This window comes from Heterocephalus glaber, unplaced genomic scaffold (assembly GCF_053883595.1).
Source record: "Heterocephalus glaber isolate CG9 unplaced genomic scaffold, H.glaber_assembly_v1.0 deba00001724, whole genome shotgun sequence".
NCBI lineage: Eukaryota > Metazoa > Chordata > Mammalia > Rodentia > Bathyergidae > Heterocephalus > Heterocephalus glaber.
The window spans coordinates 3,052,218-3,124,306 of NW_028258435.1; positions in this window are offsets into that span (position 1 = coordinate 3,052,218).

The following is a 72,089-nucleotide window of genomic DNA, read 5'->3' on the forward strand; positions in this document are numbered from 1 at the left end:
ACAGGTGAGTATCACGCTGCCATGATGCAATCACCTCCCCTAAACCCCACTCCTTAGCTCATATCAGGCTTTGGAGGAACATCTAGGTATGAACCATAATATTGAGTATTAACTCATTAAAAGTAGCATGGGTGCAGATATCGCAAGTATCTTCATTGCCTTTAAATGTATAATGCTTTGTGATGTATTATTTTTGCACTGAATGTTAGAAGATATTCTGTATATTTTCTCTTAGAATGTCAAATATTGGGCTGGAGATTTAGCTCAGTGGCACCATGTTTACCTAACAAGCCCAAGGTCCTGAGTTCGATACCCTGTACTAAAAAAAAAAAAAAAGAATGGTAAATATTTGTCTTTTACGTGTAGGATTTTAATTACCCTTAGGTTGCACTTTGGGATGTGAAATAAAGTTAAGATATAGTTTTATGTTATTTTACCCATGATGCTAACTATCACAATCTCTTGTTAGGTGTTCCATGATTTAGCACTTGGCTTATGTCACCATATCTGACATATGATTTGTACATGTGAAGTTAACATTCACTAGTCTATTTCTGGGTTTTTAACATTGTGTTTCAGTGAACTTTATCTCTATCCTATTGATAAACTTTCTAGGCTATGACTATTTTATAGGAACATTTTATAGCAGAAAAAGATCTCCCTTTTTTTCTTTTGGACTGAAGATTTGGTACATCTACATATATTTTGGTTTTAGTAGACAAATTCTGTGAAGAACCTTGTTGAAATTTTAATTAGATTTTTATTTCAAAATAGCATAATTTGTCAAGAATTGACCTTATTAAATCAGAGAACAGTGCATTTACAAAAAACAGTAAAGATGATCTTTGACACTTCAATCTATAAATAACCTTTTAGTGTACTCAAGAAAGACTTGCTTTGGGAGGAAAATGTTACTTTTTTAAGGTTGAATTAGACCCCAACTCACCTGCCCTTCAATTATACGCATGACCATATTTCTCTTCATTTAGATTAAGGCTGAAAGAAACAGACACATTTATATATGTCTTTCAGAGACTATGTGGCAATATTTATGAAGAAAAACAAGAGAGATGGTCTCCGTATCTTTCCAATTATCTCAGGCCCTGAATATATATTGACCTAAGTAAGCAGTTAATTATTGCCTGAGCCAGAAGACAGGCCAAATCTTTATTTTCTGCCATCTATTAACAATTCATTCTTGATCATGTTGACAGGTTTATAGAAGTTCTCTGTTTAAAGCCTTAACTTCAGGCTTAATTTTTGTCTGAGCAATATGACAGAAAATTCCTGTGATAAAGCAGTGTCCTGCAATCTGACTTGCTCTCCTAAACATGGGAATATGGCTGTTCAACTCTTCTTCACAAGAGGTTTGTGTCTGCTGCTGAGAGGGAGGGAATTGTCCTACGGTCATATTGAACATTTTAACAAGCCATTCCCACAAAGCACAGAATGGTGAGTTATGGAACATATAAAGCATTCTATCTGGAGCAATTGACTTTTCATGGCAGATGCTGTGAAGAAATGAAGGTCCCCCCTAACAGTATATTTCTGTCATTGTGGGAGGAGTATGAAACTGACATTAAGGAATCTCTATAACTTTAAATTTCTATAAAAGGAGGGAAAATCTCCCACTTCACTCTTTGAAATAAATTGGTTCCTTTAATTTTCTTTTCTGCTAGTAGTGACAAATTATTATGAATTTGGTCACACATACACTGAACTGACTTTAAATTATAGCGTGGCAAGGAAAATAGAAATGCTTACACACACACATAGAGCAATTTTAAAAGACAAATCATTGGACGGAGTTCACTCATTTTATAGAAAACGCCAATGTTTTTCAATCAAATTACACTAATGCATAGTTTTTATATATTTAATGAATATTTAAAGTTGTATCTCAGAATAGAATTATAAAATAATGCAGACAAATAGAACAAGCGTTGGAATGGAATTGAGATTGCCCTAAAAACAAACAGCCAGGGAATGAATAAAAATGGGACAAAACTGAAAAAAAAATATGACCCAAAGGAATTATATTTATTATTCTGCTGTAGGTTAGGATATGCATGGCTTAGGAATACAGAGTAAATATAATGGAGAAAATTCAAAAAGTGGAAGAAAAAGGTTCTAGATTTTAAGTGATGAATTTGCAAACATTCTATTTCTCCTATATCACTTCTAGTTCTGCTTGTTTTGTTTCGTTTTCTTAAGTGGAATATTTTACTCTCAGTGAGGAAAACAGAAGGCTTACATGGAAAAAATCTTCACAATAAATACTGAAAAATATTGGAGCAAATGCAGACTGCCCTGAGTCTGTTCCAGTCTGCCCAGTTCTCCCCAAGTTCACACAGGGAGGATGGTGGAAGGGATTGGATGGTTAAACACTAGGCACTCATGTGTTCAGTGAGGACATAGTCATCTCCATAACTCAAGCTCCTTGCTCCTCCTCAGCGTTTGGCCTCAGAATCTGCAATACCAATAGCAACTTCCACGCATGCTCACCCCTCACTTCCTGCTAAGTAATCTTTCTCCTCATTGTTAGATTCTTAAACTCTCACCCTAACTGAGGCTATTTGAATAAAAATCACCATAATCTGATAGGTGACAAATAACATGGTCTCTTATTTCCTTTTTATTCATTGCCTTTGTCAAAAGTAATCACTTGAAATTCTGTGATATCAGTGTCTAGGATGTGTTTCCCTTTTACTTCATGAACATTTCTATATAGGTTCCTTACTTACAACACATTACCCATTTAACTCATTCCTTTCCCTTTACCTGGATAACTCCTGTGTGTGTGTGCGTGTGTGCGTGTGTGTGTGTGTGTGTGTGTGTGTTATTGGGGATTGAACTTGGGGCCTTTAGGCACATCCCCAGCTCTCCCTAGTTTATATTTTGAGACAGGCTTTTGCTAAGTTGCTAAATTGTCCAGATTGAGCTGGAACTTGAAATCCTTCTGGCTCAAAAACAAATATTTCTAGAATACACAGACAACAGATCAGATCACTTCTAGGAGTTTAACAAACTGTGAAGAACGAAACACAGTCCTTTCACTGGATAAATTCTGTCTTTAAGATAATGGACTGTTTTACACATTATTCCAACACTCTGTATGGGCTGTTTGTTTCTGTTTAGAAAGCTTTCCCTGCCTCCACTTGGGTAGGTGTGGTTAGCTTTCTCTATGATTCCATAACACATTCTATGTATTTTATCATTGTTATAGCTGCCTTCTCTTCTTTATATTGTCTGCTTATATTGCCTCTCTTCTCTACCTAACCATTAGATTATTTTTTAGAGAGGCATAAAGGGATTTCCTAGACAGAATTTAAAGTACACACTCAAAAAAATAGAGTGGGGGCCACAAAAGAAGAAGAGGGAGAGAAAGCGAGAGAGGAGAGAGAGCATGTGATTTTGCCCTTTGGAGCTGGGAATATATATGTTTTCTGATGGTGGAAATCTATGGAATTTGTGAATCAATAGAAAGCTTGGGCTAGGTTTACAGGAGAAAAGCCATGATTCACCCAAAGGTAGGAAAATAGCGATTCCTTTTACTGATGAAATGGTGGTCAATTTTAAAGGAGAAAGTCTACTGTATTTTCTTTAAGACGGGTGATCTAATTGCTTTTTCAAAGTATATTCTTGGAGTTCTCTGAATGTGATTCTTTATCTTAAGATCAGTTTTCTGCCCTTTACTTTATTAACCAAGCTATTTTATGAGCTTAATAGTATATTTAAGGGATTTCGGTTGTGATGGTGCTGGAAGAAAAGAAGCATAAACAAGCATAGGATGACCATTAACTCTTAAAGGCAGAGGTCATTACCTATTCATATGTACTATTTTTTGGAGAGGTAAAAGACAAATTGTGTCAGAGAGTGTGGTTATGGATTGTTTGTTTTGTGAATATTTAATATTGTTATACAATGTGTATGTATTAAAAATATGTATTAAAAATAAATTCTTATATTAATCCATAAAAACATTTAAACCTCAAAATTTTGGGTTTGCTCCATAATTAATTTTATCTGGCATATCATCTTCATTCTTTTGGGATATTTAATAATGACATAGCCAGCCTGGATTGCTTCAGGATTGCACATTGTACTCACAGTTTTAGTATCTGGTTCTTGCACTTCATGCTATTTTCTCAGGAAAATTGCCCTGTCATGACTGTTAAAGCCTGGGCTGCTACGTTTGTTTTGCCACAGTGGGTTACAGGAGAGAAATTTCAGAGATCAGCATCTCAGATGATTGATTCTCTAGAGGAATGGCCAGCTGTGGATGCCGAGAGAACAAGACAGAGGTGGCAGCTGGACTGCATATTGCCTGAGAACGTTGAAATAATCCCAGGTATACTGTTTGCACATTTTCAAAGTCAGCCCAACTGTTCATAATGTAAGCGAAAATAGTGTAGTTTTTATGCAAAAGAATTCAAAACATCATTTCCTGATTTCCATCATTCCTCTACCTGAAATCACTCCAGATAAATACAGAGTGTTTGCAAACTGTGTAAAGGTAGATTTCTATTCAATTCTTCTTCCCTCCGATGTTTTACTCATAACAGAGAGATTCTGAAGAGAGGGAAGTATTAGGAGGTTAAGGAGCAAAAACCTTCCCAAATTCACACAAGCAATTTGTGACAGTTACATTTAATCATCCACGTGACTGGATTAAGAGACCTGGGAAGTGCTTTGATTATGAAGTGCTAGATTCATTGTGGATTAATCCACTAATGTCCACAGTTCAGGGTGCAGGTGGCAATGAGGCCTAGTTGGAGAGCAGTTATTGAGAGCGAGCCTTTGAAGGATACATCTGTCCTAGGAATCTTCCCCTTTCTGTGGTTCCCAGGTGCTGTGAAGTGAAAAGCTTTGTTCTGCCACGTTTCTGCCTTGGAGCTAGTTGAGGATGGACTGAATCCTCTGAAACATTAAGCCACATTAAACCTTTCCTACTCTACATTGTGAGTGTCAGGTATTATATCCAAGCAACGGGAAACCTGACCAATACACAATTGAAGTTTGTATTGTCACCTTTCATAAGTGACTAAATTGGCACAAGAGCCCAGAGGGCTTCTGACCCTGGAATGGTGTGCTGTATGCCTGAGATATGAATCATTCACAGATCAACATTTCAGATGTTGATGGGGCATACAATTTTAATATGAAATTATCAATGTGGCTCTTCATCATCATCAATGATCTGCTTAGGTTTATAAATATGTAATGATCATGGCTATTGATCCTAAGCATTTTGTTTCTTCTGCCAGGTTGAACACCCTGAGGGGAAAGTGTGTGTTTCCATAAAATTGTACATATTTCTCAATGCTTTCAATTTAGATATCTTATATACAGAGAAAAATTGATTAATTCCCGCCCACATCCTGGTTTATCTTTTGGCCTTTTATTCTTTGGGATTTACTTATCTCATTGCAAGTGCTAACGTAACAGAAGGTTACAAATGCAGGGGAAAAGAACACTGGGTTCTCAGAACCATCTCTTTAATATGAAACTAAAAATGTGACCTTTATCTTTTATCCAGAGGCACAATTTAAAAAATATATAAATTTGGTTTTCTGCTTGTATTGTGAAAAATCTATATGAAGATATAGTTCTTTTTATTTTTTTGGCTTCTTCTACATAAACACCTCATAAGCAAAAAGAAACTTTGAAATTTTAGGTATTTTGAGAGTAATATCATTAAAAACATCCATCCCTGAGAAGCTTCTACCTTTCATTTTTCTAAGAGTTTTTTGGCTTTATTTTGTTTTGTGGTGCTGGAGACTGAATTTGGACTGAACTATGTCCCTAGTCCTTTTTATTTTGTTTATTACATGGTCTCACTAAATTCCCAAATTTTCCAGGCTGGACTCCTTGGAATTCTCCTGCCTCAGCTTCCCAGAATTCTGGGATTATAAGCATGTATCACCATGCTGAGCTTTCCTAAAGCTTTGGAAATCAACTCTTTCCTGCACTAAAAGAAGGAAGATTAGAGTTAGGCATTTTCCTAATGATAATAAATACCTTGGACTTTCTTGTTAACAAGTATTCTTCCTCCTTTTCTCTAAATACATTAATCTTGTGTGTTATTTTGTGAGCTCATTCAGTGTCTTATTTGAATATTGGTGAAGTAAACATAAATTTAAGTAAATTTACTTGTATTATTTGGCTTGTTGTTTTGTTTTCTCTGTAATCAGATCAGACAACAGTAGAAAAAAACTAAGAGTTGAGGTAAGATCAATTTACAACTCTCACTTATGACTATAAAAGTAAATATCTTAACATAAATATTAGGAAGTCAATAGAACTTCAGAGTAGGAATCAGCCTCATAAAACACTACAGATTCTTCTCAGGAGTATGAGAATTATTTGCTATCAGAATATGTGGTATGACATTATATCATACCAGAAGGTCTGACAGGAGATACGATGGCATACTCTTAGCTTATACTGAAATAACATTTCACTTCATCAATTTGCCAAATGGCAGTGTTTAGGAGGGTCTCTCTGCCTTCTAGACTATCTGCTCAAACTCACCAGCCTTCTAAATTCTGGCTGGACTAATTCAAGTGAATTCACTGTATTTCTTTTTTCTCAGGCACAATTATGCAAGAAATGTGGTTTCTATCCCAGATCCTGTTCTAAACACCAGGGGGAAAATTAAATGCTAAAACTAGTGGTCACTGCTCTATAGGAGTCTGCATTATTCAACAAATGGGCCTTAAGAGGTGACCTGGACCACAGTCTGAACATCTGTCCCTTGCACCTTAGCCATTAGCTTCCCCCGAGCTACCTTGCAATGAATGTATGACAGGCTCCTAGGCCTTACCATAAGAGCTACTAAGTCAGAATCACCACATGACTGTAGAGAACTTTACATTTTTAAAGGTTTCCTAGTAACTTGGATGAAGAATTTGGCAAAACAAACAAACAAAAAAAGAGTTCAGGGCCATTAACTTGCAGTAACTCCCATCAAATGCATGTAGTGGTCCATGGCTACATGCCTGAAAAGAACAATGAGCGGGGCATGCTGGAACACACCTGTAATCCCAGCTGTCTGGGAGGCTGAAACAGGAAGATTCCAAGCTTGAGCCTAGCTTGAGTAGCCTAGTAATTTAGGAGAGCTTACTTTAAATAAAAGCAAAAAAATTAATAAATAAACCTTAATGTCAAAGTTCTGGGTTCAATGCCCGGTAGCAAACAAAGAAACAAACAAAGTCGTGACTTCTTAGGAACTGCAACCAGGGTGGTAATGGATTAAGAATTATTGCATGAAGATTAACAAGAATATTAAAATGAGATTTTCATTCCATTAAAGTGATCAGAATAACGGGCTGGTGTGCAAATCAGTGAGATTCCAGTTATCAGGCATGGTGGACAGAGAGACCAGTGCACCTCCGACTTAAAGTCAGGACAACCTGGAAAGACTTTCCCAGATCCAGATCTCCAGGCAGAGTGAGCTGAGGCTCAGCTGAAACCTTTGAGGGTCACCTGTCCCCTCTGCCCTGGGCACCAGGTGTCCCTGAGAAGACTTTGTGGGGAAGCTGCTGCCCCCATAAGTCTCAAGCACTGACCATCTGTTCTGGAAGCCTCTCCTGAAACACTAAGTGTAAATTGTTTACCAAGTCATGACCTAAGTGCCTTAGTTTTCTCACCCGGAAAATGGGAATGAAATGGCTATTCAGATTACAGAAGGGGTCACAGTCAAAGAAGAAGACCTGGCAGTTAATTTGAGATTGTTCAATGCACATATGTTTGTTTCTATTTTTAATGCCTTAGCATAAACTGCAGCACAATCAAGAACTGGATGGTCCTTCCGTCTGCATCACGCTACATTTTATAGAATATTGTTGGAGCCAGGATCTCCTAACCAGTACTGCTGTCTCCTTTAGAAGACAGGAAACCTCTCCTTCTGGAGAACTTCCTGGCCATCTCTCCCAGGGGAAAGATGATTTTGTTAGCTGGAGACATCTTTTTTGTGGTCACTAGCACCTGATCACTGTTACTCTCTTTCAAAGTTTACACGTGCTATAGCATTGTGAGGCTGTCTTCAATGGAAGAAAAACAGTTTTTAATGTTCCCCTTAGCTCTGTTTTAGACATAAGAAACCAAATTCTACCCACAGATAGGCAAACAGAGTAACTTTTTCTTGTGTTGAAATAAATAAGTGATTAAAACAAGCAGGAGAAAAGAATGTTAAAGAAAAAGAAGGAAGTGTGAAAACTAGAAGATAATAGAAAAATTAGAAGAATATGGGACCAACTAGGCTTAAAACTTAGCTATAAATCACAACCTCAGTATTTTTAACTGTTTTTTCATAGGGCTAAATATGCAAAAAGTGGGACTAATCATTTAAACAGGGCATGAGGTAGAGTTCTTCCAGCAACTAACAGAATAAGGCTTTACAGAAAACCCCTCTGCAACCTCATTCACGGTTGACAGCTCTCTGTTTGGAGGAATTAGTTTCTCCAACGCCTCATAACCAACAAAGGGCAGAGTCAAAAATGAAACCAGGCTCCCCTGTCCCAAGACCCAGTGTGACGCCACCCAAGTGTGCTGTGTCCTGTCGTCAAACCCTCCTCCCGGTGCACACAGTGAAGGCCCAGTGTTTCATAGAGGATGTAAATCAAAATGATCCACGAGGGCTGGGGATTTAGCTCAGTGGTTTCACCGCCTGCTGTGCAAGCGCAAGGACCCGAGTTCGATCCCTGGTACCAAAAAAAAGATCCATGAGAAAGGACTCGACGTGGTCCTCAGACAACAAAGACAATTAAATGTTGCATGGTTGCATTTGGAGTCTTCATTTCATACTGTGCTGCTAAGTCTCACCATTCACTCATTCTTAGACAACTAAAAATTTTAAGTGGTCAGTGACTCTTTGATGTATGTTATTAGGATGTACCATTCGAGGCACGGGGTGGAAAAGAACTTACTCATAGTTAAGAAATATGTGAAGGTTAGGAGCGCTTTGATCTCTGCAAGGGGACAGAGGGTGAGTTCCAAGGCAGGACCACAGCACCAGGATGAAAGACTGGGGATTTCCTAAGAGTCTGAGGACATGAAAAGGGTGGGGTGATCAGGACAAGTGTCCCGGGCGAGAGATCGATATGGTTCACATCAAAGGCGTGCTTATTATTCACTTCTCCATGTAGTTTAGCCTGTGTGAAATGTCACGATCACTTAACACAAGCTGGATCAGAGAAGTCTGGTAGGGAAGAGGCTGGGTTTACTGTGACTGTACTGACACTGTGAATTGACTCCTCTTCGGCCTGCTCGCTAACTGGTTTGTAATGATGTCACTCCTTCTGAGCTGCCATAAGAAAGTGCACTAGACAGTGTGTTATATAAACGACAGAAGTTCATTTATAACCATGCTGGAAGCTAAGAAGTCCAAGAACAAACGTGCAGCAGGTCTGACATCTGATGGGTGCCTGCTTCCTGGCTCAGAGTCCTCTTGCTGGCAGAAGGGGTAAAGAATCCCTGAGGGATCTGTTTTTATAAGACTTTTAATTCCATTCATGGAAATCCACCTTCCAGCATCAGTACTCCCAACAACTTACCAACAAACACCAGTACAAAGGAGTTTAGGGTTTAAGATATTTGTAGAACAATGGATGCACCCTGAGACCATAATGCTAAGCAAAACAAATCAGACACAGGAGGTTAAAATATGGGTAGCTCCTCTTCTAGGAGGAACCAAAAATATAAATAATTTAAAGAACAACATAAAAGGTTGATGATAGGAAATGTTAGGTCACAAAAGATCCATGGTGAAATTGATGAAATGACCACGTGCAAGAAAATTTAAAGTGGAGGTTTACTGTGCCCAGGGATAAATGTCGTTATCAGGGTCATGAGTGCAGGAGTTGGCCCCAAACGCAAGAGGCAGCAGGCTTTTACTGGGGGGAGGAGAGGAGGAGGAACGAAGCTAGCAGGGCATGGGGGCAGGGAGGGGCCTGGGCGCCGTGGGCCTCCCTCCCGGCGGACTCTTACTGGTGCGTGCTGTTGCTCAGGCTGAGAACTTTGCTGGGGTCTGTGCTTGGAACAGTTTCTGGGGCTAAAGGGGTCTCTGGAGTCTGTCTGTGATGAAGAGCTGTAGAGTGCACTCTTTACCTTCAAAGCCACCTGGCCAACTGGGGCCCGTGGTTCACCACTGTCAGTACTCCGGGAGGATTTTTACCACATAGCAGAAGCTGGAGAAAGGTCAGCATGCCAAATTTAGAGCATGGCTCTTAATGAATAACGATTGCCTTCATAACACCGTGGAGTTGAGAGATCCTAATTCTAAACGCAGTGAGCTGGCTACTAGCTACACATGAAAAGAGTGTACTAGAAGTTCCTCTGCATCTTTGTTGGGTGTTATTAGTAGTATTTCTCTTATCCCTCTTGTATTATTACAGGGTACAAAACTAGCTCAGTGTTCAACCATAGTCACAATGAAAAATGTTGTTATCTGGTGCTCTGTCCTAAGCAACCTCTAATCTGTGCATATTATTGTGAATTTACAGTTATTTACATCTCTAAAATTTAATTTCTGCATCTGTATGACATAGGAGGTTAATCTTTTAGTATTGCTATGAATATAAATGATTTTAATGGAAACAAAAAGCTCAATATAAGTTGGTGATTCTCACTTTTTTATTTATAATAATTACACAGGAAATAGGATCTTAATAAGGTTTTCCATTTACAGTACAAGTTAAATCACTCACCAAGTTTTAAAAGTTCTATGCTTACAATTTAAGGAGCCAGAGTTCCCAGTCCTCTCCCATTACAATTCCTTGAGTTTCCCCTCTTGTTTTGCTCAAATTATTTCACTGAGAAAGAGTAAAATTGATATTTTCACCAAGGAAATAGCAAAAAAATGTCAAAATAAATTATCCACGCTCCAAAGAGTTCTTTCCTGTGAAGAGAGGATGAAGATAAACCCCCATGGGAGGTCACTTTATAAACAGACTTCCATCATTCTGTGGATACAAAAATGTTCACAAACTGGGTGGACTTTGGACAAGAATGTAGCTCCTGTGCATACAGGAGCAGAGTGACAGAATCCATGCAAATATTTTCACAGTCTGAACCGATTTCTTTGAGAAAACGTGGCATTATACAAGGCAATCAATCAACAAATGCTCTATAAAAGCAGAGACAGGAGAGGCTGCTCCTGGTTGGATAGATAAGGAAGGTCTTAGAGCAGTGGGATGTGCCCTGGGATTCTGAGAAAAAGTAGTTTTCTGTGGTCACAGTGGAGATGAGACGCTCCCTATGCTGGTAAGGACACAAAATGAAAGAGAAATCTGGAGGTCACTTTGGCAAAAATGAATTGTTTGGATAAGGAAGGCATAGAAGAAATAGAGTTTTCAGGCCTAGATAGGGTGCATTTCATTGTCTGTATATGGCGCGTAACAGAAACAAGTATTTCGGTTTTAATTGCAGAGTAATTTTAAGTCAGATTTTAATTACCTAGAATGTTACAACACACTAACAAAGAAAAAGAAAGCTAGCTATGGGCTGTGTGAAGTAATTAAATAGTTTTGAGCAAAATAAGAATAACTCTTATTTGGGGAAGCATCACCTAGAAGCCTGTTGGAGAATGTTATGAAAAGGAAAAGACCAGACACACCTAATGGCTTATTGTAAGAGTTTAGAAAAAAGGATGAGAGGTTACAGTTGATGAGTGAAAAATGTTTGGTTTTGAAATATTAGTGAACATAAAATTGGTAAGATCTGATGATGACTAACAGGCTGAATAAGAAACAGAACAAAAATGCCCTTGTTGAAGCCCAGATGAGTAAGGAAAAAAATGATATCAGTCTAAGTGGTGCCAAAATTACTTTTGATGGTGTTTCTCAAATCTGAAAGCACTATTTTCTTTATATACATGTACTTTTGAAAATTAATAATAGATAATATTAGTCAGTTTTCTTCTTCCTGGACACGATACCTGACACTCAAAACTTAAAGGAGGAGAAATTTAACTTGGCTCGTGTTTATGAGGATTCAGTCCATGGTAAGTTGCTCCAAGACAGGAACATCATGGCAGAATGGTTCAGTGGAGCAGAGCTGCTTCAAGGTGGTCAGGAAGGAAAACAGCAAAACAGTGACAGACAGGAAGGGACCAGGGGCCACAGTATCCAAGGTCACCCTCTGTGATGCACAGAGTCATCCAGGAGTGTGTTGCACCAATGCCCTGAGTAGATCCCAAAGCAAATCAAGTTGACACTGTACCTGTACCACTACACAGGTTTATTAAGATATAATTCATATCATTAAATTTGCCCTGTTAAAATACAGTAAAACCATGACTTATTAGCATAATTTGTTCTAGAAACATGTTTGTAATCCAAAGAATCTGTATATCAAGACAAATTTCCCCATAAGAAATAATGGAAACTCAGATGACTCATGCCGTAACCCCAAAATATTCATATAAAAGTGAGTACAATACTGCAATATAATACAAAATAATTAAGAAAATACAAAATATATAGAAAAATAAATTAATTAACCTGCACTTAGCTTTGGAAACTTTCATGGCTGGTGTAAGGGAGACAAAGAAGAGGAGAGTTATTGTGTAGCACGACTTTCACTATCACTAATAGAATCACTGCTATCTATTGGCTCAATGGAACCTTTTTTTCTTCATGAAACTGTAACAAGGAACCTGTCCAGGGACCCTTGCCTTTGTCTCCTTTTGAGGATTTCATGGAAATCTGATGTTACATTATCATTAAACAGATTCATGTCTTCCACTGCTATAGCCTTATTCAGGTGGTCCTTTTCTACAAAATTTGGTACTGTTTCCAACATGCTACACATCTCTCTAATCTCATTTGAAGTGAGAGATTCCTCCACCTTTTCCTTCTCCTGCTCTGCAGATGAGATCTCCATAACCTCTTGCTGTTGGGAGACAATCACCCACAATCCCACAAAGAGAGAAGAGCCATTGCCTCAGTTGTGATCATGTGACATTCAGCACCATGTACTACTCGTATTGCAAGACATTGCTCATTTACCAAGTTAAAATGTATTACAAATGTCTGCTTGTCTTGCAGAACAGTCACAGAACAAGTCACTCACTATCGAAGGTTTTACTGTATATAGTTCAGTGATTTACCCTTACCCCAGTTAATCCTCACAGTCCTATTGATGTAATTATAAAAATCACTTCTACTAAGACCAAGAAATGTTATGTGGCTTCCCCAGTGTTTGAAATGTGATAGTAATATACCAAAAAGGATGCACTGAACAAAGTAGAGATGCATTGCGTATGTGTACCAACTCCTCCGAAGAAATGTGATCTTTATGCACCACAAACATCTGCTAAAAAACAATAAGAATCAGAAAAAAAAAGTGGATCCTTAATATATGTGTACTATCTTTTGCCCTTCCTAAGTAAGAGACGATTTGGAGACGGTTGTACCAATCCCATCCCTGTTCAATCACATGTGTGTGATGCTGGGGTGACAGATACTTTGAACAATTGCCTCAGTCCTCAGAAGATACCACATGTGCCTAAGAAACAGACTCAAACACTAAGTAGCTAAGAATGTTGCAAATATTTAGATTCCTGTTACCACTATGAGTTTTCTGCATTGAGCACAGTGAATTAAACAAGTTGAAGGCAACTTTTCAGTTCAAACATATGATTGAAAATGTGTGCTTCTTAAGCACTGTGTAGACATTGATTGCTCACAGAGCTCCTCAACTCAGAGAGATAGAGACTATATCCACCATCGGTTAAAGGAAAAATGTGTGCTTTCCATAGGCTATCACTTCTGGCTGGGCACTTTCAAGAGGATTAGAATCAGCTCCTCAAAGGCAGCAAGAATTTAGATATTGAAAGGGTCAGAGGGCTGGGGATCTAGCTCAGTGGTTCCAGTGCCTGCCTTGCAAGCTCAAGGACCCGAGTTGGATCCCCAGTACCAAAAAAAAAAAAGAGGAAAAAAAATAAAGGGTCAGAGAGGACACTCAAGCTAAGAATGCCTTTTATTTTATTCATGCTACATATACTTGTTAAGCAAAGAAATTATTAAAGGCGTCAGAAAACTCTCAAGAGACACAGTGATGAATAAGACATAACTTTAACACCAGAAGAACACACCATGAGCAGGGAAGGAGTAATTGCATAGACAGGCCAGCCTGATGAGCTTTCTATGAACAAATCTACATGTAAGACAGGAAAAGGGCTCTTGCTAGGAATTTGGCCCTCTGGGAAGGTCTAGCTCAAGGCAATCCAGCATAATGCAGTGAGACAGAAAATGATTGCTCCTGGGGCACCTCAGAAGTCAGCATCAGCAGGGACCAATGCCAACACAACATCCACTAAGAAAATGGAGATGCAAATTCAAGAGTGTGCTGAGTCATAGGCCGAGGAAGTGTATTTGGATGGAAGAGAGAAAGCACTGAGCAGGTTGCCCAGGGAGTGGGAGGGTCATGCGCTGCTGTTGTGCATTGGTGGGTGTGGAATGTGGACAGTATGCGTGGCTCTAAGTGAGGAGCCAAACCAGACACAGTGCTGGGGGAATGAGGCCTTCTCTGCAGGGCAGTCAGTTCTGCTGGGCAAATCTCAACAGAGGAGACAATGTGCGTATTGGTCTCTGAAAATCGGTTGATTTCCTTTTGGAAGGAGAACAGCAGCAGGAAAAGTCATGTAACCCAGAGGACACAGTGTGAAGAAAAACTCGGGGGTGTAGGCGTGAGTGGCTATGTGGGGTGCTCGGGAAGCATGAATGCTCTCCTGATTTTCGTACATTGCGTGTGTGGGAAGAAACAATGGGAGAGATGCTTATGGAGAACTTCAGAGAACTCTAATTAGATGTGAAGGCGGAGAAGGAGTTTTGCTGTAAAAATACTGCAAGCTTTTTATTCTTACTGTTTAGAAGTATACTTATTTTTCTCTTTAAGTCCAAGTAGGATATTCATTTTTTTTTAAATTAAATGATCTTCATTTTTCAAAAGAAAATATTTTCCAGTGTTGTGATGATTACTTTTATTTGTGGTCTTAGTCTGACCAGGCTGGCTTAATAAAATATCGTAGGTTGGGGAGTTTACGAACAAACAGAATTCATTTCTCATAGTTCTAGACACTGGGTAGACCAGCATGCAGGCTGAAGTGGATTGGGTGTCTGGCAAGGGTTCATTTTCTCACACAGGATTTCTTCCATCTCTGCTCTCACACAGTGGATGCGCACCCTTAGGCCTATTTTATAAGGACACGACATCATTCCTAAGAATTCCATTTCCATGAACTAATAATCTTTGCAAAGGCCTCACTGCCTAATCCCATCTCACTGGGGGTTAAGAACCTAATAATGAATTTTCAGAGACAAAAGTGTTCAGAAAATAGTAAATGCCAGCTGAGCCTCAAGGTGCCCAGATATTTGGTGAGGCACTGTTTGGGGTGCATTATAGAAAAATGTTCTTGTGTGAAATTAACGTTTAAATTGCAGACTAAATAAAGCAGAGCCCCATTGTTTATGCGAGTAGGCCTCACAAATCAGTGGAAACCTTGAAGGACAATCTCACTGGCCTTGAGGTCTTTAGGGACATCATTGTTTCCTGTCTTCAGGCAGTAACTCCCACATTAACTGTCCCTGGGTCTCAAAACCATCTGCTTTTGGACTGGACCTATGCCACCAGCCTTCCTACTTCTTAAGTCCCTGAACTCTAACTAACTACAAATGCACTCCCAGAATTCATATGCCTCCAGCTTGCTGACTGACTTGGCAGATCCTGGGTCTTCTCAGACGTCATAAACACAAGACACAATCCCTGATCATAAATCTCTGTCTCTAGCCCCATCTCTCCCTCCTTTCCTCCCTCCCTCCACCTATATCTGTATCTGTTCGTTCATCTGTAGCTCCAGGTGTAGCCATTCTATGGATTCTGTCTCTCTGGAGAACTCTTATATCAATACCAAGACTCTCCTTCCTCATCCACTCATTCCTGAGGAATTCTTAATCTAGTTCAACAGACTCATATGTACTTCAAACCCTACTAAATTTCACAAGGAGAGCACTGTGGTTGAGATAAAAATGTCCCCAAATGTCTCATGCGTATGGAAGGTGACCAGATGATGGGGTGCTGTGCTCATTGGTGGATTCATGCATGGCTGAGTTCGTGGCTGCACGGGCTGTTGGAGGAGGTCACAGGTGTGACCTGGAAGGGTGCATTCTTGTCCCCACTTGGTCAGACCTTCTCTCTCTGATTCCTGGCCACCATCAAGTGAGCAGCTTTTGCTCCGCCAGGTCCCTCTGCCATCTTGTTTCTGTTTTATAACCTGCAGACCATGGACTGAACCTGTAATCCAAACTCATCCTCTCCTCCTCTAAGATGTGGGTGTTAGATATTTTGTCCCAGTGATGGTAAAATGACTAAGAGAGAGGAATCTGAGATAGATCTACAGAGAAAGGAATGAATAGGAGAATTTAAAATTTCCTAATAACATTCCTACCAAATGGCCTTTCTTTGGAGGATAATTACTGTATCTTTACACACACACACACACACACACACACACACACTGCAGTCTAGAGAAAATTGCTCCAGATTTTGAGTATATCAGCTCTCACTCCAAATTCTTGTTGCATTTCCTATAACTTCTGTAGTCAGAGGCAAATGACTTAACTTCAAAAGCTTCAATTTCTACTCCTGTAAAATAGGAACAGTAAAGTTAAGATGTGATGACCTGTATAAGAAACATGTCATACAAACTTGTAATGATCAGTCCCTTCCCCTATTCCTACTAAGTCCAAATACCTTAGGTCTCCCTCCTCTCTCAGTTCTCTTCTATATGCATAAGAATACATATGAAAAGAAATGCATAACAATTGGAAGAAAATCTCTGTTACAAATCTTTGACCTTTTTTGTATCCTGGGCATACAAGATTCTGTCACATCTTTGTCCAAAGTCATTGGAAGAACTGAGAAAGAGCTTCTATTATCCATGGCCAGCTATTTAATACACTATAAAATTGAAATCCAACAAATAGGTGGCTGTACGCCTCAAATATTTTGTTTGACTTTTATTGTGCTGTAAATCATTTAGACAATGAAATATGAGACAGAAGAAGCTTAGGAGATCATGCAAACCTGTTCCTATGGAACTGGGACTCTGATAAAACACACACATGTACACACACACACACACACACACTTTCTTAAACATTAACAAACAGCCACAAATATGCTTTATGAGCTTTCATGAAAAGCCTCCTTCAGGGCTTCGGCAAAGTCACCTGGTTAATCTCTAAATTAATCTGTGTGCAAACAAAACTTCTGCAAGCTGTTTAGTGGCTCACCTCAGAAACCAGATAGTATATAACTCCTGACAGTCCAAGTGGGGTGGGTCTGTATTAAAGACTTCTCTTTTTGATTCCCACCACTGCTTGCTTTAATCTGCCCTCACTGAATTCTGGTGTGTCTATTGCACATGCATATAAATACATACAATAATATTTTTTAATGTTCCCTCAATTTAAAACAAACTCTATAAACTATAAAGACACTTTTAATGGCTTGAATCTCAGCATTCGGGCCTATTAGAATTGCAAGAGAAATTGGAGATTTTCTGGATTGAACCCTTACAACAACTTTATTCCTAGTGTCCTTCTTGTAATGAAATTGTCCCTTGAAAATTCTGTGGAAGGCTGGGGATGTAGCTCAGTGGATGTGCCTGACTGGCAAGCACAAAGTCCTGAGTTTGATCCCCGGAACCAAAAAAAAAAGTTCTGTGGAAGCCAGGTATGGTGGTGCGTACCTGTAATCCTAGTAATCTGGGAGGCTGAGGCAGGAGAATTACAAGTTGGGAACCAAGCAAAGCAACTGAAAGACTTACTGAGGTCCTGTCTCAAAATAAAAAAGGCTGGGGATACAGCTCAGTGTAAAGACCACAGGTTCAATCCCAAGAACTGGGGAAAACGTTATGTGGTTGTCTGAACCCCCAGGATCTATGAATGTAACCCTACTAGAAAACAGGGCTGATGTAGATGTGACAGTTCAAATGGTGTAGGGTGAGCTCTTAACCCAGTATAGCTGGTATCTTCAATACCAGGAGCAAACACCATGCAAGGACAGACACTGCCATGTTCTTGGGCTTCCCAGCCTTCAAAACCATGACCCCAAATGAATTTCTCCCCTTATAAATGACTCAGTTTCCTATATTTTTATATCATACAATGTTGAGATAGTCTATCCCTACTTTCTCCTCGTCAAAAAAGAAAATATGTATCTAGTTTTTTAGGTGAATTTCTTTCAGAGCAGCATTGAGCTCAGGGATTTAGATAGGCAATTTCTTCCTTGTCTGTAGAACAACATCCTCAGAGCCCGATACAAACCCTCAATAAAACTTTAAATGTGGTTTCACGGGTAGTGACCCATTCAATTATCAAGCAACCACAAGGGTTTGGAAAGACCACATGCAGGATGAGGACACAGAGCTTGAGGGATGAATGGAGCTGGTAGAGGTCGGGCTGGGGCTGTCACAGCTCATTGTCATTCCTTCTACTCAGAACCTTTGCCCAAACTTGGGAAGGGTCCTCCCTATTCCACTCCACCTGCTTCATATCCACTCATTACTCATGATTCAGCAAGAATATTTTTTCTCTCAGTACTGGGAATTGAACCCAGGTCCTTTGCACTGAGCTACATCCCGACTCATTTCATTTTTTATTTTGAGACAGGGTCTCACTAAGTTGCTAAATTGCCCAATTTGGGATGGAACCTGCAGTTTTCTTGCCCCAGCCTCCTAGAGTGCTGGGATTGTAGGTGTGTGCCACCATGACTGGCTGGGAGCATTTCCCCTGGGAGAAGTGCCCAGCAGCCCCATTGCCCTGGTCTTTGAAGATGCCTCACCACCTTCCTTCATTTGTTATCACCACACTTGGATGAAGCATTGCCTCAGTTTCCAGATTATCCCACTAGACCATGATCACTTACTTGGAGGGCAAGGAGCATGGCAGGAAAGTGTAAGGTAGAAAGCAGTGGGAACATGGCTCACACAAAGAGAAGCTGATGTAGCGTGGGTGGTCACAGAGAGTTGAAATGAGGAAGATTGGGTTCTGGGTCTTACCTAGTCCTCCACCCATTCCTCAACGTGGCCATAGCTCCTGGGTACTTTGTACATGTGTCCAACAGCTTTGATATAGCTCTACTCTCTTTCCTTCAACGGCTTTGCTCTGGGACATCTGTACAAGAAATTACTCAAGGCTTGACATGGGTCATTATGCCAAATCCTGATCATTACCAAATCTCACACCACTTTGGTGCTGGTGGTGGGAATGAGAACCCATGTTTTACCACGTTGGATGCCAGTGTTGCTTTATCACAACCTTGTGGACCAGAGATTGAGTCCAATCACAACAGAAAGACTAATCTGGGGAAAGAATCAATTAGTGGCAATTTTGACTCAGCCAAAGTTCTGTTCAAGTCAATTTCTTACTGAATTAGTAGTGGAATGAAATAACAAATAGCCGTGATATAAAGGATGCAATGTAGTTTGTATTGGGATCAGTGTTCTGGTCTTTCTCATAACCTTACGGAGACTTTCCCAGAAAAGATTTCTCTTCAACCCCCTTAGGTATTTTAATAGCCCCTTAAATTAAATAATATTCAAGGTGGAGGTGGGACTCCATGTCAATTTCTGGGGTCCAGATTAATAACAAATTAACTAAAAAACAAAGGAAAAGAACAATAGAATCCAACGGTGCACTTGAAGCTTCACATTTTAAATGCCTGTCTCTTATCATAACATTGAGCCTACTTAAATTTCCCTTCTAAAACGCAGACCACAGGACCGGGGATTTAGCTCAGTGGTTCCAGCACCTGCCTCTCAAGCAGAAGGTCCCAAATTCAATCCCCGGTACCAAAAATAAAATAAAAAACAGACCACAGACTGCCATGGTTCGTTAACTCTTGTAATCGATTTACTGATGAGGCTTAATACAAAGTTACAAGAAATAACAAAAACTTAAATGTTATTTTTTTCTCCAACTGCTATTGAGGTTCTCTCTTCCCACACTTATTTAGACACATGCTATAGGTTTCTAAATTCTTTCAGTCGTAAGTTTCTCATTTTAGAAATTAAAACACTCAGGATTCAGTAAAATACAATATTTGACTCTTACATCCAGCTCAATTTTTCCCAATTAGAGAGTTTCTGGTGCAAAAAAAGGAACATTTTTCTCTTTATGATTTTAAATTTTTGCTTGTCTGGTTGGCTTTGTGGTACTGAGGATTGAACCCAAGATCTTCCCACAAAGCTACATTCCCAGACCCCCCTTTTTTTAAATTTTTAGACAGGGTCTGACTAAGTCACCATGTTGCCCAGAGTGGGCTTGACCTTATGACCTATCTGCCTCAGCCTACCAGGGCACTGGGATTACAGGTGTGCGGCACAGAAGTTCCTTTGTGCTCCCTCCTATGTAGACATTTTCCAAGTTTGGTCATGAAGATCCATAGAGATAAGAAAGATCCGGATTAACACTCAAAAGAAGGATAAATTTGAGTCTTGGGTCGAAAAATAGATGCATCTTGAAACCATGATGTGAAGGGAAATAAATCAGCACACAGACTTAAATATTGCATGGTTTCTCTTGTGAGAAAAACAGAAAGTATTAATAAATTAAACAGCAAAATAAAAAATAGATAATAGAAAATAGGAAGATAAATCTTTTGAGAAGAGAAGGGGACCTAGAGATGGTGCAGGGGAGGGAAGAGAGGGGAAGGGAATAAAAAAATATTAAGATGTGTTATGTACATGCACCAACAACCCACAATGAAGGAAATCATTCTGTACAACCAACAAGGACTAAGTAAAAAGTAAAAAGTAAAAAAGATTGCAACTTTATTTATATGTAAATAAGTATCTTTGCATGTGTCCAGAATTTAAAAATTAATGATGTTCATTGAGCCATGAATAGTGGCACAGAACTGTACTCTAGGAACTCGGGGAAGGTTGAGGCAGAGGGTCACAACTTGGGCACTCAGACTAGGCAACTTAGCAAGACCCTGTCTCAAAATTTAAAAAATTAAAAGGGACTAGGGATGGAGCTGAATGTAAAGGCAGTGGGTTTGTTCTCCAGTACCATAGTCTGGGGCTAGGCCGCAATCGCTGTACAGATGGATTAAGAAGAGGCCAATGAACTTTGCTTAGCTGGGACAGGTGCTGGTATTTTCATGCTTACCAGAACCCCGTCTTCACGCCCCTTGGTGGCAGGAGTTCAAGTGCTAACTTCTCACTGGGCAGAGCTGGAGGTTCCTTGGAGCTCTTTCTGACCCTTGTCTTCTCATGGGTGTCTTTGTGACCATGCAGCCTTCAGACTGTTTTGTCATCTTTTCAGATAGCACCAAGGATAGAGTTAATTCCCCAAGATGAAGTCTGAGATGAGAAACTGGGTTACCAGTCCACTCCTGCACACTGTCATTCCCACTCCCTGTTCTGCAATAGCTAGAAGCCCCCTCTAGGTATACTTCCCCGATTTTGACCTTCAGTTTATTCATTTAACACACTCTGGGCTGTAGAGTTAAGATTAAATGACATGACACCACTTTTCAGTGTAGGTGTCCCGAGTTTAACCATCACCATGACAAAAATGTGCTCAAACTACCCTAGACTTATCAGAAAGGGTGTGATGGAATACGAAGCAGCGTCCTTCCATCAGCTGAGCCCAGAATAGACCAGCAAGACCAGCTCACTGCAGATATGTTGCTAGCCCAACTGGACCAGCAGATAAGCCCAGCTTTTCTACGTCCTGTGAATCTCATCCAACTCAGCTTCACAGGTTAAGTCCATGCTTGTCACTGCATATCACAGACATTCTGTGCTTTGTGAGATTGTGACAGTAGTTATCTGATGCAGTTAATTACCTTCTGTGTCAGCTCCTTTGCTTACCTGAACTCCTACACTCTTGTCAGGTCGCATACAAGAAGTAGAGATTGCTCTCTTCAGAATTCCGCCTCCTTGAGACAGTCCCATAATTCGATGTCCACACCTGTTCCATCCCTGTCACCAGAGGCCCACAGGCATGATCTGCTCCACTTCTGGGGCTTCCAGGCCATTCCCCGTGTGTCACAATTATTCATGTCTGCCATTAAAATGTGAGCCCTGCCATAGAGAACAAAACATATAATTTACTAGTGGTGGCTGAGTTCTAATAAAATTTTATTTAGAAAAGGGCCACAATTGACTCATTAGCCATAGCTACAAATGGTTTTTTGCTCACAAACTCTGGCTTTTAGCTGGACACATGATTGTTACTCAGACAAAACATTATCATGTCCCAGCCTGCTTTCCAGACATATAGCAAACTATCCCATCAGTGGAATGTGATATAAAAATGTATTTAAAATCCTTAAGGCAAGAGCCATTCTCCTTGATCTTTCTCTCAATTATTTTTTTCCTAGGAGAACTTAATCTTGTCCCAAAAGAAGAAATGATGGCCTTGTGGCCACACATGAGTTCATTGGAGCTAGAATCTTTAACATGTTCATGAACTCACCAACCAGCTCAGCCTGTGTATTTCTGTCTTTCTCCATGGAAGAAATAGTGTTTTCTTCTTCAGTTCCTCTAAATTCAAATTAATATGTGGAATAAAACCAAAATCTAAGTTTGAAAAGAAATTAGCAACAAAGAAACTGAAGCAAAGTAACTGGTTAAAGGGGTTTGTATTAGTTCCCTGTTCCTAAGTGACAAATCACCCTCAAAAATTGATTTGTTTGAAGGTCGAGAATTTGGGTTTGGATTAACTGGGTGCCTCTGATTCAACATCTTTTGAGAGGTTACAACCAAAATTTCTTCTCAATTTAGACTCAGAAGAAGGAGGAAGATCTGCTCCTAAGCTTATTTGTGTGGTTGTCAGGAACATTGGTTCGTTTTAGGTTGCTGGACTGTGGGCTTGTCCTCTTGTGTTCCTCCCCAGCTCCTACCAGGTCGGTCTCTCTCTACAACATGCAGCTGGCTTCCATCAGAGCAAGCCAGAGAGAATGGAGGAGGGCCATTTGTTACCTAATCTCATCTTTGTTGATTTCTGTTGAAATCAAACCACAGGCTTAATATTCCTGCTTGTTACGTGTGGAAGGGTTTTTTGCTCATTGAATATGGGATGAAACTGAGTGCTTATGAATCTTAAGATAGAAGGACCACTTAAACATCTTAAATATTGTCAAGAATCAAAATCAATGGTGTTAAAGCTGCAGTGGAATTTGCAATAGAAAAAAATAGGATGAGTGGAATACAATAAATATACATGTAAAAATATGTTTTTGAAAGAATTGAAAACCTTGAAGAGTTTCAAACCTTAAAGGAGCTCTATAATTTCCTACTGAACCATCTAAAATCTCTAGCAATAATATAACACCACAGATGAGTGGAATTATGAAAATTAATTATTATGAAGTGTTTAGAAAGGATGCTTATTGCAGTTGCCACCCACGTCTAGTGGACTCATCATTTAGCTTTACTAGAACCAATAACTAAACAGTTATTTAGATAATTCCAGGACATAGGAAAACACCTAAGCATCCTCCATACTTTTGGTAAAAACAAGATATCTTTAATACAAATCCTGGTAAATATGTTTTAAAATATATATAGAAGCAATAATTTTAAATCAAGAATACAGTTTATTTAAAAAGTGACTTTCTTCTACTCATCTATCAATAAATTAAAGAAAGATTACATAATCATAATGAGATAAACATTTTAAATATAATGAGACCTGATGAAAATGATCACTAGTTATTTTCCTAAAACATAAAACACTAAAACCATTTATATTGAAGTCAGGAGCTAGATATCTACTACCACTGTTTTAATTTAAATTGTGCATTTTAAGTTCTGAAATGTTGACTAAGATGAGAAAATAAAATAACTTGATTAAACATTAGCAAACAAGTCTTTCCCTCTGTGACGTGATTGTGTACACAGAAAATCTATATTCTTTTACTATAAAATTTCTAGTATTAAGAATCAATAGCTAATCTATTTTGTACCAAAAGAGTTTGAAGGAGAATTAAATTATTCTATTTTGTAGCAACTAAAAATATGTGATCCTAGAAATAATTTTTAGCGGTAAGATCCCAGATGAAGCTCTACATAAGAACATATTTTTTAACATAAAACAAGCTCTGAACAAAAGACAAAACATATCACATTCTTTCTATTAAGAGAGAACAAAAAGAAATGTCCATTTTAACAAGATTAAGACATAAATTTAATTCACTACTTATTAGTACCTCAATACAGTGTCCTGGTATTGAAAATAATATCCTGAAATTTTATATGAATGGACAATTATCCCAAAATAGACATGAGTTTAAAAGATACTATTAAAAGGGGAGAAGTTATTTTAGTTAGAAGGAGAATATTTCTAAAAATACTGAGGTCCAATCATGTATTATTTATATAAGAATACATATTAAGTTTAATTTAAAAAACCCTGATAATTCAAAATTAAATCAAAGTATGAGAATTTAATATAACAAAATGAGTACATTTTATTCAGAGTTGAAAAGATAACATCCATAAATTAAATACAACTTGCAATCAATCTATATATATAAAACATTGGGTCCTATTTTTTTACCACACAAAAATACATTTCATAAATAAAATTAGCACAAAAAAACAAATTTTTTAACTGGCTAAAGGTTTAAATAGATATTTCTCAAAAAAGAGGTCATAACAAAGGGAAAACAGATGTATGAAAAATGCTGAATATCATGAATCGTTAGGGAAATACAAATCAAAGCCACAGTGAGATACCACCTCAGCTCACTGAAATGGTTATTATGAAAAAGACAAACAATAACAAATCTGAGAAAGATGTAGAGAAAGAGGGAAAATAACAGTAGACACTGTTGACCAAAGTGTAAATTAGTAGAGTCATTGTAAAATACAGTCTGAATGCTAAGCCTGAGATTTGGTTTCAAAAGAATATAATGCATGAGATTAGGTAACAAAATGCCTGTGCTTCACTCTCCTTGCCTTGGTATGATGGAAGCCAGCTGCATGTCCAAGTACCAAGTCTTGTCCAGTACCAAGACTTTAAACATTCCTGCTCCAGTGGTTTAGACTTATTTAAGAACTTAAAAATAAAACTACGACCCAGTCTAGCAATCCTACTACTGGGAATACACCCAAAGAAAATGCAAGCAGCAGGTTAAAACAAAATCTGCACTCTCATGTTAATTGAAGCATTATTTACCATAGTAGAGATGTGGAATCCACCTAAATGCCTACCAATATGTGAATGGATAAAGAAAATGTGATATAAATACAAAATGGAATATTTTTCAGCTATAAAAAGTACAAAATCTTGCCATTGTGACAATATGTATGGTATTTATGTTAAGTGGAATAAGGCACAGAAAAGCAAACATCGCACAATCTCGCTCATGTACTAAATATGTAAAGGTTGATCTGACCAAGTATGGTAGTACATGCCTGTTATCCCAGCACTTTGGAAGCCCAAGTCAGGATGATCACAAGTTCAGTCTCCACCTGGACAGTGTAGAATGACTCTTTCTCAAAATAAAAACTAAAGGACTGCAGATGTAGCTCGTTGTCAAAGCCCAGAGTCCAGTCCCTAGTAACACACACACACGCGCATACACACACACACACACACACACACTCACATGTGATCTCATAGAAATTGAGACCCAAATAGCAATTATGAGTGACTGGAAAGTTGAAAGTGACTGGAAAACGGAGACAATGATCAATGGGTGCAACATTATTCTTTGGAAGAAAAGTAAATTCTGGTGCCCTATGGCAGAGTAGAGTGAATATAACTAATGATAATGTACTATACATCATCAAAAGAAGATTTTGAATGTATTTGCCATGCAGAAATGATAAAAAGGTAAGATGGATATGCTAATCACTGAGTTGGTCTCTACCCAGTGTATACAGGAATCGAAAGAGCACATTATAAATCATAAATTTGTACAAATATTATGGCAACCAAAAGGAGAAGGCAGGTGAGATGCACACACATATGAACCCACACGCTGAAAAGCCAAGGCAAGCTGAAACTCAGCCTGGGCATCTGAACTACTTAGCAAGACCCTGGCTCAAAATAAAACATCAAACAAAGGGCTAAAGCTGTAGCTCAGTAGGAAGACAATGGATTCAACCCCCAGTTCTGCAGTCAAATAAATAAATAAATGTGACTAAAGATTCTGTAAAACTTGCAATGACTGTAAATATCATCTGAAAATGAAAACTCTTTTTCCAAAAAGAAACTCAGAAGATTTAGAAGAAAATGTTGATATATTTGACTTTATGAAACTGGAAAATATTTAATGGCAACTTACACTTATTAGAGGCAACAGACAATGCATGTTTTAAAAACTGCAACACAGAATATATATCTCTAGATACAGATATCTAGGGAATATGTAGATATATATTTAGATAGCTAGATATAGATATATTTTCCATTTAAAGGCATTGTTCTGTTTCTGTGACTAGATTGTTAAACAAATGGAGTGCTAAATGAGGAATTGTATATCTTATGTACATTGCAATATTTAGAACAAAGAAGTGGTCAAACTCCAACTTGATGACTTTGCTTCTGCTTGCATAGCTCTTACATGCAGTACTGTGGTGTGTAACAGAATATAAAACTACAATACTGTATTTTACGGTATAGTCAGCAAAATTACAGTACTGTACTATAGAAGGAGCTACCATAAGGCCACACTGCCGCTCACGTTCCTGTGTCAGAAGTCCAAATATGCATTGTAAGTCTGACTGGAAGATTGTAAGTCAATCAATTTGAGACTGTCATAATACATCATGCTAGAATTCCTACAAAAATGTTGAAAACCGAAAGTGTTGAAAATAAAAAGCTGGAAAGTTTGTATAATGTGGTCTCACCTTGAAACATAAGCAAACAGTGATAACTTTGTGGCTTTCAGAGTATGCAAAAGGAAATGACATATACACATATAGTATATATACACATAAATACATACAAATATATAACATATAAATACAACACACACACACTCATATATCCCCCAAAATAAGTAACACCAAGTGATTCATGTCAACAAGCATGTTAATTTGTCAACATGGGAAGTATGTGGTGAAGGGTGATTTGGAAGTGGGAGGGTGGAAAGTGGAGGAGAAAGATTTAGGCAAAGTGAAAGAAGTAAAATGATAATAACAGCAGCATGCATGCTCTGATCACAATAGTGCATGTATACAATCTTGTCATGAGGACAGGCAAAATTAAAGTGAAATTAGATCTCTGTGTGTACACATAACTAGCTCGACAAATCCTAGTTGGTTCCAAGGTTTGGGACACAGAGGAAAAAAAACAATTCAGTAATTTCCAAAAATCAGTAAAACAAGCATAATTATGGAGAAAATGAGAATTGTCCTTGTGATAGCCAACCAACTCCATCTTGTGCCTCAATGCCATTTTGTACCTGTGCTTGTACAAAGCACCCAAAATCCCCACATCCTGCTTGGGAGTAAACTTTCTGCCGTTGCAGGATATTTTGTAGCTCACCTAGTGTGTGAAACTTCCTTGTGCCCCCCACTAACGTGGCATGGTTCCACTTCTGTAAGATTCTGCTCACTCCCCCCAACTGAAAGCATGATTTAAAAGGAGAAATCAAATCGCTCCCCACTGCTGAGGAACCTTTCTGGGCGCTAGCCCCTTTCATCTGCTGGCTGTAATAAACGGGCTCACATCTAGCTCGGAGTGTGGTACATCTCTATTGTTTGAACTTGCTTGTCCATAACACCTCAGCTCCCTTCCAATGTAGAAGGTCAAATGTTGACACCAGAAAATAATGTTTAGTCTTCTTAACCATTTCTACCATAAAAATGTGTCAAAAATTCTCAAGTTCAAAGTTGTCTTTGAAATTATTAAAGCTCTCTTTTGCACCTGGAACAGAATTTTGTACTTGATTATGTTTAACCTGAATGGAGATTCCAGGAATTCATCCAACCTGCAAGTTGTGGCAATCACTTAACTAGCACGTTCAGAGAGGTATCTACCCCATAAATGCCTTTATTTCTTAAACAGCAATAACAAAAGTACAGGCCCTCCAAGTTACCTTTCTCATAGTTGATGACCAGCTGCCATTGCTGTTTCTGATGGAGGTCTACTTTTTTACAAAGTACGATATTTCACTTTTTATTAGGACAGGAAACCTTTTTTTCAGAGTCTGGTATTGTCATTAATAAGTTTGATTTAGAGTCCTAGAGAAACACCTAATTGCTTGTCTTTCATTTGTCTTTCACACCTTGAGGAAATTCTGGGAAATAAGACAGACTGCTCCAGAACACAGAGGAACAAGGTGCATTCAGCCACCCTGGCCTCTGTCCAACTTCAGTGGGCAGGGCAGCTGCGAGTGTAGAGCTGACCCCTAGCACACCTATGGACGGTCGTATGCATCACATGACACAGCAGAGCTGCCTCAGTCTCAGGACGTGCTGACAAATCTCAAGGATCTGCTAACAAATTACTATTTTATGTCATTGCTTTTTCACCCTTGAAGACAAAAGAGAGAACACTTTTATGCTGGAAAGAAAGCAGGATTAGTTAGCTGAGCATCAGATGAAAAAAAAAATCAAGAAAAGAAGAACATATCCAGAGGGTTTTTTCTACAATAAAGGAGAGTAAAATGAGAGAGAGAGAGAGAGATTCATTCTCATTCTCTATTTTCTGCACAAGTGCTGTGATTGAAGTGCTTTTGTGTTTTGCTTTGGTTTGTTCTCTGATCAAAACCCTTTCCTAAAGTCATGTGATCATTTACGGCTGGTTCTAACCTTGCACTGTGGACAGGAAGGATCACGGCCCACCCCTCTTGTCTAGCATCATGATGTAAATTTTCCTGCTCAAATGGTTTGGACTTATTGTCAGGGTCTGTCTAGTTTTCTCCCTCAAGAGAGCAGACAGTGCAGCTTGCAGAGTGTGCTAAGGCCGGGGAGGAGGGCAGAGGGAGCTGGCAGTGAGTACTGGCAGTTCTCAAGACTCTCTCACCAGGGCAGTATGGAGCTGGGTAATGGGAACAGAAGGGCTAGCAGCTGAATACCAGGTACACACATTCTGTCTCAGACTCTCAAATACTATAGTGGGCTCCATGATCTAATGGACAAGGTTGCGTACAAAATGTGGAAGGGATAAAATAACTTTGTACATGCTATTCCTCATCACCAAGCATGGGTTTGCAGGGCCATTCTCAAAGTGGCCTTGGAACAAATCAGTTTCCCCAGATTTCTCCCATACAGTCCTCAACAGTAACTGTCGGATGTGCTGAGAACATGACATCCTGACATAGGGAGTGTGTTAGCTACTTTCCATGGCTGGCACCAAATGACCAACACCTATAAGGTAAAGGAGAAGAGATTCATTTTGGTTCACAGTTTCAGTCCGTGCTTGGCTAGCTCCAAGGTTCCCAGGCAGAAAAAGCATGGCAGAACGGCATGGCCAGGGAAAAATGTTCATCCCAAAGCAGCCAGGAAGCAGACAGAGAAGGGAGGAGCCAGGATAAGAATGCACCCTTCCATGTTACACCCCAGTGACCACCCTCAGCCAGGGCCATCTTCTATAGCACAGTCAGCCCTGAGCTCATCCGTGGAAGAATCCACTGATGAGTATGACACCCCATGATCCATTTGCCTTCAAAACCCAGGGGGCTGTGGGGGAACATTTTAGATCTAAACTATAACCAGAAGACTAGCAATAATGGCTCAGACTCCACTCCAATCACCCCTAGAAGCAAGATTTTGTTCCACAAGCTTAGCCCAATGTGCGCTCTTGCCCCTGACAGTGAACTCCTGGGGTATAAGACTGACCATAGGCAGCTCTCTGGAGTCCTTTCCTATGGTGCAAATAGTACACTTTCAGATGAGACTCCTGCACTGGGCAGCTTTCCTGAGCCCCAAGGGACTGGCTCTCAATAATTCTGGGGTTCTGCTGTCCTTTACTGCCTACTGATAGGGACTAAATCCACTGAACACAATTATGTGTATTCAGATTCTGTCTGCTGAGATTCAGGCCAGGTGAGAACAGTGAGCCTGCTACACAGAGCTGGGCGACTCCTCTAACTTCTCTAAACTCTCTTCTCCCCATAATATCCAGTTGTGATAGATATGATGACACTTACTGCACTGTAATTAAGGTATTTTGTGTTCATGATTATTTTTCTAACTACACCATGAACTTCTCAACAACAAAATGGACCCTCTGATTCTTTGTGCTTTAGCACTTGTATGACAATTACTTAAGTAGACACTGTGTAAATGCATGTTCAATGATGGGAAGTATTAAAATAATAAGATGCAACTTGGGTTTAATAAATTCCACTATCAGTTTCATACTCTTAATTGGAACTGGTGAGTTTCTTTGTTTTTTTGTTTGTTTCTTTGTTTGTTTCGTCCAACTGAGCCCCAGTTAACTTTTCCATTTTATAGGAAATTCAACACTGGGGCTGAGTGACACGAAGACAAGTGGGTGAAAGCTGTCCAACACCTGACTGTACTATGAACTTCTTCCTTCAGGGGGACAACTATGGACTCCAGTCTCTACCAACTGCAATCTAAGGTGAACCTCTCCTCCTCTGAGGTGTGGGTGTCAGATACCGTATTGTGTCTCACTGAATGGAAAGTAACTAAGACACATACTTTGAAGTGCACTACATAGCAATTTAATACTTCAGAGATCACTAGACTAGAATATCAAGTTGAAGTAGCGATGACAAAGTTTATTAGAAGCTTCGATGCACATTTCATCTTAGTAAAATAAACTGTTTCTTCTAGTTTATGTATATGACTCGGGAATGGCAAAGATGATATTGTTTCTGATACTGGATTCACTGATTCTCTTCCTAGGCCCTTGGAAAGCTTTACCATAATTGTGGTTTTTGCGACCTCCTAGATTAGCTGTGAACACAGACATGATACTGTCTTCCAGGGCTTCCGTGGAAGCTTAGAAGGATAATGTGGTGCCATTCGTAGCACAGAAATCTTTCACTTCTAAATTTATCATGACATATTTCAAGAGATTGCATGACTGGGGATTTAGCTCAGTGGTTCTGCTGCCTGTCTCACAAGCGCAAGGTCACGAGTTCAATCCCCCCGCCCCGCACCAAAAAATTAATAAATAAATAAAGAGAGATTGCAGGAAAATGCTTCATTTTGACAAAATGTGAGTATACAATGCCAATTTCCTAATGTATGTAAGTAAAGTGACAAAAGGGGTTTCTCTTCTTGATTTATATTGTAGCTGGTGATTTGGGGGACCCTTGTCCCTCCCTTCACTTGATTTCTGTCTTAATTGCTGCTAAGAAGCACCCACTCTCCTTCTCAGCACCCATAGCTGCTGCAGTCTGAGTTCAGAGACCTAGTGCCCTTCCCCATAGCCATTTATTCCTTTGTCCTGGATTTTCATGTAATTCACAGCAGCACCGTGCTCTGCTAGGAGACAGTGTTCTCTCACTTTTTTACAGCTACAAGTAGACATTTGACAAAATTCTGGCCAGTGAAATGTAAGTAGAAATTGAGTCCCTTGAAATTATCTTTAAAGTGGACCAGACTGCTGGGTGTACTATTCCTTGTCCTTTTCTACCTCTTCCTTTCTGCTGTGTGAAATATGGAGGCAATCACTAAGCTGTCTTTGGCCTTCTTAGATCCAGACTTGACCTTGGGCATAGAATCTTGGTTCTGTCAAAGCCCTATTCTGGGGACACACTATTCCCAGATGTCCATCTCCAAACAACTTGCCGGGGGGGGGGGGGTGAAAGAAGTTGCTTATATATGTGCAATGGTTGATGGATGAATGCTTAAATTTAAATAAATTATTAAAGTAAAAACATATTGTCCTTAACTCTCCTCAAGCCCCTCTCTGCAAACACACTCATCCCATTGTCCTTGCCACTTTCTGTAGCAGCTCTGGAGTCCTCGCCCCTGAGGGTCTTTACCAGGTGTGATTAACAAACAACACGGTGAGTGCTGCTGCTGAGCGCCATCTGATGGAAAGGCAGCTTGTAAAAACACACTGTGCCCTAAATGAAACGATTTTGAATCTATTCAGGACATCAAAGCAGCCATGACAGCACAACTGAAAACCCTCAGGAAAGAGGACTGCGGAACTGCTTCAGAAAGTGGCGAGGATGATGAGATAAACGAGATTGAAATGACAAGAAGGATGCAATGGGGGATTCGTGGCAATGTATCTTTTACCGTTGTGTATTTTTTAATCTAAACATTTCACTATATATTAATTTAAACATTCACTATATTTTTCAATCACATCACATGCAAACCTTTCTTCAATTATTCTACCTTTCCCTGTGAACCATGGTTTGTATTGTTTTCAGATATGTTTTGTGTTTAAAGAATATAAATTAAGGCAATTAATATCAAAGATCTACTATGTTTCCTTCTATGTTTGGAACAAAAAGCAGTAGGATAAATGAGACAGGCTTCCTGGGCAGACTCAATCAATCTGTTCCTTGTGCCATTCTAATGATTTACATACACTCCTAACAGTTTTATTATATTTTATTGTAAATATTAGTTTATTTCTTTCTTGTGCGTACAATTTATATGCTTGAAGTTCAATTATTTTGATATCATATTTAAGCATCAAAAATACTTTAACAGACAAGTGACAGAATCTTCAGTCCAAGTGAACGGTTCAGCATTCTCTAAGATCCAGATGTATGCTAGAAAAAGAAGGGAAGCTATTTCATTTTAGAGACTTAAATTCAAGGTCATTAAGAGTAAAAGTAGAAGATAAATTAATGCAAAAAGCATGGCTTTGCAAAAAGAGCAAATGATAGAAAACATGGTGGGATAAAATAATCATTAGCATTTAATAAATATAAACATTCCTTCTCTCTTTTTCATGACTGCATCTCTTCTACCACTCTGAGCTAAATTTGTTTATCATATGGATGAAAACAACAGCATCACCTCATCATCTCAGTTTACTTCAATAGGATAGAATTAAATGACATGTTTCAGTGGTCAAGTGCTTTCACAATTCTGAGCAGGGCAGAAATTTTGACTCTCTCAGAATTAGTGTCCCTGACTGATTTTTCTAAGTAGTAGAGTCAGTGCAACATATGTTTTCAATTGAAACCTCCTGATTCAGAGGGGATTGTTAGGACCGATAGAAAGCAATAGTTATTTATCATGGTTTCATCAATAATGAATTGCATGTTTATTCTAATTGTTTCCCAAATGACATTTTGTTCACTGTGCTGGCAGAAAAGGTTACACAAACATCCAACTGATGAACTCTGGTCAAATATGCAGAAAATTGCCTAATAGCACCATCTTTAGAATATGAAGCTCATTTTGCCTGGAGAAAAATAAAATCACAAATGAAGCATGAAACTGTGGTTTTAAAGCAAAGAGGTAGGGAGAAATCTCATTTCGCTACAGAAAGTAATTGGGTTTTGTCCCTCGCCACAGCACACGTCCCCAGAGCTGCATTATTGCTCTGTGTCAACACCTAATGACCTTTGCACCTGCAGGGCCGACAGAGAGAACAGAAAATTTTCCTTCCCAAGTTAGCTCCCTCTGTGAACCACAAAGAATAGGTCATGATTAATAAGCTAGTCCCCTAAGTAGTTCCTGTGGTTCCACAAGAGAAATTGTATTGTTTATTCGCATTCAACTTCACATTCCGGGGTCAAAATTGTATTCCATTTAGATCTGTTAGACATCTTGGCTTTTTGTTTGGATGCTTTTTTCTGCTGGAAGGTAAATATTGCATAAGTAGAAATCTCTGACACTCAGGCACATCATAAAGTTCAACTACCACATGTTGGGTGAATGAGTAAGTAAACCTCCGCTTTGAGAATAGAGTTCTTATGCAGTTCACTTCTCTATTTTTCTTTCTCTTCTTTATTCCCATTTTCTTGCTTCTAGTAGGTACATGTATCTGAAGGCAGGGACAATAGCTAGAGGAAAAATGACCCAAAATCACCTTAACCATGAGGAATGTATGAAAGTATCATACTGCTGACCTTGCTCTTGTCCAGAAAGTGCTGGGAAGAGGGAGAAATGAATAGATTTGTTTCCATTTCAGCACAATCTGGAAGTTACTTTTGTTATCAAAAAGGCAAATTCAGCATGATATAATTCTCAGAACACTGTGTTACAGGAGGCAAACATTTCTCAGCACATACAGCAAGAAACAAGTTTCAATCATGGCTTTTTTACTAAAGGGAATTTCAAATAATTCAAACAGAATATTTTTCTACACATAACTGGAATGATCTAACTTAAATAGAAATTCCAGTGTGTCCCACGTACTATGTATAAAAAAGACATTTCAGCCCTCCAAATACATTATTTTATTTACTCCTCATGGCTTAAGCCTCAAGTATATGGGTCATGAAAGTGTTTTTTCCAAAGGAATGTCTACAGGATGAGCTTTCTATGAACTTTGTCTCCAAACCAAATACTTAATGAGAATTCTTTTGTAACCATAATAGTATCGCAGTGTTGTAGATAAAATTGTTGTACCTGAAATGTGACTACTGTTATTCTATTGACAATATTAAGTAGCAGTGACTACACAAGATTAGTGAGTGTTATGGTTATGTCCTCCCAAAATGCTTGTTAAGATACTTTGAACATTCAAACGTGATGACATTTGGAGATGGGGCTTTTGAGTGATAAGCATCTCAGGAAAATGGACCCCTCATGAATGGTGTTAGTGTCTTTATTCATTACACACACACACACACACACACACACACACACACACTCACTTTTTGGCCACAAAATATATTCTTCAGTGAAAAGCGATGCTGTGTGGAATACCATGACACTGGATAAGGCATTCTATAAGTACACAGATGGTAGTTTGGACACAAGCATTGGACAGAAGTGAAGGCAAATTCATAACTAGAATAAGTGTCCATCCCAGTAAGCACAAAGTGGTACCCTTTCCAAGATGGAAATGGTTCAGTATGGTAAACTTGCTACAAGGTTGCAGGCTGATCATTCCAGGAGATGGTACCATACCGCAGGCTCAGTGTTGGTCTCTGCTTCTGTCATACTGGACCTTGAGCACTGTCCATGAGCAGACCAGCCTTGGGGAGGGGAAGGCCATGTTGCTGAGCCCATACATAACCTCCATCCCTGCCACCATGGCCACTTTGTTCACGAGCCCATGGGGCAATGACAGAGGTGGCTGAAGAAAGAGGTTGACTGCTATGTACAGAATGGGTCATCCTACCCACTTGATTATTAAAGTCCTCTTCTGTTGAGGTCTCCTTTAGTGAGGACTTCCATGTAACACAAAGATCTTTACATCTTTTGCCCATAGGGAGAGGTCTATCCACATAACGCTTCCCCAAATATCTTTGTCACCAATTTTCTAATCATGTTTTTTCCAATTCCCTGACCATCTGGGCAGACCACTGGCTACAGTCCATGAACTGGTATACCGTCACACACCTGGCCATTTCTCCTTTCAGGCAAAATGGACGGTGCAGTGCACTGGCCAAATTTCTGCCCACTGTGAAGATTTCCCTTCACCAATGTCCCTCAGAGATGTCCTGGAAAGGGGCTGTAGTGCTGCAGCTGCCCACTTGGAGATGGTGCCTGCATAATATTGAGAACCGTCTGTGAACTAGACCCTAACCTTCTCTTCCTCTGAGATACCCCTTGAGGCCAAAGTGCATGCTGGGTGACAGAAGGCAAAATAGCAGGAGTAGGATCCATCAGCATTTTGGCAACTTTTTCATGTAGCTTACTTGAGCCCTTCTCACCTGCTGGGCTCAATCACATATATACCGCTTTCATTTCATGATGGATTGCTGATTACGTGTCCAATTTTATGACTCAGTGGGTCATGTCACTTGGCAACCTACTGTCCCATGGTCAAATGTCACCTTCCACTGAGGTCCAGAGGCAAGACAAGAGCTGCTTTTCAAAGGGAGACAAAAGTCCAAAGGTGACAGAAAAGGCCAGGAGCTCCTCCAAAGAAACAAAAGGCGTGCCTTCCCTCTTCTGTCCCTTTTCATTCCATCCAGACAACAAGCCCATTGGTTGGTGCCATCCACATCCAGGGTGGGTCTTCCCTCCTCAGTTTCCAGCCTAAGTGTCAAAGACCCCCTAGAAGTGTGGTCCACTAATCTGCTAAGTGTTACTTAAGCCATTCTAGTTGACCTCACAGTTATCTATTTCAGGAGTGCTGCATTTTTCTCTTACATCCATAATCAGATTAATATAATTGCATCTTTTATTAGGAGGAAAATGCTTGTTTTACCATATGTTCTTTTTATTTTCCATGATCCAATGCATTACTTCATGGTTTTAGCTACAGGTAGAACCTATTGTTAATAATTTCTTTTTATAAATGAAAAAATAGAAATTCCAAAGGAGGTTAAGTGATTTATTCCAGTAAAAGCAGAGAAATGGTTCATTCTAGGGTCTGGTGGAAAACATAAACATTAAGCGTGGAGTATATTGTAGTACTAGAAAGTATAAAGAATTCATGATTTTATGTGTCAAAGGGACACAGGAGATCCCTGGAAGAGCTCCCAAAGGACAAAGGTAAAAAATGTGAACAACCAAGATAGGGTGGATCGTGCCTGTAAGTCCAGGTAGTCGGGAGGCTGAGGCAGGAAGATTGCCAATTTGAGGCCAGCTTGGGCAACACAGTCAGACTCTGATTCAAAAGAAAAAAGAAATATTCTTTAAAAAAATTTAAAGGCTAAAGATGTAGCTCGCTGGTAGAGCACTTGCCTCACAATTAGGAAGCCCCGGGTTTTATCCTCAAATGATGATAATACTTTGAACAAAATAAACTAGTTGTGGCTTACAACCCATAGTCTAAAATAAATACTCTATATTAGGAGAAATAAAGAATGATAGGAAAGAAAGAGGAAGAAAGGAGTTAAGAAAGGAAGGAAAAAATGGAGGCATAGAGAGACAAATATTTCTTTTAGAATTCCAAATGTAACAACTCCTAAGATGTACACCAGTATTTGCAACTATCTTTAGACTGTCAGAGAGTTATCTTATATATAACTCTAGTTCCCACATGTAGATAATGTCTCCTCCTAAGGTTATTTAAGGGCTTTTGTGTCTAATTTAATACAATCCGAAGTATGTACTTAATAAATGTTTAGGAAAAGAAACAATGGCTACTTATCTCAATGAATGAATGAAGTCCAGTGTTTGTGAAATATATAAATTGAGATATTAAATTTATAAATCAGAAACAAATTTCTGCTCAGAAGGATAAAAGTGAAAAATACTCTCCAACAGTAGGAATATAGGAAATTAGGAAAATGGAGATTTTGAAAACTCTACAGTTTTGAATACCAGATCTGAATGACAGATCTGTTCAAAATCCAACCCAAACATATAGCTGTTTAACCTTGGAGAATCTTATATCACTTGAGCTTCTTTTTGTCTTTCCATGAAGGGAGAGAAGAATTTTCACCCTGCCAAGCTCAGAGGCTACTCTGCAGATGAAATTCGTGCCCTTTACAAAGTGAACGCACTAAAGCAAGAGATATTATTTGACTTTGTTGAAGTGGGGAAAATGCTTGACTATGAATAGAAGACAGTGGAGAGATTTAAACAGGCCAAGACCAATATTAAGAAATGAATAACATTAAATACATTTCACCGAGCAGAATACTCAGGTTGCTGGAATGCATTAGGTCCATAGTTGCTTGTGGCAAGGTGCACACTCTGCAGCTGGCAGTGTTGTGCACTTGAAGTACTGTGCACCACACCTCCACCAAAGGACAGCACTATGTGGGTGGAAGACAAACAGCAGGAGTCCAGAAAGTCCCGGCAGAATGGAGGGCAAGTGTCAAGGTCAAATTGAAGCTTAATTTACCCACCTCACTTGGATTCTCCTTCACAGAGAAGGGAGAAATTATTTCCCACCATAGAAGCTGATGGAGATAAAGGTTCATTAATTTTAAACATGAAGAAAATGATTGGAGGATGGGGGCGGTCACAGGATTTGGGGGGCAGTGGCTTTGTGGAAGGATGGTGAAGCACTTCCTGGGAACGAAGAAGCAGGGAATCTTGAGTGAAGTTATCCACCTTGGTCTCACAATGTACTCATAACAAGTGACCTTTAGGGTATAGTCATTCCTGTTTGTTGTTTTATCTTTAGAAATATCCTAAGACACAGAAAATGCAGTCATTCAGAATGCATTCTGCTTACAGGAACATCTTCGCTTTTGATGGAAAATGATAAACACTGTAAAACATAGCAAGAGAAAGCCTGCTGCCCTTCACAGCATGCTGCCCAATTCCAGATATTCTATCAGGTCCTTCTGTTCACTCAGCTAATCCTCTTGATAGGAAGATACTAGGTTCTTCATTTAAAAACAAAGGGACCTCAAGAAAGAGACTGTCTTACTCACACCAGAGGCTTCGGAGAGAGAGAGGCTCAGAAAGTGACAGAATCCAACACTCTTTCCACTACCCCACACTGTTGCAAACACGTTTTCTTTCATTTTTTATTGTGCCTGCATGTAGTATACAATCATCACACTCCTTGTGGGAAGTTGGCACATGTACATAACACATCTTCATTCCTTTTTTCATCCCCTTCTCTTCTCCTCCTTCTCCTCTCCCTCCAATCTCTTGGTGCCTCTCCTGGAGAAGATTCAGCATTACATTGTCACTGCAGATCCAGTGTGTGAGCTGAAATCATAGCATGGTGATAGACAATTACTATTTAGAGAGCACTAACTGTGGCCACAGGCACCTCATACCTGTTTGCCATTTAATGCACACAGCAGCATTTTGAACCACATGTCACTGCACACCACGATGGATGACAAACTGAGTTCACGGTGCAGTAGGAAAGAATGCTCCGTCCTCACACCCTGCTTGGTAGGAGGTATTTTATTTTTAGCTTCTGCATAATGCTTATTTAAGTCACATGGTCGTTCTCTTGTGCCAATGCTCACAATGCTGAACTTTAGTTTTATGGGCTCCACCATGCTGACATGTCCTCCACTCTCTCTGAGCTGTCATTCCACCTGCTGTGTCTGTCATATTTCTTTCATGCAAATGAATAATCCCATCTAAGAAAGTGGCCGCTTCTTAGAACCTTTCAATACCTTCATTCCCTTACAAATGCGTGTGTGTTTTAGCCAGCCTCTTGCATAATTGTACGATGATTGTCTCCAGCTTCTTTACACTTGCTGCTCCGTAGCACACAGCCTATTTCTACTTCTCTTTAGAAAATAACACTTTTGTTTGGCATTGTTAGATTTTACTTTCTAAGGCTCACGTCATTGGATATATGAAAAGTATAAAAATGATTTTTTTTTTAAAAAAAAGCATGTTGCTGAGAAAAAAAGAAAAGGGTGTTCACGTTCATAACAGAAAACTTATATATTCTCACACAAAGAGAGTGACAGGAGAGAGCAGCCATTTTCTGTCCCTACTAGCTGCTGTGCTTGGGCTACACTGGGGACATCAGCAGCAGGGTCCCAAAAGGAAGAGGCCAGAACTGGCCGGCACTGCAGATGTGGGCTCACAAGGTAGCTCTTACCCAAGTGGCTTCAAGGCAGAGACTCTCACAAGGGCCAATGCACCATGACTCAGTCAGCAAACAGGCATTAAGGCCAGCCAGGTGATTATTAGATCACAGAAATGATGGTAGAGAGATTTGAGTGATAATTTAATTATTTGTTCCAGGTGAAAAAGAGCAATGACTTTACGAATGGATAAAGGAGTTCTAGATCCCATGGCACCACACTAACAGTAGGAAAGACAACGATGGAAAAGCAAAAGGCACTCCAGCAATGAAACCCTTACATGTAATAGCCTCACCCTTCACTGTGGTGACAGGAATTAGGTGACCTGATTTGCATTTCTAAACACCCATTCCCCTAGATCACGCCCTAGGAAGAACCATACACAACATCTTCCATGTTATATCTCTCAACTAGGAAGTGTGACTATGGAGAAAACAAAGTGATGGGCAAGAAAATGAAGCAAACAGAACCTGGTTGGTAATCAGATCATAAAAATAACTGATCTAGTAAGAATCTGGGACAGATTGCAGAAGGCAAGCCCAAGGGACTAGGTGTCCAGATCTAGTGCTGGACAACATTGGAAGGGGAGGGGAAAGGTTGGTATAGTTCATAACTTTATTGAAAAATGATGTGTGAAGCCTTGTGTTAGACATCAATACCTTATTCTCCTTGAGGGATTCAACAGATACAGACACATGGAATAATGACTTCTATGATGCATGGTTGAAAAGTATGGTGAATGTTTAAATTTTTAAAAGTTTTTGTTTAGTAAAAATCATGTCAACATTAATCCCTCTCAAAATCCTCCCCTGTCTTTGAACATACTTATCCCATTGTCCTTGCTGCTTTCTTTATCAGCTTTGAAGTCCTCTTTCCTGAGGGTCTTTAGCTGAGCTGTCCTGGCTGCCTTGATGTCTGGAATGGATTGAAAATGACTCCCTTTCAGGGTCATTTTGACTTTGGGGAAGAGCCAGAAGTCTCAGGGTGCCAGATCCAGTGAATAACTTGGATAAGCGACAACCCAGGGTAATATTTTTGCAAGCTGCCTTTCATTAGATTGTACTCTGCAGCACTCACTGATTTTTTTATTGCACCCATAAAGACACTTTGGAAAGAGGATTCTTGATCTGCTGCAAAAAGAGCCAATGACAGTGGGTTGAATGTGTTCGTAGTGAGGGGAAGATTTGAGGGGGATTCATGGAGATGTGTTTTTTGCTGTGATAAACCTAGACTGTTTGCCAACTGCAGTGCACACCATACTATTTGATTAGCCCCTGAATTTCATCTACTTAGGCTGAAAGAGTGGCTTCCTACACAACCAGCTCCTACGACTGTCAGGGCCCATCTCCTGACTCATCCGAGGGTGGAGAAGAGAGTGGTGGCAGAAACAAGAGCTCTTAAAGACATTTACCTTTTATAGCTAATGGACTTGATAAGCTGCCCGAAAACCAGCACTGACCATTTTTTGAAAGTGCCTCTACTCTTGGTGAGCTCCTTCACCTGGAATTTTTGTGCCGGAAGACATTTGGCAAAGACTTGGAGACAGACCCTCAGACCCTGAAGCTAGGCCAGCAGGTCTCCCACCACCCTGAGGTCAGGTTCCCAGTCCCTCGAGACACCAAATCTGCAACTTGATACTCTGGCTGTGGCTTCAGGTCTCCTTTGGTGCCTTGGAGCTACCACTCTGACACGGGTGCTACTACTTGGTGCCACTCAGTGCCCAGGGTCTTTGTTCAGCTCTGTCCACTGCTTTGTCACCTCCGTGTATGGGGCCTCTCATTACCACGGGCTGCAGAGGGGCTTGTGGCGAACAGCAGAGTCCTTGGCACATGTTCACCCTTCCAAAGGCTGGGAAGTCTGCGATCAAGATGAATGTGGTGAGGGCCACTCCAGGGTGCTGATGACTCCCATGGTCTTCTTGTGTCCTCACCTGGTGAAGGAGAGAAGGAGGGAGCATTTTAGCATCCTTTCCATAAGACCATGATCCCTCTAAATACTTCTCAAAGACCACACCTCCTAAACTAAGACCTTGGAGGTTCACTTCCAAATAAACTTAGGGAGGAACACACCTTCAGTTTACAGCACTCACGTAGGACACTATTGTTTACTCTCAAATAATCATTGGGCTCCTGTTTCCATAGCTGTGAGGATTCAGGGCTCATCCAGGTCTCCCATGGGAAACGTTATTCTGCTCAGCACCCTACATTGAATACTGTTGACAGCAAGAGTATAGTAGGCAAAATGAAGATCACAGTGAAAAATCCAATCATTTCTCTTGAACCAATTTCCTACAAGTTGGGTAGATAAAGCTTATCTCCAACATTTCGGGTAGGGACCCCTCCCTCGCTGGCCATGTTTTCTGACCCATCCACTTTATCTGCCATTCACAAGTTAGCTGGGTTTTCTTAATCTCAGCTCTACATCTCTCTTTTCCTTGGAAATACCCCCACCCACCCCTAGTTTGGTGAAATCTTTCCAAAACACAAAATATAATTATATCACTTGCACATAAAACTTTGGCAGCAAGGTAAATCCCAGAGGGGAAAGTAGGAAATGAACTGGCCGAAGACTGCTACAACATGGGGATAGCCAAACATTTCCAAGCTAAATTGTCAGTAGCCACAGAGAGGCGGCACTTAATCAGGACTCTGAAAAGCTCACCTGGATCAGTAGCCCTTGCAGAAGCTGCCATTACTACAAATGAAATCTGTAATGTGTCATGTGTCTTATACACACATATGTGTGTTCTTTACGTAAAGGACTGGGCTATGTTGGTAGAATTCAGAGCCATAGGATTTACCACGTGCTCTTTAGGAGACTAAGGGTGGAGATGGGGGAGTGGCTACAAGTGGTTCCGCAGAATCCTCAAATACAACTGCTGAGCACAGTATTTTACTCGGATGATGGGTCTCTAACTAGACAATGATGTGAAAAGCTCCCTCACTATACCAGTCTTCTCTGGCTTCCTTGACAAACTGCCCTAATAATTACCCTAATAATTCTTAAACTATTTGATTTGATTTTTTCACATACCCAAACATTTTAGCAGCATAGCTTTATTTTTTTCCAAGTCTCCTGCAGGCTGGTTTCTTCTTTCCCTTCCCTTCCCTTCCCTTCCCTGTTCTTCCTTCCTTCTATCCTCCTTTCCTTCCACCCTCTCTCTCTTCCTTCCTCCCTTTCCTCCTTGCTTCATGCCACCTCTCCACAATGTGTAACAGATTGCCTTAAGAATATCTGACTCGCCAATAATTTCTGATGTATCAATTCATCTACCACTCAAATTTCTTCATCAATCTACTGCTGATTTAAACCTATTGAATGTGGGTACAAAGTTATTCTTGTCTAAATTTCTCTTTTGGTAATTATACATCTGGTTCTTTAGCTGTAAGTATTCCTTATAATTTATTTCCTTGTTTATTACTGATAAACTGTTCCCTCCTTCTGCTTTGACTCTGAGTGAAAAAGTTTAAGCTCACAGTGAAATCATAAAAAAATCTCAGGAAAGAGTTTTCTACTCCCCAAAGGATCTATTATTATTTTAATTCATAATTATAATTACACCTGTGCCCACTGGAATAATTTCCCAATGCCTTCAAACATTTTCTATAAGCACATATGCTTCTGTTAATGTACCATAGATTTCTGGGATTATAAAAGCTATTAATTTCAAACATTGGGGTCTGTCACCTGCTGGAAAAATTAGTTTCTGATGCATTTAGATTGCATTTAGTAGTTCATTGATGCTTACCTGAATTATAAACTGAAATTATTTGAAAACTGTGAGACACAAGGCAGACTGGAAAAAAATTGAAAGTCTAAGTACACACATTATTTCTGGCTTCTTTTAAATAATATTACTTCACATCTGAATACTTATGTCAAGAAAGACAGAAGTCAGTTTATGGGTAAGGGGATGAGGGCTCCGTGCTGAATACACCACTAGATAGACAACAGAGCTCAGCCTGGTTCACTCCACGCAAACCAACCGAAACCCCATCCCCCGTCCTCAGTTTAAGTCTGATTACAAAGAAGGGGAAATAATTCATCTGCTTCTTCTTCTTTTGCTTTTTGGATCCCTTCCTACACTTCTTCAATGTATTACTCAAAATGTAATAAAATACAACTTCATTCATTTCCTACTCTTAGTCTACCTTGAGTTACAGAGGAACAATCTTTTTTTTTTTAATTTTTATTTTTTTCCCATTAAGTTTATTGGCACATTTTAGGTATAAAATACAGTTACATTCACCATTGGGATCTTGTACCGTTACAGGGGTCTCTTGGTTCTATTTTTTTTTCCCCTTCCCCTGCCCTCCCTTTCCTACTTGCAAAGACTTTGTTTCCACTTTTTTCTTTTTCTCATATTTTTTCTTTTCCCTTTTTTCCTGTCCCCTATACCTCCCACTTCCCCTACACCTTTAGACCTTTTCTTCCTGTTACACAATATCAATTATACATTTTTTAAATTACAGTATCAAGATCTAGGAGACATTACCACATATTTTACAGAATTTAAAAGGATATAGGAAGCATATTACAAAAATTGTTTTTGAAATAAATTTGACAACTTCTAAGAAGTACCTTGGAAGACAAATTAATGAAACTAACTCTGGAGGAAATATAAAATTTGAATAGCACCTATTAAAGAAAGTATATTCCTAGCTTGAAAACCTACCTATATGACAACAGCAGGCTCATAAACATTTTAAATGATAAATTATATCAAACAATTAAAGCAGAAAAAAGAAGGAACACTTCTGCCCTCATTTTAGGAAATCAACACTGTGCTAATCCAAAAACTCAATAACGATAATAGAAGAAAAAAGTATGAACATAGATAGAAATTTGTTTAACAAAACAATTAGAAGTCAGATCTGGCAGTATGTAGAAAGTGGTTTTGTTATAGGGATGGCAGTGTTGGTTCTGCATTGGAACATCCACCCCCAAAAGTCATCATTTTAACAGAGGAAAAGAAAAAGCCATATGATCCTGTCACTAGTTGGAAAAAAAGTATTGGACTAAATTCCATAGCTGTTCATGGTAAAAGCTATCAGGAGACTAGAAGTAGAACAGAACCTTCTCAACAGATTAAAGACATGTACTCCACACTTCCAGCGAGAACGCCTTATATGAATGGAGAAGATACAATGCTTTCCTTTGGGTGGGGAACAAGGGCACATGTGCTTACTCTTTATCTGTCCATTAAACTTTGAAACATAGGCCCAAACAAAAATAGTCTAGCGATAAAATGACACAATTAGGATAGGATTGTCAAAGTAGAAGCAAAGTCTTTATATGTAGATGAAATGATCATCTACAGAGAAAATACTAAGAAATCTCTAGGAGCCCCTAGAAATTGTATTTGAATTTAGCAGGATTAGAAAACACAAGGTATATATAAAAATTCAGGTCTGTGTATACTTGCTATAAATGAAGAATTGGATATTGAAATTTACAAGTTATGTAGGAGTACAAAAGAGCTAGAAAAGTTAAAAACAAAAACAAAAAGTGTTGGAAGATGTTTAGTACCTAATTTTAAGACTTCTTCTAAAGCTACACTAATCGAGGCAGTGGTGGTATAAGGAAAGGCATATAGACCATTGGAATAAAACAGAGAATCTAGAAATAGAACCACACATGTATGGTTCACTGAGTTTTGAAAGACTATTTAACATTAGCATTTTATAGAATATAAACTCAATTCAAGAGCAGAGGAAGAGATACTGTTTTCAGCAAATGGCACTAGAACACCTGGTATCCATATATAAAAAATTAACCTCAACCCTTTATTTCCATACATGAAAATAACTTGAAGGGATCTATGAACCTAAATATGAAAGCCTAAAAGTATAAAACTTTAAGAAGAAATTATAAAGGAAAATGTTTATGAATTCAGGATAGGCAGGAACTACCTAGTATACAAAAGACATGATGTATAGAAGAAAAAAATTGATAAATGAGATTCCACCAAAATTTAGAACTTTAAATGACATCATTAAAATGAAAAGTAGTCCTTAAATAGACTGTATTTACAATGCATATAACCTATGACCAGAATATATAAAGAATTCTTAGAGACAACCCAATTAAAAAGTAGATATAAGAAAATGATAAATAGCCAGTATAGCACAAGGAAAGGTGTGCAACTCTAGAAGAAAAATACTAATCAGTACAATAACAAGATTGAATAATACACTCATTAGGGAGATGAACTTAAAAGTTTTAAAAGCCTTGTCATGACTTTTTCTTTTTTTTGGATTCTCCCGCTTTGCATTTAGTTTGTCAGGCCCAATGGATTCATTCTGCTGGGTTTCCTGGGGTTGTGATCCTCATTGTCTTTTCCTAGGGTATTGTCTAAAATTTTTTGGAGTGACGATTTGATAGTCATGAAGTTCCTGAGGTGCTCTTTATCATGAAAGTATCTTATTTCTCCATCAATTTTGAAATATAGTTTTGCAGGGTACATCAATCTGGGTTGGAGGCTGTTCTCCTTTAGGGCTTGAAATACATCACTCCAAGGTCTTCTTGCCTTGAGGGTTGGCATTGAGAAGTCTGCTGTGATTCTGATGAGCTTTCCTTTGTATGTTTCTTTTCTCTCACTGCTTGTAGAATTTTGTTTTTCTGTTGGACTTCTGGAATCCTAACTATTATATGCCTATGTGTAGATTTTTTTTTTTTTTTGATCAAGACTAGCTGGAGTCCTATATGCCTCACTTATCTGTATGTCAAATTCTTTTCCCCTCCTTGGGAGGTTTTCTGCCATCACTTCTGTGAACAGTTTTTTTATGTCATCTGCACTCTCTCCTGTTTCTTCATTGACTCCAATCAGTCTTATGTTATTCTTGTTTGCATCATCTAGCAGCTGCTGGATTGATTTCTCATGTTCCCTTAAAATTTTAAAGCAATTTTTCTTTTCCTGGTCACTAATTGCAATCTTTTCTTCTATATCTGAAATTCTATCCTCACATTGGTTCATTCTGATGCACAGACTTTCGATGGAGTTTTTAATCTTCTGGAAATCTGTTTGCAACTGTTTTATGGATTCCATTTGTGTCCTATGTTGGGATTCCATCATGTTCCTCAGATCCTCTACTTTTTTTGATCTGTGTCCTCTCTAGATTTATTAATCATGTCTTGCACCATGAGCAAAATCTTTGCTGTTATCTGAGTAATTATTTCTGATTTCATTTTTCCCAGATCCTCTTTTGTTGCCAGTTCAGAGAGTCCAAGTTGTTGAGTATCAGATTGTTCCATCTCGTTTACCTTTGGGGTTTCTGTAGGTGATCCAGAAGTCTGTTTTTGAGACTTGTTTATGTGTCTTCTCATTTCCTGGGGGGGGGGTGCTTCTTGCACCCATGCAGCTCACCTTCTCTGCCCTAGGAGCTTGGGATGGTGGCGGGGGAGCTTCCTCCCCAGTGCTGGGACCAGCTCAGCTTCTCCGCACTAGGAGCATGGGATGGCGGTGGGGAGCTTCCTTCTGGGTTCTGGGACCGGCTCAGCTTCTCTGCCCCAGAGGTATAATCTTTGCTTGCTCCAGTATGGAGTTGTAACAGTATCCCATATATGTTTTCTAACCCATTCTAACTGGTTAAATAATCCTAGATTTTTCCTAGGCCCAAGGCAACTCATTTTAAAAAATATTTCCAGTAATATTTGAAGGACTCATATGGTATACCTTGGTGGCTTATGGATACCTGGGTTTAAATATCTTATTAAAATCTCATCTTATACATGTACCAGTTCCCTAAAACTAATATCACTATTTTGTACATCAGTCATGCACTAAAAGAAAAAGCATATGTCAATAACAAAAAAATAATTCAGTGATATAACAATATAAAAGGGAGAAAAAGAAAAAAATTTCTTATGCTACATGAAAAATCAGTGAAATTCAAAATTTTTTGTCCATAAATATAATTTATTAGGCATAAAGCTATGTTGATTTCTTTATACAGTATCTATGGCTGCTTTTCATCAACAATGCCAGGGATTATTTAAGACAAAGACTTTATGGCCACCAAGACCAAAAATAATTACTATGTGGTCATTAACAGAAAATAAACAATTGCCTACACATGTGAAAATACTGATCAATAAAAGGCTTCAAAAAAGTTGAGGATTGATTCTATTGATATTTCAGTTGAGGAATAGCATAATTAAAAACTTCAGGTAGTGACAAATAATAACCATGATTAAACAGTGAGACAAAAGGAAAATGAATTTTTTGTAAGAGGGATTGACCAGCAACCTACTGCAGTTCAGAGTAATCAAACTCAAAATACCCAGATAAAAGGGACCATGTTTTCATCATCTCCAAATTCTTATGTAACATTCTGAGATTCCTAAAAAAAATTCATGTTGAGCCAGGCTTGGTGTTATATAACTATAATCCCAGTACTCTGGAAGCCTGATGCAAGAGGATCATAAATTTAAGCCTAACTTAGACAACTTAGCCACTTAGTCTGTCTCAAAATAAAAAATAATTTAAAACTTTAGAAAAGCCAGGAGTGTAGCTCAGTGTGAAGGATCTGAATTCAATCTTTAGTAATGCTAAAACAATAGCCACAAACAAAACAAAAAATGCTAATATGAGCTATTTTTTAGTTGTTTTCTAAAAGTGAGGATTGAAATTTTGCCTGATTCCTCACAACCTTTTAGTAGGTTCTTTTTTCATATGTTTTTGTGTATATATTTTTACAATGTGATTCAACCAAATTTCTATGTCTGAACTCCATTTTGGAGACCTTAGTCTTTTTGTAAATGTTTTTTCTATATACCAATGAATCATAGTTTCTTATTGTGCCCATACAGAATTAACTCAAACTGGATTCTCCATAGTAAGCATTTTTATAGCCCTTTGCCTAAAAGAATCATTGATTTAAGGCAAAGTACAGAGCCAAATTAAAAATATTAAAATTCTATTCATTTTTTGTGAAACACCAGAGGTAATAAAAATGACAACAATGGACTTCACTCATTGTTTTTAGAAATAGTGATGTTATGTGCCAGAACGTTAATTCAGATGTCTTTTAGCAAATGTTTCTTATGCATTCAGCATATTTCTTGCTACTGAATAATAAGTGTTAACTGTAGGTTTTTTTCTTCAAGCAAATGTTTCATAGTTACCCATAGTCTTATTTATTTAAATTGAAGTACTTTAGTCACAGAAAAAATATTGAAAAAATCTACAAACTCATTTATTGAAGATGAACAGCATGCACGGAACTGTGAGATTAGTGTTTTAAGTTAATTTCACTGGCTTTAATGTCGTTATGGTTTTATGGCTTTAATGTTTGTTTGACTCATTTCGATTTAACACACACTTATCACACACCTCACCAATTTCCAGCACAGTGGATTTCAGAAGATAAGTGGGGAATGACCTCCCTTTCTAGGGGCTACTAAGTTGCTACGAGAACACGTTATCCAATGAACTCCAATGTCATCAGGTAATAGAAACACTTTATTGAGAAAATGGATACTAAAACAAGACTGTTCACAAAACACCATGTAATAAAAATGTTCCATTCCTTTGTATTCTTTTGAAAAATTTATAAGCAAAACTGAAGAACTTTAAACACCTATGGAATGCCATGTGCTGCTTCAACACATGTATACATTGTGTGAATTTCAAATCAGGGAAAGGGTATCTGTCTCCAAAAGTGTTTATCATTTCCTTAAGGTGAAAATATTCAGTATTGTTTTTTCTCACTTTTTCACTGGATTGGAAAAGGGAAGTCTGTATTGAAGATGTCCAGGGTGACTCCAGGGTCTTCATGGCACACCTGGCCAGGGAATAATGAACAGAGTCTCCATGGTGAGGCTGGTAAAGGGAATTTAGCATGTCTACGCCTGAGCAGAAGATAGATGTCTATGCTCAGTCCCAACCCAACAAGTCTGAAATGCCAAGCAGAATGGGCCCTGATGTCCTCAGGATAAAGGTTGCTGGAGAGAAGCAAGCTGTGGTGGTTTAGACCCAGAATGTCCCCACAAAGTCTCCTGTCCTCAGAGTGGGGCTTTGCAAGGTGATTGGATCACTGGGCCACTATCAGGGTATCCATCCATGGATGAGTTCACAGCTGACTGCTGTTAGGTGGAGCCTGGCTGGAGGTGGCCCCTGGGTTTTCCCCCTCCTTGCCTCCTGCACACTCTCTCTACTTCCTGGCCGCCTCGGGTTGAGTGCCTTCTCCTTCACTGGGCCCTTCTGCCATCCTGTCTCTGTCTTGGAGCCAGCCAACCACGCACTGAAACCGTGAGCAAAAATAAACCTGTCCTCCTGTAAGTGGTGGGTGGCAGATTTTGTTCCAGCCATAGGAAAATGGCTAAGACATGGGCTGAAGATTTCTTTTGCTCATCAAAAGCAAGAGAGTCCTGTGCATTTCCTTCAACCCCCTGCTACCCCTCTGTTATCTCGGGGAAAGGGGACCGGGCCTCTGTGCTCCTTCACAATCCAACTGTGTGGAACAGTTTTTGCAGAACAATCTGGGTGGACCTCACATGCTTTAGTCCTTTCACCTCTCTTCTAAGGAGCTCTGAGCTCAAAATTGTAGCTCAGCTTTCGGTCCCTTGTCTGCAGCCTGGCATGCAGGTGTCATCTACATGGATTCCACTCCACCTTGTAGCCTTGGCTTTAATGTCTTGCCCCAGCTATTTGGTATTCAAGGATAATCTATCTCAGAGAAACACATCACCATGATTTAAAAACCCCGCTGCAGCAGGTCCTCTCTTTCTCCAGAGAGGATGAAGACCCTGTTGCCAACCTGTCTGGCAGGCGGTTAAATTGGGAAGTTCAACTCTGTCTAGTTTTCTAAGGATTGATGCCACAGGACATTGCCAAGGGGAAAGAGTCTAATGAAAGAGACTCAACTTCACAGAACCTCAGCTCTTGGCAAGTCGGGGATTCTCTCCCAAGAAGCCCACCTACCTCCTTCAGCCCCACGGGCCAGGGGATGCCTGGTCTTTTCACTTGTAGGTGAGGGTCCTGAGTTGGCTCCTAGCCATGGACTGACCACTTTGCTTCTCAAAAAGCTTCCCCAATACTGAGTGAGGCTATTAATAAGGCCTTAATGGAATTAATGAAATTTAATGGGCCAGATTATATCTCTTGCTGCAGAGCTTGTTAAGGACAAAGTTGTTTCTGGAGATGTCACTGAGTGGAAGTGAGGGGACTCCCTAGGCCCTGAGTCCCCTCCCTACCCACACTTCGATCTCCATGGTGACACAGCCGCCTGTGCTGCAGCGTCCTTTCTCCCTGCTGTCTCCTGCAACCCGTGGAACTCGAGCCCCTGCCTGGCTTCCTTCAGAAAAGAGAGCAGCTCTCCCTAGGGCCTCTCCGATGTATCTGATGGTACTTTTTTCTTCCTTTTTCTGTTTATTTTTAAGCTGAAAAGTATTCTCTCTCTCAGGAGAAAAATCTATTCTCATTTACAGGTACTTTCATTTAATAATGATGGTTAACCAACTTAAAACCACGGCTCTTGAAATAAGAAAACAATAAGAGAAGGAACATTCATTTCAATAAAAAGGTAACTTAAAAGAGAAGATAAAAATAATTTTTTTCCAACTACTTATACCACCCTTATCAACTCTACTGGAAATGACAGGAACCATTGGCTTCCTAGGGGGCCTGGATATTTGGCAGAGAAAAGAAGCAGTAGAAGAAATTTATCTTTCATAGAAATTCAACCTCAAGTGGAGGGCTCTGTAGACTAAAGTCTTTGTGTCTTTATAACTTTTAATACTACTTTCCTTTCAAAAAATACTGTTCAGTTTCAGAACTGTAAAAATATTTTTGAAACAATAGGATATAGGTATGACTTCTTGTTAAATTCATTGAAGTTTGATGAAGGCTAGTGTAATTACAATCTACAATTCAAAGCTTTATTTTCTTCTAACATGTCCATTGTTTTCTTAAACAAATTTATGGTGAATGTTGGGAGGAAAATAAGAGTACCTTTTGCTTCTTTCTTTGGATGTTTTGACTATTCTTCAGGTTGTTTCAGGAACAAACACATATTGCATTTTAAAAAGGTAAAAATAAGTTTGTTTATTATTAAATGGTTACTCTGTGTGTGTGTGTGTGTGTGTGTGTGTGTGTGAGAGAGAGAGAGAGAGAGAGAGAGAGAGAGAAAACATGAGTGTGTGTCCCCATGCCTAGAGTAGTCAGGGTTCAATCACATCCCCTTACTACTAGCAAAGCACCCTAAAATATGGTATTACAATGTATCCTTTCCCCCTGAGAAATAATAAAAGGATTGAAACTAATGGCAATAACCTTCACAAGTAAAAACTATTAGCAGTTCCATTTATGTCCCTAGACTAGCTCTCATTTTGTACTCATGAAATTGCAGGTCTCATGTAGATCCTGTTTTCGTAGAACATTAATGATCCGCAATGTACTAAAATTCAAAAGAAGAAGCGAGGTATATCATGTACTGGTACAAGTTCTCTATGGTGAATGTTATCATTATGTATATGTAAAATGTACCAATAAGTGTTTTACTAAAATAAACAAATAAAATTTAAACAGTCAAGAAAAAAGATTTTTCTTTGCTTTCTCTTTCTGTTGATACAGAGTAGTAGGTGGGTTGAGAAGAATTACTAGCAAATAGATTATCCGTTCCACAGGCATAAAACCTGCATCCTATTGTCTATTCTTCACACATTGCAAAAGGTCAAACAAAACTAGAAAAGTGGACACTTACGGGAACCCAGAAAGCTGGGTGTGATTATGACACCTGCAGCCCCAGCACTCTGAGAAGCTGAGACAAGAGGATCACAAATGCAAGGCCAACCTGGGAAAATTAGTGACTTAGCAAGACTCAGTCTCAAAGTAAAAAGTAAAAAAAGACCTTGGGATGCAACTCAGCGAGAAAGTCCTGGGTTTGATCCCCAGCACTGCAAAACTGTGAAAAACAAAAGACCTAGAAGCTCCTGCTCACACTTAGTAACACAGATCATTTTTTCACTGAAATTTACACTTCTAGCTTAGATCATATATTTGTGTATTGTGAAAAAAACTTAAATGTAATGTTTCTAAGAAATGAAAAATCAAGTAATCAGTTAACTTGGTGCCAAATATTAGTGCATCTGCTGTGTATGATGAAAATAATTGCGTTAATTTTTGTTGGTGCCTAGAAGGAAAAATATTGAACATCTCACTGGAAATTTGAAAGTCCCTGACCTATATGATGCTCAATTCCAGAATTCTGTGTGCATGTCTACTGCTGTTACTCACAGAACATAGGAAGAGATAGAGCACAGCAGTGCATTTAGAAAACAAATAAACAAGAGGAGAAATAAGCAATAGCTGTTTAGTGTTAGAACTTGGAGGGAGGAAATGTCATATGTGCTATTGGCACTTGATAAATCTCTGGGAGACTAAAACTCTTGTGTGAAAAATCTCATGTATAAGTTCTAGATATAGTATACTCTGATGAGAAAAAAATTTCCCACCATGGACTAAGTAATACAAAACAAAAAATAAGACCTGGAGCTTCAGGGTTTTAGTCCACTAGCAAAGCTTTCTAGTGCCAATTACTATGACCCTACAGGTCTCAGTGTTCACGTTCATTCATTGGGATGTTAACATTTGCTCTACTTATTTACATCAGGATTAAATGAGACAGCACTTAGCACCTGCCCAAATTTAGTGCTCAAAACTATTAACCTGTTTTTATCTCATGTATGAGCTTATTTATGCATACTTAGAAGCAGTATTATTTTGCATCTCAGTTTTTTACAAATCGATATATAATATTTGTACTTATTTATGGGGTAACAGGATTATTTGATAAATAAATACACTGTATGATGGTTGAATTAGGGTAGTTAGCATTTGCATCTCCTCAGATATTATCAACTCTGTCATTGAAAGCACTCAAATTTGCCTTCTCTAGTTATTCTGAGCTGTACCTAAATTATTGCCGATCACACTTATCCCATCGTGCTCTAGAATATTAGAGCTAATTTCTCATGTCACTCTATCTTGGTGCCTGGTCTTCTCCTCCCTGAGGGAGTACATTGCAACCATTTCTCCAACCAGAATATTCCCACACAATTGCAGATGACAACGTTCCAGGGTTCCAGTCCCACCAGAGATGGATTGCACTGAGTCTTCAGTTCTTGAGCGTCCATTCTTCCTCCCATGCAACGGACTTGGAACTTTGTACCCTGGGTTAAGAAGGGAAAGAAGCCCCTTTATACAAGGACCAAACCTAGTTTATCGTCTCTTGATTCTCACAAGCCTCTTTTGGAAACCCACATCCCTCAGGGAATCTCTTTACTCACAGGGATAATGTTTCAAATATCAAATCTGCATAATAAAATAAGAAAACACTTACGTTTACCAGGCTCCTTCTGGTTGTGCTGCCAAGGCCAGACTGAGCCAGGGAAATTGTAGGGGCAGAGTGTAGGCAGAGGGCTGGAGAAACACTCCACGTAAAACTTCATATAGTTCTCAACCAAAGGCAACATGCCAGAAAAACCCCAAAGAAAATCTGCAGCTGAATTTATGTGAGGATTCTAAAACTTTTCTAAAGTGCGTTCTTCTGTATTTGCTGTGATCTGGGGAGCAAGAATACAAAGAACTGTTATATCAAGCTGCCAAACTAGCAATAATGGTTTCCAGTGGATTAAAATAGAATTGCCCAGAGATTTGGAGCTACCATCTCATATGTTAGTAATCCCTTAATGAGTCACAGCCCGATGATGGCCAAACACTGCTGTTCTGGAAATCAAACGCCCAGCTTTCTGAGCAGAAACACAGACTTGTAGCTCTATGAATAAATACACTAGAAATGTCATTCTGGACCCTAAAATGGTCTGCAAAACTTATTGAGCATCTACTCGTGTACTAAATGCATATGTGCCCATATGAAAAATTTACAGCTTCTGTAAGTTCCAAGTTCAGTTCTAGCAAAGAGAAGAAATCCTGGTCCTTTCATACCATGCATTAGCCAGGTTAACTCCATTGACATAATAAATCTACTTCTTGGAAGCTACCCAGAAAACAGAGAGGCTTCCCTTCCTCTTATTGTAAACTTCAGTGACTTTCTGAGCAGAGGAACACACTTTGGAAACGTTTCTTTATTAACATAAGTGAAGAAATAGGTGTTCTGGTTCATCGTTCAGCATTCTCAGGTTAGTCCAGGCGACACCATCATAGAAATAACTTAGATCTGAGAGTATTCACAAGTATTGTATAAGCCCAGGAGCACGCAGGAAAGACCTAGGGTTTTGGAAAATTGTCCAAAATATTCATGGTCAGAGCAGAGTCATGGCAACCAGCCCCCCTCTTGAAGAATGTTCAACACTCACCCAGGATTTTAATTGGCAATTTTTGCAAGAGTTATATACGTTTTCAGGTGAATCAATAGAGAATATATTAATCATCTTTCCTGTCTTAGCACAAAATACCTAATACTCATAACTTAAAGGGGAAGTTTATTTTGGCCTATAACTCCAGTAGGTTCACTCCATGGTCTGTAGGGCTCTCAGACAGAATTAGCAAGGTAGGAAGAGCAAGGAGGAAAGTGCTAACACAAGGCACAAAGAGGAAGGAACTGGTAAGGAGGACGCACCCTTCCAGCTCACAGCCTGAACGATCCACCTCCAATGAGGCCCCAGCTCCCACAACACATTCAGCTCTAAAATCATCTGTGGATAAATCTATGGATGAGCACAGCTTCCCATGATCCAGCCACCTTCAAAGCCCACCTCTGGACCATAGGGAGATATTTTAGACACAAATCTTAGAGAAACTATATCAACTCATATAAACTTAGATTTTAGGCTTTTTTTTCCCAATGGAAGCTTCTTCCTTAAGTCTATGACTGATTCAGATTTGGTTCCTAAAAATGTTTATAATTTTACTAGGTATAAAATCAATGATCTGAATAAATGCAGAGATAATCAACAGATTTAATGTTACTTCTCTATGAGGTACAAGAAGTTTTACTCATACTCTCTAAGCAGAACTAAAAACATTTTTAAAAGTTCCGCAATATCTTTCTCTCTCTCTCCCTCTCCCTTGCATATGCTCTTTCTTACACACATAAATGGAGTGGATTAAATATCAAATGATTCCCATTGGAATTAAAGTAAACCCATGGAAAATGTCTCATATTAAGCATCAATGCATACATTTCAAATTTTCCAAAATTAGATTTAAAAAATATATTTGTGCATCTATGAATGAAGAAAGTTACTAGTAATGACAAACATTTGTGTTGCTAAAAAAATCTCTTAATAATACTTGGAGTTACACAATAATTTATTCTAAAATACTTGAAGTAGGATTCATAAAGTGATTAAGTCCTCTATTCTTAGTATCTGTTTTATTGTGTCTGTGCTTTCTGTAACTGCTTTTTTTCTTTTTTCTTCCCTTTTCTTTTCTTTTCTTTTTCTTTTTCTTTTTTTTTTTTTTTTTTTTTTTTTGATACTGAGGTATCACTGTGATTTCCAAGCTGGCCTTAAACTCACGATGTAGCCCAGGCTGGCCTCAAACTTGCCACAATCCTCCTGCCTCAGCCTCCACAGTGCTGGGATTACAGGCATGTGCCACCTCATCTGGCTTGTATACTTGTGTCTCTTAATCATAATCTGTCAACTTGAATGGATTAAGAAACAGCTAGCAGATTGCTAAAGCATAGTCCTGCTTGTGTCTCTGAATGACTGACATGTAGCCCAGCAAACTGAGGGAGGAAGGCCCACTCCAGATGTAAGCAGCACCAAGCAACAGGTTTGTGACCTGGATGAAATCAAGAGGGTCAGAAGGACCAAGTGTTGCTGTTCTGAAGTGCTCTGGTCTTCCTGAGTCAGTGTGTCCCATCCCTTGCTGTCATCACCTTTGAAACTCAGTCTCCAGCTCTTCAGTTTCTTCAACCCCTACCACAGACTCAGGCTGATGAGTCTCCAGGGAGCTCCTGGGCCTTGACTTTGAACTGTTCTGTGGCTTCCGGCTTCTTGGGCTGAGAAACTCCTGGATTCTTTGTCTTTAGCACAAAGATGACCCTTGTAGGCTCTCCCACCTCTGATCCTGTGAGCTGCCAATAAACCTGCTTGCATAATTATGTATGTTTTCTTTTTATTCTGTTCCTCTAGAGAGAATCCTAACTAATACAATACCTCATTAGTTAAAAACATCGTAATTAATGCTAATACTTTGTGTACGTCAAACACCTTTTCACAGAAATCTTCATATGCATTAATCCTTTAAACCCATATAATCCTTGTCTTAGTTACTGAAATCAGCCGTTCTGAGAATAAGTTTTCACATAACCTCTTTAAAATCTTATATTCAGGGTGGGTGGAGACAGAATCCAAACCCAAATAGTTTCCACTAATAACTTCTGGGATTTTAGAGTCTCCCTTTGCCTATGACTTGGCTGCATATTAACTGGACACTTGCCAGGCAATCATGTATTCAACGACTGTTGATGAATAAAATCAACTGTTATTTCTTCAACTTATGAAATATCTTTCCTGTGTGAGGGAAACGAGGCACTGTTAAGGTTTGGGTAAGTGTCCCCAAAGCCTTATGCATGGAAAGCTTGGTCCCTGCCTGGGCACCGTCAGGGGAAGGTGCAGCCTTTGAGTGGTATGGCCAGTAGAAGGTTGTAGATCACTGGGGGCATATTCTCAAGGTGGACTGTAGGACACTTGGTCTCTTCCTCCTCCTCTTTCATCACCCAGCCGTCACAAGGTGAAAACGTTCCACAGCTATGAGCTCTGCCTCACCACTGGCCCAGAAGGACAACAGGGCCAACTGGGCATGGAGGGAAATATCTAAAACAATGAGCCAAAATAGACTTTTCTTTTTTTAAATTGATGGTCTTGGGCATTTTGTTACAATAATGGAAAGCTTACTAACACAGTCACCGTGGCAAATGAGGACTAGTAAATCAAAGCTAAGAGAGTGAAAGATGAAAGAATAAACTTTTTAGGCAGACCCTGGACTGCCTCCTTGAGTGATGAATCCAGCTCTGTTCAGCTGCATCCACACTGGAAGAAGCCCTGTACCACACAGCTGCACAAAGGAGGGAGGGGCATCTCCTTATGTGGCCTCATCAAAAGTTCGTACAATCCACACCTGCTGCCAGAAACTCTTCTCCTCTCAGGGCTGCTCCAAACTCGTTGAATGGTCTTTGAAGATTAGTTACTTTTTCATTTTTCTTTCATAAAAAATTAAAACCAAATTTCAGAACAAAATAATAAGACAATAACAATAATTGATACACTGTGCATCATCATCTTCAAAGTAGTTATTCAGAGTACAAGACGCCAGCAAAGAAGGTGTTCTCTTACAAAGAAGATATGACCGCACTCAGTTATTTTAACTTCTTCCTTCCTCGCCTCATCTTGAGACCTGAATATATGACTCTAAATACCTCATGTAAACTTGTAGACTGAGCTTGATTTTTTACACAAACTTTATATTCTGTCTATTGCAACCTTGTATCCTGTGTTTATAAAGAAAATAAGTGGTTGATAAACTCTTGGTCCTCACTGTAGAACCATTTATAGTTCAAGATGGAAGGAAGGGAGAGAAAGAGGGAGGGAACCAGGAAGGGAGAAGGGAAGAAGGATGGAAGGAAAAGCAGGAGACAGAAGGGGGGGGAATGGGAGAGAGACAGAGAGAGGGAGAGAGAGACAGAGAGAGAGGGAGAGAGAGAGGGAGAGAGACAGAGAGAGACAGAGAGAGAGGGAGAGAGAGACAGAGGGAGAGGGGGGAGAGAGAGAGGGAGAGAGACAGAGAGAGACAGAGAGAGACGGAGAGAGAGGGAGAGAGAGAGACAGAGAGAGGGAGAGAGAGACAGAGAGAGAGGGAGAGAGAGAGGGAGAGAGACAGAGAGAGACAGAGAGAGACAGAGAGAGAGGGAGAGAGAGAGACAGAGAGAGGGAGAGAGAGACAGAGAGAGAGGGAGAGAGAGACAGAGGGAGAGGGGGGAGAGAGAGAGGGAGAGAGGATAGAGAGAGACACAGAGAGAGACAGAGAAAGAGAGAGGCAGAGAGAGAGGGACAGAGGCAGAGAGAGAGACAGAGAGAGAGGGAGAGAGGGAGACAGAGAGACAGACAGAGAGAGAGAGAGAGGGGGAGAGAGAGAGAGAGACTCTGCAGGCCAGTGAGAAGGTAGAAAAGAAAGAGAGAAAAATAAGAAAAGAAAATTAAGGCAACTGTGAGGAGGCCATTCCCACCCAAAGCTGCCACTCAGTTGGGTTCTGATGATGAAAGGGAAATGTGTAATATTTCAGAACGTTGTTTTCCTTTCATTTTACAGAACTGAATTTTCCATGAAAATTCACCAAGGGCTGAAAAAAAAATTAGAACATAAATCTTGGCTTGAAAAGTTTTCTTTGTGACTTGAGGGCTTAGCAACAAATCTATCATAAAAGGATTTCATGTTGTCATTGTTTAAAGTCCCTCATATTAAATATGTCATCTCTAATGGCAAGACAAGCAGGTTCAGAATTGATTTTGAATTGAAGAAAATTGGAAAGGAATTTCGTGGAATCATTATGTTGTCAAGAATTCTTCACATTTTCAGTAATGCAGAGGCTAATTATTTTGTTCTGAGATTGTTCAGATTCTGTGTTTTGCATCTTTCTGTGGCTCTTCTCCCTCTACTGCTTCACTCTTTTCTCTGGAAAATGAGCAGTAATTTGAAGAGCACAGAGACAAGGCTACCAACTTCCACAAGTAAATCTCGAGGATCTTGTGGTCCTGGCTTCATATCATCTGTGTGTGAGCAGATCAGATAAAACTCTGAGAACTGACTGAGTCTTATCAATCAATAGATGGGAGCATATTGTATTCTAAGTACCTAAGTGAATATATTTATGAAGCCATACTCTGTTTTCTCTTAATAAAAATATATGCCCTTAATAAAAATATATCAGGTCAGGGATTTAGCTGAGTGGTTCCAGCACCTGCCACATAAGCGCAAGGTCTCAAGTTCAATCCCCAGCACACACATATATATATGTATATATTTGCTGTCCACAATTGCTGAGACTATGCAAATTATATTAAGAAATAAAGTCTGTTTTCTTCCTTCCTACTTCCTATTCTTTTAGGTCACTAGATTTTAAAATGATCATGCACTGGATTAGACAGTGAGTCCCACTCATTCATGTCCATCTGTAAATGTGACCTTACTGGGAAATAGGATATTTGCCAGTGCAATCAATTGAGATGAGATCAAGCTCATTAAATGCAGTGATTGTTGTGCTTACAGAGAGAGAGAGAGTTTTGAAGGTACAAGAAGGTCATGTGAAGATGGAGCAAAGGGACATCAAGGATTTAAAACACAGAAGCTAGAAAAGGAAAAGATGGATTCTTCATTAGTCTTTTCGGGGAGCATGGCTTCTGATCATAATCTCTAGCCTCCACACCTGTGAGAGAATGAATTTCCTTTATTTTAAGCTGCCTAGCTGTGGGACGGTATTTTGTCATAGAAACTGTAGGAAACTAAGGCAGATCTAGACATTTTCCCCTTGAGCATACATAGATGTCTCTCGAAATCTCCCAGGAAAGTTAAGAAAGCAAAGAGTAAGTTGATGAGGCTGGAAGAAAGGCTGTGGCTTTGAATGGGCCAGACATGGCTCTGTCTGTCTGCATTTCCACTCTTCTAAACACACATCGAAGCTGTGGTTGTTGGATTACTTGACTATTCGTTAAGATTTAAACTCTAAGAGGCAGTGTCAGTGTGTGACTTGCGACCCTTGTGTGCTCAACACCGTGGAAAGTGACTCACTCACAGTCTTCGATCAATAACTATCGTGGCGGGGGAGGAGAGTGGGAGGGAGAAAGCCATATTCTCCATAAATGAAGTTATCTTTCTTCTATCTCAAACTTATTTCCAAAAGTATTGCTGATGTGAGGAAACCCTTCAAATTCACTGCTGTGTTCACAGACTTATTAAGGAGCAAGGCAACCTTTTATTCTAAAATATAATTTACCATTTGTGGTAATGAGGTCATTAAATTTTACAACATCTATTAGGCTCAGCATTAGAAATGGGAAATAATAATACACTTTTAGTGTTATTAGAGACTCTAGAAATAATCTTTCCTACTTTATGTTTGTATAAATGAGAAAACACAGCTCCAGGAGATGAAGCAGTGGAACTCAGATGTCCTAACTCACAGCTTTGTGCATTTCCTGCTATAGTACATTATTTTTCAGGACATCAAATGTTACAGGTAAGAGAGTCTACATTTAAAATAATGTAACTCTTAACACTTTATATTATTGCCCAATGCCAAAAAAATTGACCCTGAATAAAAGTAGAGTTCCCAAGGTGTTACCAGCAAGTTGTAGTTTTTTAAGATATCTCTGAGCAAAGAGTGAAAATCTGAATGGTTGATAAAACAGAACCTTTACTAGGTGTTTCCAGACTGTTACTATCCGAAGTTTTTGTTCCTTTTGTGACCCTGGGGATGGAATCCAGTTCTCGATGAGCTGCATCCCAAACTCCCTTTATTTTTTATTTTGACACAGAGTCTCCCTAAGTCACTAAATTCCCCAGCCTGGGCTTGAACTTGAGATCCTCCTGCTTCAGCCTCCCAGTGTATATTCAAGATTTCTGATGATCAGAAAATACTTCCCTGGTCCCCAGCCGACTTCACCTCTTCTCTTGAACGGCAGCACAGACTTTATCTTTTGAAACTCTTGAGAAATAAGTTCTCTCCTTCTACTCCTTCATTCTCACCAATCAAAACCCCTGATGAATCCCAGGTCATCAGCTAAATGGCAAGTAAATCCCACTGGATCCCTTTGTTTTTCGAATTTAGAATGGAAATAAATGTCATTCACTGTGGCAGACACTCTTCTGACACATTGCAGAGCCCGACTGTGGCCTCAGGGAAGAGCTGGCAGGATCTGAAGATCTACAAAACTCTTTGTTGCCTATTTGATGTCAACACAGCGATGGTCAAATGTCCCTCCTTGAAAGGAAAATGATTGTGGAACTCACCTTTCGAACAATGACAAATCCAACCCTTATTCTATACATTCAAAATATCCTTATGCTTCATCGGGGCCAAATCTAATTTGACTAGCTTTCCTTTCAGTACAAGTCAATAGCTGGTCCATCTAACTTCCCCGTTTACTGATAAGCAGCCATAATTTAAATAACATTGAGACTCATTTTCCAGGCATTTTATTAGCTTCTCTGAATTGATTAATGCTTCATAATGTCTCCTCGAGGGGGAAAAAAAGGATAGCTATTATGTTTTGGGGTGTGTTTAGTTTTTTAAATTTTAATTGTGTAACTTTATTAATTTATATCACAGCGCCATCTATAGGTCTACATGTCTTTTTCTCAGGAGGAGTAAAATGCAAAAGCATTCACTCCATTAGCCTCAAGATAGTTACTGAATTAGTTTATTAGTAGGAATGATAATCAGTCAAAGGAATATTCAACTTCGTACAGTTTAAACCTCTAAAAAGACCAGGAAGGAAAAGATTGTAGCAAAGAAATAAGTGTATGGACTTGCTCTAAGTTTCGTATCTCCCCATCTCCTCATCTTGTGGTCCCTCCTGACTCTTGTCTAGAAAAGGCCCCCCAGTAGGAAGTGTGACGTCCCTAGAAGAACATCATGGAAGATCACATTTGAAAATGCCTCAAGCCACTCTGACCTGTCTGAGATCTTCAAATTTCAGAACTACAGAATGAATACTTAAGACAGTCAACCCATGGTTTTAATATTTTGTTTCCTGCCTTGTATGGGTTTTGGATATTTGCATTATAACTAGAATGTGCTAAAGAAAAGATCTTCCTTTGAGCATGTAGATCCAGAAGAGACCATTTTTAACTTCCATAGGAAATATGTTTCACAAGAGGTTCACCCATACATATATTTAAATTCACAACTATTCCTTTCCCCTCTTCATACACCTTTCCTGTTGCAAGTTTACTATGATGATCTGGAACAGAATATGGAAATTTCCAATGAACCAACCAAACAATGTCATGGAAAGATGATTAATAAGAGTCTTATAAACCTCTGTTTGGGGATAGTACAAAGAAAAGGATGTTTAATAGCGAAGCACATCTTGGTATCTTCTGAATTCAGATGTTTGGTGCATTGGGAACAATGTTCTTCTGTAGACTTTACCTCCTGCATTTCTGAATTTCATCAAAGAAAATATTCCTTTTGAAGGAGAAATCCCTAAAAATAAAATAAAGTGAGAACCTATAAAACAATCAGAAAGCGGTATTTTTTTCACTAATTTATAGGTAAGAAATTCTTTCCAGCTACTCTTAAGATTATTTTCTGGTACTGTGATTATGTGAAAAAAGGCACCTCTTCAATTGTCAACATAGGAATATTTTAGTCTTGAAATTTCTCATATGTAACTAGAATGTTTAGTGGGATGACATTTGTACATTATATTGAATGATACCTGAGGAGAAAGTCTCTATGTTATTATTTTTAGATTAATTGCATAATTCAATAAGGTAGTCAAAATAGTTTATCAAATCATACTACAAATACAGTTTTTCAGATTATAGCTTATATTAAGGTGAAGTAGATAATCTTCATCCTATTTCTTCTTAAAAATGATTAGTTTTGTACAAAAAAGGATAATTCAATATTTTTCACATACTAGTAATGTTTTTCCATTTAATTTATTGGTACATTTTAGGTATACAATACAGTTACATTCATCATTGGGATCTTGTACCTTTACATGACGCATCTTGGTTCTTATTTTTTCCTCATTCCCCTGCCCTACCTTCACCCCCTCCACCCTTCCCTATTTACAGAGACTTTGTTTCCATTTTTTTCCTTTTCTCATATTTTTTTCTTTTCCCTTCTTTCCTTTCCCCTGTCCCTTTAGACATTTTCTTCCTATTTCACAATATCAATTATACATTTTGATTCCTATTTATACTTTTAGTTTTTCATGCTAGAGAAACTATTCGGTATTTACACATGTGTGTCCTATTTATTTCACTTAAGAGTATAGCAATTTTTTGCTGCATGTCTCTTCATAAATGAAAATTTTCTTGAGAGTTTATTTCATTAAAATAGATACTTTTTGCCTCATAATATCAAATTTTATGAAATGTCTATTTCATTTTAACTATGTACTAATGATAATATTAATAATTTAACTCAGTCCAAAAAATTATAACAAATAAAGATTTTGGAAATTTTAAAACATTAAGACCCAATTAAAATATATAGTTCTCATATTAATTCTATTCCCTTCTTTCCTATTTCACATTATCATTATACCTCTTATTTGTTATTTACTCTTTCAGTTTCTCACACGAGAAAAACTATTCGGTATTTACACTTGTGGGTCCTATTTATTTCACTTAAGAGCATTACTTCAATGTGCATCCATTTAGCTGTAAATATCTCTAATTTATCATTTTTTATGGCTGACTAGTACTCCATTTTCTTAAAAAAACCACATTTTCTTTGTACAGTCTCCAGTTGATGGGCATTTGGGCTGTTTCCAAGTTTTAGCTATCATAAACTGTGCTGCTATGAACATGGGTGCACATATATCACTGTGGTATGATTCTTCTAATTCTTTGGAGAAGATGCCCAGCAGGGGAATAGCAGGGTCAAATGGGACTTCCAATCCTAGTTCTCTGAGGTATCTCCATACTGATTTCCACAGTGGTTTCACCAGTCTGCACTCCCACCAACAGTGGAGCAGGGTTCCTCTTTCCCCACATCCCCAGCAGCATATGTTATTGGTTGATTTCATGATAGCAGCCATTCTTTCTGGAGTGAAGTGGAATCTCAGGGTTGTTTTCATTTCCATCTCTTGAATGACCAGTGATGTTGAACATTTTTTCATATGTTTATTTGCTATTTCTACTTCTTTGTCTGAGAAATGTCTGTTCATCTCAGATGCCCATTTTTGGATTGGATCTTTAAATTTGGGAAGTCTGATTTTTTTAAGTTCTTTATAGATTCTAGAGAAAATGAAAAAATGGAAACAAAGTCTTTGTAAATAGGGAGGGATGGAGGGGTTGAAGGGAGGGCAGGGGAAGGGGGAAAAAATAAGAACCAAGAGAGATTATGTAAAGGTGCAAACTTCCAATGATGAATGTCATTATATTGTAAACCTAAAATGTATCGATAAAATTAAATTTTTTAAAAAATATATAATTTTATTTAGATAAATATGAGATGATTAGTAAAAGATTTTCAAACTTAAATAAATATAGTATGGAGGAGAATGCATATGTGTGCAGAAAGTGTAATTGATCTGTGAATTCCAGGTGAGAAAAGAAAATATAAGTTGTTTACAGAAGAGTTAGTTTGTTCATCTCTATTTAATTGTGGTTGGTATCAAATCATTATGGGCTCTTAGCTGGGTGTGGTAGTGCATAGCTATAATCCTAGCACTTGGGAAGCTGAGGCAGGAGGTTCACCTTGAGTACGAGGCGAGCTTGAGCTACATAGTGGGGTCAAGACCAGACTGAACTGCATAGCAACACCCTGTCAGAAAAACACCAAATCATTATGGGCACTTTATTAAATACACTTAAAATAATGGTGTGGCTACTTTATTCTTAAATATTATTCATATTTCAGATAGTGTATGCTTCTAATATGATAAAACAATCTAAAAGTTACCCTAAAATATCTTAAGTGGAGTATACAGTTTTACTATATATTGTTGAGTACACAGGTGTACAAAATGAAAAGAGATATTTCAGGGTATGTAGTTAGTGGATGCAAAATAATTTACAATAACACATGTTGGAAGTAGTTACTGTATATTTTAGAGCCTGAATTATCTTTTATACTTAAATATGTTATTGCCAATTTATGGCTATTAAGACTATTTATATAGTACTAATTTTATTTCCTCAATTACTAATGAAATTAATCATCATTTCGTAGACATCTGTGATGCCTTTATAAGTATGTTTGCTTATTTCTTTAGCCCACTTTTGAAAATTTGTGTCATATATTTAATTGATTTTAAAAACTAATCTCTTCATATATTTGTGACACTAATCATTTGCTTTTTTGTGCATTAGACCTATGTTATTTCAACTTGGAAATTTTGAGCTTTGCTTTCTGTTAATAAAATAGACTTTTGTAGTTTAGTGTAGTTGAATTTCCTAAATATGTATTTTATATATTATATATATTACATGTCATACTTTTTGAATTATGTAACCTAAAAGCCATTATGATTGTCTTCTCAGATGTAAACAATCTGCATATAACATTTCAGTTTTAATACTTGTGTTTGTATGTGTATGATGTGAGGTAGGGATGAGATTTTATTTTTCTATATGAATTATCACTTTCTTAGGTATATTAGGGAAGAATGCCTCTTTAACCTGGTAATTTGCAAAGCTACTTACATTATTTATCAAATATTTATAAATGAAGGGGTCTGTTCTGCAATTTGTCCTCTTATTATTGTCTTTTTTATTTATTCTTCTCCCATTTTCATAATCTCCTAAATTATATTTATACACACACACATACATATGTATATAAATTTTGATGCCTGGCAGCATGAATACTCTCATTTATTCTTCTTTTTCAAAAACAGTTGTGGCTGTTTCTAAATCTTTGTCTTTCTCTACATATTTTAAATAATATCAAATTACATTAAACTCTTTTGATATTTTTATTAAAATTATATTAAATATAGTTGAATTAAAGTGAATATTCTTATTTATCTTATAATACTTTCATTTTGTATTTTAAAGTCAACTTTATAAATTTCTTCTTAAAATTATATTTATTGTACAATTGTTTAGTCCCTGGTACATTATTGCTCTTATAAATGGCATTTCTTTTAAATCATATTTTCTACTTCTTGATTACTAATCTGTAATATAGTACCAAAATTTTTATTTAGACATATTGCTAGACTACTTTGTTTATTGTTATAATTATTTTTTCAGTGCTTTGCCCTTTTCTGCTAAGGCAGTATAATGTTTTTTAAGTAACAACAGTTTTGTTTTATCTTCACCAAACTTTATAATTCTTTCAATGTCTTCTTTTATTGGTTGATTAGGATTTCTGGAAAAATGTTGACTTGCCTTGGGGAAAGTATACATTATTATCTTGTTCCTGACTTTTAAAAGAATGCTTCAACTTTGCCCATTTTTTTAAACATTTTTGAAAGTTTTTTTTAAAGATAAGTATATTTTAAGTGAGATATTTCATGAACTTATGGCATATTTTATCATCTTTTTCATTTATTGAAATAATTACAATTTTTTTGGTCTTTATGAATGTAGTAAATTTTATTTATTACTTTTAATATATTAAATCATGACTTTACATAGGCTAAAGCTAAATTAGTCACTGTGTAGTTTTTTCTATGTAAATTTTATTTTCTAACACCTTGGTTAAATAATTGTGGTCTATATTTTTACACAATGATTTAGAATGATAATATCTAATGGCTTTTAAAAATAAGTTGAGTTTTGTTACTTTTGCTGTGTGATGCGAAGTAGAACCAGTACACGTTTTCCTTAGAAAAGGGACGCTACCTCAGAAGAATGTGGACCCTGGAAAGAGGTGCCTCACATGGAGGAGTCGGTAGGAAGATGCTTAGGAGCAGACAGAGCTGAGGTTCCTGTGTTGGGAATGCAGCAAGGTGCACTTATGTTATTTATACACAAATCTGTGAAAGCAGATACATGAAAACACTAAGATTCAACCGAATTAAATAACACAGTGGGCTCCACCGTTTTTACTGTTACATGAGTGCAAACTAATGGCCAGTATGATGCATGTAGAAGTCTTTGAAAGTTTTTAAAAAACCATATAAACGTAAGAGATTTTTATAGTAAAAGAAAAAAATTCTACTTGAGCCACGTCATTGATGTGTCTAACTTCATGAGACAGGTATAGTTGTAAAATCTCTCTGTGCATGTTATGAAAATAATCATTTACGCATCATCACGTTACATAATTTCAGCCACACTCAGAAAGACAAGTTGTCCGTACCTTTCCTAGTATGTGAAATCTTTTTTTTAAAAAGATATGAAAGTAGAAGAAAGACTTAAACAAGAGGAAAGAGATGGGGAAAGGGAGAGGAGAGGAGAGAGGGGAAAGGAGGAACGCATTTAATCAAAGTATGTTGTATGTGGTCTTCAGACATTTACAAGCTATCAGGGAGAATCGCCAACTGTTGAAAAGTCACTAATCAGTTCCTCATTATCCCCATTAGTGTCCACAAGATATTCCTGCTCACAAATTTTCTTCCTCTCATGTCCATTACAACCATATTCTGTTAACTTTTTCCTGTGACATCCTCAAAGAATACAATATCCAATACTCTAACCCCAGCCCATAGCTTGGGTCCGGTTTGGCAGGCTACAAAGTACCCATTTCTTCTCTTCGGTTTAATGTTCAGTTTTACACGCACCATTTTTCCTAAGTGTTTACAGCAGAAGAAAAGTATCTAAAGCAAAATGTGTTGTCATTAATATTTTCTACTTAAGTGCAATATATTCACCGTTTGAAAAATTAAATAATTTATAAATACGAAATGAATAACCCTAAATGTCCCTTTCTTGTTAACTATGCCTAAAAAAGCAAAGCAGCGAAATGCCCTCGTTTTCTTTTCAACAAAGTGAGCAAGTTTAAGTTACTTGCTAAGGTTAAACAGCGTGTGTCTGTGACAGGTCAGGGGTCACATCTAACTCTAAAATCACAGAATCATAGGGAACTGTTTCCAATCATTTGCAAGATGTGCCAGCTTTGCAAGAGGAGAATAAAGGGAAAAGAAAACTGGACTCCTGATTATTGCTGTTAAAAGCATACGGCAATTTTCTAAACCAAATGGAATGATTCAAATCTGTAATAAATACATTAAATTGGGTCATGGCGCCCTCTTCTGGTGACAATGAGAATATCAGAAATATTTATTAAAATCATAAATGTTAAACGGAATTTGAATAAACTATGCAAAATGCACTTCTTATTTAGAGATGATGATTCCTTGCAATCACGAATTCAGAGTATGTAACATGCCATGATATACATGGTGCATGCTCTGGGGTGGTTTTATTATGTGCCACCAAAATGTATTACTGTAGAGAAAGCATTGTGCTGGACAAACACAAAATGGATCTTCTCGGTTTTAGACAAATGTCTTATGCTCTGAAGTTTTCAATTTCCCAATATGAAAAATAAAGAAGCAGGTTTGGTGGCGCACAGTTGTAATTCCAGCACTCTGGGAGGCTGAGACAGGAGGATGGAGGGTTCATGGGCACCCTGGGCAGCTGAAGGATTTACCAAGAACCCATCCCCAAAAGGTCCGGGGATGTAGCTCCGCTCTAAGGCCATGGATTCAATGAGAGAGAGACAGAGAAAGAGAGAGAGAGAGAGAGAGAGGGAGACAGAGAGAGAGAGAGAGATTGGAATAACCACAGCAAGAGATATGCTAGCTACTATAATATTTGATGATCATGTTATGGTATGCAAAGATCCCATATAATTTATCATCGGGATTATCAAAGCATGGTTCCAGACCTTAAACTACGAGTGAGGTCACAAAGCCTCAAATATTTTCAGTGTTGAACAAATATATCTCTGAATGCGGAATCCATGTTTTAAATCCACATCGTCACCTTCAAAGCCGAGTGATTTTCCTGATCTAAAACATGCTCGTCACAGATTGTACCGGTCTCTGCATATGAAAAGCTTTGTTAACCAAAGCTCACTATTCCTGTTGTCATTCTGGCAAAATCAGAGTAGAAAAATGGAAAGTTTATTCGGCCCAATACCTTCCAAAACGTGTTTGCCTGTCTGTTGACCCCTTATATTCTTCCAACAAATTATTTTTACGTATTTGCCCAAATTCCAAAGTAAAGAATTCAATCAAAACAGACAAGATATTGCACAATTCTGCTAAGACCAAACATTCAAATTAAGCAAATTTATAAAGATAAAAAGGGTGATAACGGTTGTCTAGGAAATAATACTGCAATTTACAATATATTCTAATGTCAGGGCCTTCGCAGTTTAGTTGTGACAGAATCCTTGTAGCTTGGGACCCTACAGAACTTGAGTGAACATCCAATGACCAGCAGTGTGTTGGATGGACCTCACCAGCTTAGTAAAAGCCCTGCCGTTCCACTGCAGATCAGTAAAAAGCTCTGCCACTGTCCAGGGCAGTGACATTAGGGGACCACCAGTGGATGAGCTGGTAGCTGTGATCTGAGACCACTGTGTGGGATTTTGTGTTCAAATGTCATGGCTACGGAGCTCTGTCTCAAGGACTTATTAGCATCTGTATTTTTGATAATAGACAACAAAGAAGCAAAAACAATTTGGGGGGCATAGGCAAATACATGCACCACCTTGGGGATTCTCAGAAATATTCAGGGCATTTAGCCCTAGAAAAAAATAACCAACATTTCTGCTAATTTGACAAGATACAGATGCTATAATTGGTATATTTAAAAATAGGATATTGACACACATTTGCAGGGTCAGAAACATGGCAGTAACTCATGCACTGTTTGCAGGCCTAAAATAATTTTTATATTTTACACAAATTAAAGAATGAAGACATGCACAGGTTAATAAATTATTCCGGATAAGCAAGGTAAGGAGTAGAGTTATCTGCATTCAAACTTAGAACTATGAAGACAAAACTCTATCTGCTTTTGACTGAAATAAATAATCTAGTTTATTTTAAGAGATCATTAATATGTATGGACATTGAGGTCTTTCAAAAATTATATTCCTCTGCCTACAACACCTCTTCTTGTTACATATTTCAGCAAAGATTTCAGGCATCTTTGAGAAATACATGCTACAAATAACCACTTTATTAAGTTCACTTATTACTGGGCAGTTTTTCTAATTTAAAATTCAGTTATTTCAATACAAAAACCTCTGTGAGTGTGAGAATAAATACCTCAATTACTTGGTGCTTTATATTCAAAACAATTACAATTGTTGATCTGCAATAATTAAGATAATATTGGTTGACTCTTTTGTGCCAGAAATAAGGTATTTTTGTCCCCTGTGCACATCCAATCACACAAGCACGTCAGAAAAGAAACCAAATGCCCTTTAACACTACAAGAAGCATATATACATACATAATTTATATCATTTTATACAAATACCATTTCTTAAATGAAATACTTTTAGTTAATGGAGAATTTGAATTTAATTTGGTTTTGTTTTTCCTTTCACTTGTTAAACATTTCCGAGATGTCACCACAGTTTACCTAACAAAAAGGATCACTTGGAATTTCTCTGAAAGCTGGCAGTTTTTCACTGAGCTTGGCAATGCCTACCTTCTACACTCAGTATGGGAACTGGTTTAGAAAACGTTCTCAAGCTTATTTAACTGAATCAAGTTCAAACAACTTTTCAAGAAGTCTCTCAAGATAAACCTCATGTTGATTCTGTTTATACTGGTGCGTTAGAGAGATTTCCTACTGATAGATAAAATACCTAGCACCTGCAGTGTAAAGATGAATAGCTTTAATTTAGCTCATGGTTTTAGGGGATTCAATCCATGGTTGGCTGCTCCAAGGAAGGAGGATCACGGCAGAAGGGTATGGCACAGCAAATATGCTCAGCTCATGGTGGCTAAGAAGCAGAGCAGGGGAATAGCATCAGAGAGGAAGGGGCCAGGGACCAGATCTAGTAACCTAGGCTATGCCATCGCTACCCATCCAGACACATCCAGGGTGAGCTTTGCCAATGCCTTGGGCATTTCTTATTCCAGTAAAGTTGACACACCAAGATTAATTATCAAATATGGGTAGAAATTGTATGGTTGGCCTAAAACTAAGCCAAACAAGTCAGAAGACTGCAAATTTGGAAAACTTGTGAACCTGGGTTTTCTACTTTCAGCTCTAAATTAATGTACCTTCCTGAAGAAAAGGGCTCATTTTAGCATTGTGGGTGCTCATTTACCCGTTTTCTCCTTTTCCTTTTTCCCTAGCTGAAAGTAGTTTTACCACTTTGCATCATACAACTTGCTGAAAGTAAATTCACCAGGGGCTATTTTCACTTTTTGCAAAGTGGAGAACACTTTCCACCAGCATTTTGATTTAAATATTTCCAACTATCTGCCTTCTTTCTATGTGTCAGTTCTGACACATCTTTCATCTTATAGTTGCTGTGAAACCTCTTTGAAAAGCTCTTATTTGACATCCAAATTGGACTTCATGCTCTGCCCTATTTCACCATAGCTAGTAATGCCTTTCACCAAAGTCCTTAGCAAGCTAAACTGCCAACATCAAGCCTGGAATTCATCTGACCAGAAAACAAAAGCAAAAAGAAACAAACAAAACCCTCTAAAGGTTGCCTTATTATTTCAAAGACTTTTCAGTTAAAATTAGCATATTTCACTTAATAATCACACTCTGTGACTGTGCAGAGCTGTTTTATTAGAAATCCTAGAATCATGACTTTTTCCTTTGATGATAATCCTTCTTAACATAGATTTTTCTCCACTATAATTCACCTAAATCAGTTTGTAATTTCACTTTGTAATTCCCTAAGATCCTTATAGGATCTTAATTCTTAATTCTTTTCAGCATTAATTTTTTTTCCTATTTGTTCAAGTGATAAAGTCAAATAATCTTTTTGGCATCTTGT